The sequence below is a fragment of the Astatotilapia calliptera genome, chromosome 3, assembly GCF_964374335.1.
Source record: "Astatotilapia calliptera chromosome 3, fAstCal68.1, whole genome shotgun sequence".
Lineage (NCBI taxonomy): Eukaryota > Metazoa > Chordata > Actinopteri > Cichliformes > Cichlidae > Astatotilapia > Astatotilapia calliptera.
This window is the reverse complement of record NC_137424.1, coordinates 7,605,886-7,670,800: the sequence shown is the minus strand read 5'-3', so window position 1 is coordinate 7,670,800 and position 64,915 is coordinate 7,605,886. Positions and strand designations below refer to the sequence as shown.

The 64,915-nt window shown below is 42.3% G+C and overlaps 2 protein-coding genes across 18 annotated transcripts in view; one reads left to right on the top strand and one right to left on the bottom strand.

Moving 5' to 3' along the window:
• The first annotated feature begins 4,788 nt into the window (after nt 1–4,788).
• Nucleotides 4,789–39,596, top strand: LOC113017361 (phospholipase D1-like). Of its 17 annotated transcripts, none has more exons than XR_013905127.1 (8): nt 4,789–8,150; nt 21,596–23,077; nt 25,226–25,331; nt 30,975–32,327; nt 32,652–37,335; nt 37,626–38,208; nt 38,298–38,391; nt 38,730–39,596. XR_013905127.1 is itself a non-coding variant. In XM_080297192.1 (5 exons), exons 1-4 carry the CDS (start codon nt 25,314–25,316, stop codon nt 38,349–38,351), a joined length of 438 nt encoding a protein of 145 aa, XP_080153318.1. In that variant the 5' UTR covers nt 24,400–25,313; the 3' UTR covers nt 38,352–38,391; nt 38,730–39,596. The 17 variants fall into 17 exon arrangements, 3 of the variants coding, with proteins under 3 accessions (XP_080153318.1, XP_080153312.1, XP_080153315.1); XR_013905126.1 differs by lacking the exons at nt 4,789–8,150; nt 21,596–23,077 and adding exons at nt 24,422–24,787; nt 24,879–25,073; XR_013905124.1 differs by lacking the exon at nt 21,596–23,077 and having other exon boundaries at nt 4,790–8,150.
• A 23,955-nt stretch (nt 39,597–63,551) lies between these two features.
• LOC145419257 (protein NLRC3-like) overlaps nt 63,552–64,915 on the bottom strand; it is a 7,135-nt gene continuing 5,771 nt past the window's right edge. Inside the window, exon 2 of the mRNA XM_080297599.1 lies at nt 63,552–64,635. Coding sequence (XP_080153725.1) covers nt 64,326–64,635 — 310 coding nt within the window. The 3' untranslated portion in view covers nt 63,552–64,325. The remainder of the gene's footprint in view (nt 64,636–64,915) is intronic.

Genomic DNA, 64,915 nt, shown 5'->3' with positions numbered 1-64,915 from the left:
CTCCAGATTTTAGCTGCTGACCATTTTGTGAAACGTTGATTACATCAGCTTATTGTTGATTTTTCAACCTTAATATCAGCTGCTTTAAAGGAGCCTCGTTCTCTGGCAGTAACACTTTTCTTCACTAGATGCAGTGCAGGCACAGTCTGTGTTTCTAAACTACACACTAATGTTCATTGTTGTGCAGCTAAATCCTCCCTCTGGATGGGAAGAATCCCTGTCAGGCTTCAAACACCTGGCTTGGTGTTCTGGAGCTAATGTGTCACCTGTGAGGACTCTGAGATGAACACACAGCAGACACTTCAGTTCTCCGTCTGTGTGTCCTCAGTTTCCCAGCATGCCTTGGCTGTGGTGGTGGAGGTGAATGAGGGGGAACATGCTGCTCTGTCAGCACTCAGGTTTCATACCTGGTGATCTCAGAGGACAAAGCGGCGTTACAGCAGCGCACGTTGATGAGACCTGATGCTCTGAACAGTTCAGACTTCAGCCTCACTCTGAGAAAACAAACGACTGACTGTCAGCAGCAACTACACCTGCTCCATCAGTGACGGAGAGAAGAACTGAGACTGAGAGACATACAGCTGCAGGTCAAAGGTCAGAAACGCCCGCTCTTTGTACGGGTCAGGAGTTAGTACTGCAGAGGTCAGAGGTCAGCTTGCTGACAAACCATTTGAAACAGTTTGGAGCTAAAAGCACAACAGCAGAGGAAAGAAGAGACACTGCAGAGATGATGCAAAATATTGTGTTTTGTTCTCAGCTGTCAAAAAGTGTAACACACGTGTTCCAGCACAGCCTTTGTGTACTTTCACTTCTCCATACTGTCCATTGGAAATCCTGTTTGTTACTTTTTGATTTCAGTCCATGTGTCCAAAGCAAACTTCTGTCCCACACTTTCTCTGCTGACTCTTCACCGATGCTCAGATGATCTCAGATGATTTCACCAGAACTCATCAAAATTCGGGCTCCACAGAAACCCAGACGTCACTAAACAAGCGTAACAAGCAAAGTGAAAACTGGTCGTTCAGCTTTATTGACCAAAGATAAGCTCACATGTCACCTCATGACACAGACACTTATTTCCACAGCATGCACGAGGACTGACAATAAGTGTCTATAAAGCCACTTCTATCTGCCACACCTGTGCTTCTGTCATGGTTGCTCTCCTCTCACTCTGTCATTTATCCACAGTCTGCCTCCCTCTGCTCCGTCAGCTGACGTCCTCTCTACACCACCTGCTGTGTTTTATCCTGCAAAAACACATTTAAGAAGCGTTGCACCGAGTAACGGGAGGAACTGCTATAAAATCCATTTAAAGGAGGTGGTGCTGAGTGCTGTGACTGGGGTCCCACCACTGACATCACGGGTGGAGGACATGTTGGAAAACTGCTACAAAGTGCTGTGCAGCCAGCAGAGCTTACAGTCTGTCCTGTGTGTCATACAGGCTCTCACACTTAGTGTTTCTGTGACACATTGAAGAGAAGTTTGTGTTGTTCACAGTTGTGCTTGTACTGAGTGACAGCTGACATGACCTAACAGGAATAATGTGTCTGTGCTGAATGAGAAGTAACACACAATGAAGTCTTGATGCATCTCAATCATCCAGGAAAGTGAGTCTGTTGCTTCTGTTCATCTGGACGCAGCGTTTTGTGGGAGAAACGTGTCGTCATCATCAGGTGACGTCTTCAGTCTCAGCTGCAGGTTTCAGTCTTACAAACAGGACATTTGCATAAAGACTGAAAGCAGCTGCAGGAACGATGGGCTGGGAGCTCCGTTCCTTCATCTTAATTATGCAGATTCTCAGGACCATTGATCAACAACCACTGATCCATGTCCATGAGTCCCATTCACAGAGATGTGGGAATGGCTGCAGTCACAGCATGTAAGATGGAAATAAATGAGAAGTATTTAGCTGAAGTGGATTTGATTTATGTTACTTCTTTTTTAACTTGTAGTTCTACATTGGAAGATTATTGTGATATTGAAATATAAAAATACATTTATATTCTATTATTTTCTCAAAATAAGCGTCACACTCGTGGAAGCCGGTGTAGCCGCCGAAACGCCTGCATTTATGGAGACTTTCAGCCCCAGGTAGGCCAGTTATGGATCTTGGGATCCACATTATGTCAGCAGCTGTTCTCCACCGTGAACTGTGTTCAAACAAACACGCTCACGCCTCACAGACGACAGCTTACAGTCTGTAGAGATAAAGTGACTTCGTACAGCCCCGTCTTCAGTCTTGTGGAGATGATCTCGACGCTTTGGTGGATGTTACTAGCTCCTGTGCAGTATTTTGTAAAGACATGATTATACCCCGTAAGCGCGTTAAAATGTACTCTAACAATAAGCCATGGGTCACTAAAAGTGTCAAATCCTGTTTAAGGAAAAAGAGACAGGCCTTTAAAGAGGGGCTGTTACCGATTTTCAGACAGCTACCAAGGAAATGAAAATCGAGATGTTGAAAGCAAAACAGACAAAAACCTTCTTGAAAGCAAATTTGCTGCAAAAACTTTTGGGTCTGCCTGGACTTGTATGAAAACCATAGCAGGGTTTCAAAATCCCCAGAGCAGCAGTCAGGTCATTTTAGATGTTTTAATTCAGACAGAGATTTTCAAATGCTTTAAACATGTTTTATGCTCGTTTTAGTTCTTCTGATTTCAGCGAGGATATTTGGGAACTGAAACAGAAACTGAGAGATACTCAGCACTTTATCATTGAACTCAGCGATGTTAAAAAGGCCTTTCATACAGTCAATGTGAACAAGAGCCAGGTCCTGATAATATTAGTGGCCGCCTAATTAAATCTTGTGCTGATGAACTCAGGCCTATATTTCAGGTTATTTTTAACAAATCCTTGCAAACACAACATGTGCCCTCTCTTTGCAAAGAAGCAGTCGTGGTTCCTGTCCCTAAATCTAAACGACTTCAGGCCTGTTGCCTCACTTCAGTTGTCATGAAAGTCTTTGAAAAAATCATCAGAAATGTGATTATGAAGAGACTGAAGGTCAGCTGGATCCAATGCAGTTTGCATACAGGCCCAACAGAGGAGTGGAGGACGCACTTTTGACTTTACTAAATCTGATTCTTAAACATGTAGAGAGTAAAGGGACTTTTGCAAGACTTCTTTTCATTGATTTTTCTTCGGCTTTTAATACAACACAGCCCCATATTTTAATTAAGAGACTTTTAGAACAGTTTGAAATCAGGAAAAACCTGGTGGGCTGGATTTTAGATTTTCTAACTGACAGGTCACAAAGAGTGAGAATAAATGGGGTTCTGTCTGACCCAGTGTTCTCCTCCACAGGTTCTCCTCAAGGCTGCGTCCTATCGCCCTTATTATTCACTCTCTATACAAACATGTGTCAGGGCAGACATGAAAACAGGGTCATTATTAAATATGCAGATGACTCTGTTATTGTCAGCTTACTGAAAGAGGGTGAAACTAACCACGGCCCAGTCATTGATGACTTTGTTCAGTGGTGGGAGGAGTCTTATCTCCAGCTGAACATATCTAAAACAAAAGACATGGTTGTTGATTTTAGGAAACAACAAAATGGGCACGGAGTCACTTTAATTAAAGGTCAGAAAATAGAGCAAGTACAATCATATAAATATCTTGGGACCATAATCAATGAAAAACTGAACTCTGATCAAAATTGCAAATCAGTTTGTAAAAAGGGTCACCAGCACCTTTATTGCCTTAGGAAACTTGTTCATTTCCACATTGACCAAAAAATGTTAACTTTGTTTTATCGTTCTTTTATTGAGTCTGTTTTATCCTTTTGTTTGGTGGCATGGTTCGGTCAGACCTCTGTCACAGAGAAAAACTCTCTGAATCAGATAGTGAGATGGTCCAGTCGTTTGATAGGTGAGCCACAGTCTTGTTTAGCCTCCCTGTACTCTGAGCAGGTACAGAGGACGGCTTTATCGATCCTTAAAAATGGTTCCCATCCTCTAAGGGGTGAATTTCAGCTTCTTCCCTCAGGACGGAGGTTTCTATTTCCGAGATGCAGGACAAAGCGTTATAAAAATCGCTTTGTCCCCGTTGCTGTCACTGAATTAAATAAGAACTGTTTTTGATTCGAAATATTAAAGTATGTGTCACAGTGAGTTTTATATATTTACTAGGTATGTGTGTTTTTAAAGGGATGTCAAATGCTGTCATTTGTCTGTAAAGCAAATTTACCTTGCCTTTGGGTATAAATAAAGTTACCTTACCTGCAGACGCTGTGCGCAGAGGTTCAGGAGCAGAAGTCCCGTTGTAAACATATCACGGCAGACCCGACGATGTTTGCATGAACCCTGCACTAGGCCCAACTGACACATATATTTGATTCCAAATACAAAAAATAATGTGTAACCTGCTGGAAGAATGTAGGAGGTTGAGACAGGATCTCAACACTTGGTGTCTGCAACAAAAGACAACAATATGTGGGCCGATCGTGGCTCAAGAGTTGGCAGCTCGTCTTGTAATCGGAAGGTTGCCGGTTCGAGCCCTGGCTTGGACAGTCTCGGTCGTTGTGTCCTTGGGCAAAAAAGCACTTTGGGGTCCTTAGGGACGAGTAAAGCGCTCTACAAATACAGGCCATGTAATGGCAGAAACGTTCTCTAGTGTAAATCCTGACTAGTTCATTAACTACAGATCAGTTTCAGTGAACATTATTCACAGAGGGATCTGAGTTCCTTATACCAGACTCTACAGAAACTGTAACACTGTACAGCTCTGCGACTCAACAATGTAACACACACTAGAATCATCAAATAAAGCCCCACTAACCACTAGAACTAGAACTAACTAACTAGCACTGGACACTTGCATATTAGAGATTTCTACCACCATAGGAGGCGAGATATCATCCTTGAACCAGAGCATCCAGCCCTCAATTTCGGACATAAAAAGCGACGTGGCCAGGCATGATAACACTTTGACTGAACTGCAGGACTGTGCCTCGAACCACTCTGACACCATCGCCACTCTCCAGGCCACTGTGGAGCGTTTGTCTGCGGAGGTAAAGAAGTTAGATGAGAGATGTGGAGCTCTTGAGGCACTCCAGGAGGAATCATTTAAGAACTGCAGGAATACCAGAAGGCACAGAGGGACCCAAGATGACTGAGTTGGTTCACACCTGTTGGCGGAGGCGCTATCTCTCGAGGAGAAGCCACTCATCGATCGAGCACATAGAGTGAATCGCCAGCGTCCCAAACAAAGTCATCTTCCTCGGCCCATCATCTTGAGATTGCACTACTACCACATTGGTGAGGAGATTCTGCTGAAAGCTGCAGAGAACAAGAACCTGATGTATAAGGGTTTTTAAAATAAACATCCTCCCAGATTTCCCTCCCTCTGTTGGAAACGCAGAGCCGCATGTGCAAATATGAGAGGAAGACTACGTGGGATGACCGGCGTCAGGTACAGACTGCTATACCCTGCAAAGCTGTTAGTGACCCATGGTGATGTGAGGAAAAGCTTTACCGATCCCAAAGAGACCGTAGACTACGCGGAGAAGCACCTCTCCCACCCACCTTCAAATGTATTAAAAGCAAGGATATATCTATATGTCTAACGCTGACACAGCACTGTGTTTCTTCTTTTCCCTTTATATTCCATGTAAAGGTGAATATGGAGCGTTTATGGAGCTCGTTTATTGACCAGCTGTCAGTTAGAAGGTAAGAGTTACTAGGTTAACAGAGGTTAGCAGTAACAGTACGGGGAAGTATATTGTGTTGTTCTTTTGTTGGTTTTTATTTTATCCTACTTTACTTTGTTATTTTGATTTTACCTGTTGTGAGTGCTTCCCGTAATTCTCCTTTTTCTTGCGCCGCTGCGGCCAGAGTTCACAACATTACATATTTTTGTATCTATAAACAGGAAGCTGACACTCTCCAGACTTTATCAAAGGTGTGAGCGTCACAGCAGAGGCCTTTGTGTCAACGTAGCTGAAGACAAAACACAGAAACACATGAAGGAGATTTTCCTGGCCTGGATTTTATACAAATATTCTGCAGTACATCAAAAATGAAAGAAAACCATTAGTCAACATATGAACATCACCTCTGAAGTTACAGAGCTTTGATTGGAGACACAGCTGAGCGTTTTGCATTTTGCATAATTAATTACATAATTAATTATGTAACCATAATTAAATGGTTACATCATCTTTAAAGTCCCCAGAGATCAGGAAAAGGGCCTGAGGGTGCTGTGTTTGGAGTCTGCTGGTTACAGTGTGCAGGACCTCACAGGCTGCTGCAGCGTTAGCAGAGGGCGGGACATACACAGCTATCATAATCACGTGTGTAAACTCTCGTGGTAGATAGTACGGTCTCATGCTAACCGCTAGCAGCTCAATGTCCTTACAGCATAGCGTCTCTTTGATAGAGAAATGCCCAGAGTTACACCATCTATCGTTCACAAACACAGCCAGACCCCCTCCTCCCTTCTTACCACTCTCCGCTGTTCTGTCATAAGAGGCTCAGCAGCTAAAGCAGCACACCTGGGTCTCCCAGCCTATTAAAAGCAGCCCTTTGCTTCACCTGCTTCACTAAACATTATTATTTTAAGCAGAGTGGTGTGATTTATGTAGGCATTGCTGTGTGACAGGATGACTTTTCTTGCACACCCACCAAATGAGGGCGCACATGCTTCCACGCCCACTGGTGACTGCACACATCCTTTCAAGGAAGCATTTCATTCATCCCTAACAAATGGAAGAAAACACTGTGCAGCGTGTTCAGGTTTGAACGTGGCCCTGGCCTCTCTCTGCATCCACCTGGCACATGCAACACACATCCACTCCCTGCTGAACTGCTTGTATTTGATGTGTTGAAGTTTTGGTAAAGTTTGAATAAATTCCACTTTATTTATAGGAACATTTCATCTGTGGACTCCTGCTTCCCCTCTCCTTGAGCCAGTTTGTGACGGGAACATGACATAAGAAAAGTAATTTATCCCTTTTTGATTCTGTGTATCTGGCGCTCATCCAGTGAGTTCACACTTGGCAGAAACAGACTGAATTTGTCTGGAGAACTTTGGCTTCAGCCAAGTTAGATAAACACACTGTGTCTCTGTCAAAACAGCAGTGTAGTTGTGGCACCCCTGTGAGGGAATGACCACATGAATATTATTTTGTGTAAAACACTCATGTAACGGGACATTTTTCATTGCTATATGTATTTATTTTCAGTTTCTTTAAGAGGATAGAAAATCCATGTAACAGGGATTCATTTTATGTTAGAAAGCAGTGAGGGCGGAACTGTGGTGCTTGCTCCGGGGTTTCGGGGAGCAGTAAGTGGAGCCCACCTTCCGCTGCTTCCTCAGACACGTTCTGGAGGAAAGCAGAGACGCATCGTGTCTTCCTTACTCTGCTCTTCACCTGCTTTTACAGGTCGGTACACGGTGCTCGCACCGAAAATGTTGTTTATTGTCACCATGGTTACCCACGTTAATGTGAATGGGAGAGTTAAGGCGGTCCGCCAAAGTTATTTATATGTAAACACGGGAGAAAACCAGAGGAGTGTCCCGCGCGACCGCACCGCGAGCCCGCTCGTTAGGTGGAGCGCTCGTGAAGCAGAGTCAGTGCGCTCCTATGCTCTGTGCAAACGTGTTGTAATGCTCCAATCAAATCAGTTCTGTGAGATGTGAATGTTAATAGTTCTGTTAAAGTGACTGAGTAGATTAGCTAGTGTAACACAAGCACTCTGAGCAACTCTGTGTAGCTAACAGAGGCATTCATGGGTTGATTCAACAAGCTGTGTTTCATGATGCACTAAATAGTGATTTTGCCAGTAAATTACTGGAGGGAACAAATGTAATGTATTTACCAATGCTGTTATTGAATAGAACTGTTTAGCCAGTAAGACACTGCAGAAGACAATGTGATGTGTTTATTGATATGATAAAAGGATGTAGCTGTTATGGAAAGAAGTGTGAACTTGAGAAACTGAACCAGTTAAAAAGAGTATATTTCACTGATGTTGTGAAATAAGTAAATGTAATTGATGTGAATGAGGAACCAGCTGAACAGTATATTGAAAGCTCATGTTTAGTGTTTTATAGCATTTATTTGTGTGAAATAAATCAGACTCAGACACGTTCTGGAGGAAAGCAGAGACGCATCGTGTCTTCCTTACTCTGCTCTTCACCTGCTTTTACAGGTAACATATTTGTCATCGAGGTCTTCATCCTTGGGACCCGTAACATAGTAACTTCTTCATTGTTATACTTCTATAGTTTTCCCATTTTGTGAGCTGTGGATGTGGAAAGTGTCTCAGTGACACATCCACATGAAAACGGCGTTACCTTCGTTCATTTGCACGTCAAATGAACGAGCTGTTTGGACTTTAACGTCACAGCTGATGCTTCGATACTCGAACTCAAGAGTTCAGCTTCCACTCAGAGGTACAAGTACACACAGCAAAGATAAACGTGTACACAAGGTGGAACCCACAAGTGCACAGCTCCAACCAGAGATGGGCAGTAATCTGATTACTTTTTTCAAGAAATGAGTAAAGTGAGGGATTACTATTGCAAAAAAGGTAATTAGATTACTGTTACTTTCCCGTAAGCACGCTGCGTTACTGCGTTACTAAAACCGCAGCTGTGTGCAGATGAACAATGGATAATCTATCGAGTGTGGAGAGAGTGTGAGCGTGCAGCGTTTAAAGCGTGGAAGCACTGACCTTACTTTGAGTTTGACTCTGTAAAAAGTGACAAAAACATTAGCATCCGCTGTTCACTGCGTGGGAAGACAACATGCTCACTCACTATGTGTTAATGGGCATGCTTATTTATAACTTTGATAAAATGTCATAAAAATAATTCCATGCCAGCTCACCATTGGTGATCAGGTAGTTTCTGTTCCAGTTCCAGTCCCATAAATCATGAAGCTTGCTGCCAGAAAAGCTTCAAATCTCCTTTGAAAGCTGTTTGTGGTCTTGATTGTGGGAGCTTCAGTTGTCTGACTCCAGCTGCCACACAGTGCTCACTGATATCATTTGCAAAAACCCCAGTGTGACAATATTTATCAGTGAAGCAGAAATCAGGAAGTGACGACTTTTCTTTGAACATTTGCTAAGGCTAAGCTGTGCTTTCTACCACAGTTGGGAATTTCCTGGTTTACAACAAATTATTGTGTCAACACCGCATAAGATTTCAAACTACAGGAAAATCACTGGAGTTATAAGAGGCAGACAACGACACACACACCACATGCATGCTGTTGCTATTTATTGTGGATTAACCTGTCAAGGGCAAGAACAAAAGAATTCTGCCTCAAATACAGGAAATCATAGCTTTCCTGTATTTCCTCCATTGTTGGCATGCTGGTTAGTGCTGTTGCTCCACAGTAAGAAGGTCCTGGGCTAAATTATCCATGAATGTAAACGGCTGTGTGTTTCTATCTGATAGACTGGTGAGCTGTCCAGGGTGTACCCTGCCTGGTAACCTATCACTTCAGGGTTATTTCCCAGCCCTGCTGCAACCAGGATAGAGATAGGAGGATGGTAGTTGTTGTAGACCCATTCAATTTCAATTGAAGGATTAAAATGTTCCAGGAGCTCAACTTACTCCATCTGAACATGTTTCAATCGTGTTTTATGAACACAACATGCAGCTTTACTGAATATGAAAAGGTTGTGTTGATTTAACTCAGTTGTTTAAGTCAAAGGAGCTTGCAAAGAAAAGCGTCTGGACTTCTTTAAGTTGCTTGAAGACGTTTCACCTCTCATCCGAGAAGCTTCTTCAGTTCTAAGGTCAAATGGTGGAGAGTCCCAGATATAAACCTAGTGGGAGTGACCCCCCACAGAGGGACAAAAGGACCCCCTGATGATCCTCTAATCGCCTGAGCCAAGGTGGGAAACTGGGCGTGGGTCCCAATCAGCCAGTTGTTTAAGTTTCTGCCAAAGCAAAACCTTTGTGTGCAACCAGTGTCCACTATTGAATCAAGTAAATCCAACATGTTTTTGTCAGTGCAAAAGGAGTTACGGTGCCTGTATTCCTGCACAATATTGTCCCGGGAGGGAGAAAAACTTTCTGGTGAAGTTTTGGTTGATTTTTGGGTTTTGCTTGACACTAGGTTGATTTTATCAGTGAGGTTTGGATTGTTTTCTTTCTCTAAGAGAGAGAAAGATGGTTTTATGCTTGGACATGTTTGCAATGGGCCCCAGTATTTGTTACTTTATTAGTATTTTATTGGTTGCGTTTGTTTGTGCTTTTGTTACAGTGCACTGAGATAAGAACATCTGAGAGGTGTGATCCACCGGTGGTGATATTTTGGTATTTTGTGAGTTCCCGATTTAACAAATCAGCTCTTTAATCCAGACCTGAGAGGTTGAACTTTAAAGCTCTATAAAATATTCTTACTGGAAACAGTGGCAAAGTGTTTTTCTCCATGATTATAATGGGCTTGGGAGAAATTCACTGATATGTGACATTGATCACATGAGAAGTCCTGAGCCTAAAAGGATTGCAGCGAGTCAATCCAGTCCAAAAACAAGGAGCTGTTTTCCTTTAAAATGATGACGTCATCTTGCTGGTGATGGAGGCTCGAATAGGCTGCGCGTGAGACTCCATTATCAGCAATATCTGGTATGAATGTGTGTGGATGTATGCATGTGACTGGACTGTGACGGACTGACGACTAAAAATTTAACTGACTTGACACTGAGACAAAAACGGTGCCGACTTTAGGATTAGTGAATGTCCACAACAATTCACCCAGCCTGTAGAAGAAGGGTGGAGGTTTTGTCTTGCTTTGTTTTGTTGTTGCAGGAGCAGAAGGATGACAGAGACTAAAGGGGGAGGCTGTAGCTTCACATGAGTGTGAGCTGCAGACTGAACCCTTTGGTTGCTAATGTTGAGTCACTGATGTTTGCATTAAGAAAATTGTGTTTTAGTAGCTGTGTTTTAATTAAGGTATCACATTATATTGTTGGGAATGTTAAATGCTAAAGTGAAGAAAAGCTTTGATTTCACTCATGACTGAACATGTTATTATTAACCATAGCAGGCCACTGTAAAGAGTCAATTAACTGTTATAGAGGAAAAAAGGCCAAAAACTCTGTTAATACCTATGAATAACAGGGAATGATAGACTTGTCACATTCAAAATAGAGATATGTAATAACAAACACGGGTCCGTGTCATTTAGGTTCTCCATTGAAATAGTCAATCATTTAGAAAAGTAGAATATATATATATACAGTGGGGCAAAAAAGTATTTAGTCAGCCACCGATTGTGCAAGTTCCCCCACCTAAAATGATGACAGAGGTCAGTAATTTGCACCAGAGGTACACTTCAACTGTGAGAGACAGAATGTGAAAAAAAAATCCATGAATTCACATGGTAGGATTTGTAAAGAATTTATTCGTAAATCAGGGTGGAAAATAAGTATTTGGTCAATAACAAAAATACAACTCAATACTTTGTAACATAACCTTTGTTGGCAATAACAGAGGTCAAACATTTACTATAGGTCTTTACCAGGTTTGCACACACAGTAGCTGGTATTTTGGCCCATTCCTCCATGCAGATCTTCTCGAGAGCAGTGATGTTTTGGGGCTGTCGCCGAGCAACACGGACTATCAACTCCCGCCACAGATTTTCTATGGGGTTGAGGTCTGGAGACTGGCTAGGCCACTCCAGGGCTTTCAAATGCTTCTTACGGAGCCACTCCTTTGTTGCCCGGGCGGTGTGTTTTGGATCATTGTCATGTTGGAAGACCCAGCCTCGTTTCATCTTCAAAGTTCTCACTGATGGAAGGAGGTTTTGGCTCAAAATCTCACGATACATGGCCCCATTCATTCTGTCCTTAACACGGATCAGTCGTCCTGTCCCCTTGGCAGAAAAACAGCCCCATAGCATGATGTTTCCACCCCCATGCTTCACAGTAGGTACGGTGTTCTTGGGATGCAACTCAGTATTCTTCGTCCTCCAAACACGACGAGTTGAGTTTATACCAAAAAGTTCTACTTTGGTTTCATCTGACCACATGACATTCTCCCAATCCTCTGCTGTATCATCCATGTGCTCTCTGGCAAACTTCAGACGGGCCTGGAGATGCACTGGCTTCAGCAGCGGAACACGTCTGGCACTGCGGGATTTGATTCCCTGCCGTTGTAGTGTGTTACTGATGGTGACCTTTGTTACTTTGGTCCCAGCTCTCTGCAGGTCATTCACCAGGTCCCCCCGTGTGGTTCTGGGATCTTTGCTCACTGTTCTCATGATCATTTTGACCCCACGGGATGAGATCTTGCGTGGAGCCCCAGATCGAGGGAGATTATCAGTGGTCTTGTATGTCTTCCATTTTCTGATGATTGCTCCCACAGTTGATTTTTTCACACCAAGCTGCTTGCCTATTGTAGATTCACTCTTCCCAGTCTGGTGCAGGTCTACAATACTTTTCCTGGTGTCCTTCGAAAGCTCTTTGGTCTTGGCCATGGCGGAGTTTGGAGTCTGACTGTTTGAGGCTGTGGACAGTTGTCTTTTATACAGATGATGAGTTCAAACAGGTGCCATTCATACAGGTAACGAGTGGGGGACAGAAAAGCTTCTTACAGAAGACGTTACAGGTCTGTGAGAGCCAGAGATTTTCCTTGTTTGAGGTGACCAAATACTTATTTTCCACCCTGATTTACGAATAAATTCTTTACAAATCCTACCATGTGGATTCATGGATTTTTTTTTCACATTCTGTCTCTCACAGTTGAAGTGTACCTCTGGTGCAAATTACTGACCTCTGTCATCATTCTAGGTGGGGGAACTTGCACAATCGGTGGCTGACTAAATACTTTTTTGCCCCACTGTGTATATATATATATATATATATATATATATATATATATATATATATATATATATATTAGGGGTGCAACGATATTCGTATCGATATTGAACCGTTCGATACAGTGCTTTCGGTTCGGTACGCATATGTATCGAACAATACAAAATTTGTAATTTATTTTATCAACTTTCCTTCTGACGATGCTGTCTGTGTTGAGCGCTCAGTGAATCTGCGTTCGACTACTCCGCCTCGGCTCGAGAGTACAGCCTAGGCGGAGTAGTCGAACGCAGATTCACTGAGCGCTCAACACAGACAGCATGGTCAGAAGGAAGAGCGCAGGGCAAGCTAGCGAGACAGAAGTGGACCTCCCCCACCCTCATTCAGATCTGGCGTTTGGAATTATTTTGGTTTTCATGTGACGTATGACCCTGAAGGTAAGCGAGTCATGGACTCAGGTAAAACAGTATGTTGGATGTGCCATGCAATGTTCAATTACATTGGTGTGAACTAGTGTGTTAGCGCAGTTAGCTGGTTAACGTGTTGGCCGTCTAGCCCCATGCACGGGACGATCGGCGGTAGCTCGTTAACGGAGATTTGCCGTGTTGTGGCGTTAAGGTTATTTCAACGAGATTAATCTGAAAGCACTAGTGGGAACACAACGAATATGACTGCACATTTACGCCGACATCATCCTAGTGCAAAGACAAAAACAACAAGCATGCATGCTACAAACTTTAGCCGAGTCATTTAGACAGCTGTTAGCACGTGATTCTCCTTATGCTGCTGAGAATATAGCCCAGAAGAAGCGGATAGTATAGCTTTTATTTTGGAAAGAGACATTTTTCTGTAATAAACTCTCTTTTCCAAGATGAGTGATTCCTCAATCAGATACAGGGCTCGCAATATCGCTAGCCCGACGTCCCGGGGCTAGCGATTTTTTTCAGTCGGGGTACCAAAATCTATCTCTGCCCTGCCCGTCGGGCTATTGTAGGAAAAATATATGTCAATGCTTTTGCATTCTTTCAGAAATGTAGCTGGGTAATTATGTCATTGGCATCGGTGAGCCACTGTCAATATGTGACATATTGAAATCGCGTTTGAATTTGCGCTTGTTTTTTTGCTTTCACTTTGCAATCGTGCGAACTGTGTATAGAGAGCGACAGAACTGATCTGTGAGTGATGATAATTTGTGCACCAATTCCTCTGACATCGTCTTATTAATCGTTAGCTTACTATGCAAACATGACAAGTGAAATCTCCCGCAGCTTAAACATGTGAGAGGTTGATCGCGCAGAGAATCGCTGAGTGCGTGTGTAAAAGCAGCAGGATATATGATATATATTTTATATTATTTTAGTTCTGCTGAGCCAAATAAGACAGGTCAGGGTGAAGAAGTGACAGCCAAAGAAAAGCTTACCACAAAACGGAGAAGTTATGACAAATCAGACTATAAGGCAAAAAGAAAGTGCAGCTTTATGGTTTCATGGACAAAAGAATTTCTGTGGCTGCAATATGACGAGCTATATAACCAGGGCTGCACATAAGTGGTCCGCAGGTGCGTATTCGTTGTCAAAATAAAAAACACGCACAAGGGTTAGGGTTAAATTTAAAAACTGTACTTTTGAGTTAAAATATATATTTATAATTTTAATAAATGACAAATTAAAAATGCATGAACATTTTTTTGTATCGAAAAAATATCGAACCGTGACACCAAAGTATCGAACCGAACCGTGAATTTTGTGTATCGTTGCACCCCTAATGTATATATGTCTCAACGCTGTTTCTCAATAATATTAAAAACCTAAAAACTATTGTTGTGGAAGATAGAAGTCACTGTGACAGCCCTCTGACTGTGGAGGACGTTTGTAATCCTATTTCTGCACTTAAGGCCAACAAATCTCCCGGCACAGATGGTTTAACTGCAGAGTTTTATGAATCATTTTCTAATCTCCTGGCGCCGTTCTTACTGCAGCTTTTCATAGGAAGTGTAGAGAATAACATCCTCCCTCCTACTCTTACTCAGGGTCTCATAACACTTATTCCAAAGCCAAACAAAGACTTACTTCTTATTGATAATTGGAGACCCATCTGTCTGCTCAATGATGACTATGAGATTATGGCTTTAGTACTTGCTAACAGAATGAAAGAGTTCTTGGACACAATTATCGATGAGACACAATCAGGCTTTATGAGAAACAGACACCTTTCTAAGAACATGAGACTGGTTTTAGATCTACTTGATTACTCTGATTTGGTATCTGACTATAGCTTCATTCTCTTCCTGGATTTTTAAAAGGCTTTTGATACAATTGAACATCAATTTATTTTCCACTCTTTGGAAAAATTTGGCATTTTTCTGTAAAGCTATCAAAACCTTGTACACGAATGGCAATAGCTCAATTAAAACGATTAAGACTCCACCCCGAGATTTGACCTGTTATACAAGGAATCAGCACAGCTGATAAGGAGCTCATCATCAGCCAGCTAGCTGATGACACCACACTCTTCTTGAAGAATGCAAATCAAATCCGTCCAGCCCTTAGTGTTATTAGTGATTTCTCTGAGGCATCTGCTTTATGTCGAAATCTAAAAAAATTTGAATTACTAGCAATTAAAAGCTGCACTGCAAATGCTCTCTGTAACATTTCTGTTAAACAAGAAGTCACATGCCCAGGACTGTTAATATCCAAAGACCAAAAGTCAAGATGCTCGTCAAACTTGTCAAACAGTGTTGGGGAATTCTCAGTGGTGCTTGGTGCCATACCCTCAGGGACTTTAATGTTATATAAAAACACTGACAGCTCAATATCTGCCTCAGTCACTCTCCCTGATCCAGCTGAGTCAGCAGTGGGAAAAATCTGCTTTTCACAGGAACTTGGTAACAGCAATAAGAGAATACGTAGTTTATTCCAAGAAGATATCATGTCTCTCCCATATATAGAATATCTTACTGGAACCGACATGTTCCAGATATCACCTGGAAGACAGTCTGGATGATCCCATAAATATCTAATTGTGAACAAGGTGAAGGAAATCTCATATAAAATTCTTCATAAATGTTACCCAGCCAGTCACTATATGGTAACATTTAAAAGAGACATAAATACTAATTGAACTTTCTGTGGGGATCATCCAGAAACTGTGGCACATCTCTTTTGGTTCCTCTACACAGAGATTCTGGAAGAATTTAGCAGTTTTGTTATTGTCTATAGTTTAAGGGAGTTTTCTTTACGATGGGAAAATGTTTTATTCTTTTTCTTTAAGTTCCCCAGGAAGAATGATAAATGTTTTTTTATAAAAAAAATTGTTAATACTTTTAGCTATTTTATATCCATAAATGTAAGTTTATTAATAAAACACCATATTTCTGCCGTTTTATAAGGATATGAATTGTACATACAATCAATTTCAGACTCAACCAACAAAAAGCCTCTCAGAACAATATTTATATTGTAACAGTTGCTATTGTAATGCAGTGTATCACCACATGGCGGCGCCTCCTGTCTCACAACTGGTGTCACCCCCTTTTTGTTCTTCTTCGCACTCCTCCTGTAATGGATGCTCCCGTGTGTACGCGGACTAGTGTCCTCTTTAGTAATGTGTGGTAGAGGTAGCACTTTTATTTTTGATATTGTAAATAAATGAGTACTTTTTGGAAAGTCAGAAGCTGTTGCTCATTCGCTATCCATCTGCACACCTCCGCGGCTGGCTTCATCTCCACTGCACGTTACAACTGGCGCCCGAACTTTTTCCCCTTGGACTTCAGACGATTTTTGCATCCCGCCGAGGATTCTTCTCTTCTAGCACGTGAACTGTCTCGGAAATCCCCCCAGTTTTGCGGACACTCGGACGTTTTCTCCAGCCATGGCCGCAGCCTCAGCTCAGGTGGGACCCGACTAATTTCTGGATACCGTGGTGTGCTGCTGCTCCGCTTGGGAGAAAGAAAAAGAGAGAAGCTGACTCCGCGACGCGAATGGACTCCGTGGATTTGTTATTTGTTGTTGGTTTTGTCTTCTAAGGATTAATTCTTCTGTGGAGAGCCTGGACATGAACATTTCTGCTGGCTTTTCATTCCCCTTTACCTCTGCTGAGACTGACTGTAGCACATGTAAGTGATAGCTTGGCTGACTACAACCGTTGGTGCTGGTCTTCGGCTCAGTATAACAAAACGACTTAAAACTAATCTTGCATTGAGCTCTAGTGTTGCAGACATGCTATTGTAATAACATGGTTCTGATCACTCCAGTCTAATTTCAGTTGTTGGGCAAAATTTTATATGTGGTTTTTCTAAATTTAATCTTGAACGCATTTTTGCAGTTTTGTCTTTCTAGTCTGACCTAACTGACTCTTTTACTGCTATATCAATAACTGTACTGTGCCCTGGAGCGGCTTAATTTTTTTGAAATCGCAATGGCACATTGCCCAGACGACTCTGACTCAGACATGGAACTTACCTCGTTACCTATGTGCCAGATAGTTGAAAATGTGACTCCTAGCCTTAGCCAACAAGTGGTGGAGTTAAGAACTGAGGTGAATAAGCTTAGTGATTGTTTACGTGACTCACTGAACATACAGCAGAGTTTACTAAGGCAGTGGGACCAACTCACAACAGGGAACTCTCCCCCTCCTGCAGTCCCACAGTCTCCTGTTTTCCCAATGGCCACATCGACACCTCATGTTCATGTGATGGACAAAACTGAACCCACCAACAGTACCAATCCGTTCCTGCCCAGCAACCCATTTCAACCTACAAATCCTTTCCTCCCATCTCACTCACTTGAACTCAGCAGCACTTCCAGAGTGATTGCGGCAGCTTTACATCACGCAAAGCTGGAGCCTCCTGTGTATGCTGGGGACGGAAAAGTGCAACCTGAGGACTGGTTAAATGCAGTTGGCACATACAAAGCCTCATTGAACCTAACTGATGGGCAATTGCTAAACGAACTGCCACACTTTCTTGCAAAAGAGCCCGGGAAATGGTTCAAGGCACTGAGCTCCCACATCACATCATGGGCTCAATTCTGTCAACTGTTTAAGACAGTTTTTCTGCCCTCCGACAACCAAGAACGCATCCTGAGAGGAATTTTGGATCGTGTTCAGGCTCAGGACGAGCCGCTCCCAACCTTTGTCGCCCACATGTTGAGTGAGTTTGACAAACTGAAGAGCCCCCCACCTGAAAAAGACAGAATTGACCTAATTAGTAAACATGCTCTCGAAAAATACAGAGTTGCCCTGTATGGCGCTAATGTCACTTCTGTAATGGACCTGCTGCTACGCGCTCATGAGCTTCACTCAGTGCTTGGACCACAAAGACCACAGCCTGCTTTATGTAGCAAAGACAACTATAAGCCTGAACCTTACTGCTTCAAATGCTCTCAGCCAGGGTTCACTACACGCACCTGCCCAAACTGTAACACCCAACCTCATTTGCCACAACGAGCCTCGAACACCGCTAGGCATGGCCCAGTCCAGCCATTGCCAGCACTCTGGCCCCTCTGATCCTGGCCATGAAAAGGTCAGCACCACATCCCAGCCACAATACAGGCAGTCGGGAAACTACAGGGGGGGGAGGACATTTCACAGAGGCCAACCTTCCCCCAGTTACTAACGGAGCCTCACACGCCCGATTCACTACAGGGTGGACACAGTCTTGGACACTTGGAAGACAATTTTTCACAAGTCCACTGGAATACCCCACTAAGAACGAAAGTGAACTTCAATGCTTCATCTGTGGATGCTACCCTCGACACGGGTGCTTCCCTCTCGGCTGTACGAACAGATCTCATTCAAGTAAATGACTCTTACCCTAGAAACACAAGTGAGTGGAATGGTCCTGCAGTTAACCTCGCCAATAATGCTCCCTGTATCCCTGTTGGTGTTATTTGTCTCAATATTGGATTCATGAACAAGAACTTTTACCAGCGTTTTGCCATAATACCAGATTTGTCCTCTCCTTTCATTCTGGGAATGGATTTTATGGCAAGAGCTTCTGTTTCTATTCACATTCCCACTAGAACAGTCTACATTGAGGACATCCCCTGCCCACTTGCAGACAATGAAGAGGACCTTCAAAATGATTACTCACATTCACCTGGAACACTGATGTCTTTGGACTTGGTTCGCTCAGACTTAACAGCCAAACTGTCTGAAGCAAGTCTCTCAGAGAACAACAAGGATGCTTTACTAAATCTGCTCAGCAAGTTTAGCTCCTTGTTTGATGGTCAACTTGGTCGAATGGCTCTCACTGAGCACGCCATAGAGACTGGCAATGCAACACCTGTCAAACTCCCACCCTATCGCACGTCACCTGCTAAGAAACGTGTGATTGAAGAACAGGTGCAACAAATGTTGAAGGACAACATCATTGAACCTTCCACAAGCCCTTGGGCAGCTCCTGTAGTCATTGTAAATAGAGCGGCCACGGAACCAAGGTTTTGTGTGGACTTTCGAGGGCTCAACCAAGTTACCCGAAAAGACTCTTATCCCCTGCCTCGTGTAGATGAGTCTTTGGACTTTCTGTTAAGAGGAAAGTTTGTCTCGACATTGGACTTAGCGCGAGGCTATTGGCAGGTTGCTGTAGCAGAGGACTCGAAGCCTAAAACTGCCTTCATCTCTCACTGCGGTCTCTTCCAGTTTCGGGTGCTGCCCTTTGGGCTCTGCAACGCACCTGCAACTTTTCAGAGACTCATGAACTCTGTGCTTGCTGGCCTCATTTACAAAACGCGCGCAGTCTACCTGGATGACATTGTTATCACCTCACCTACCTTTGAAGAGCACTTAGTGGATCTTGAGGAGGTGCTGGGAAGACTCCAGGCTGCTGGCTTGTCATTGAAGCTCAAAAAGTGCCAATTCTGCCTCGATGAATTCACCTTTCTCGGATACCGCATCACATCATCAGGTGTTAAGCCCGATCCGGACAAAGTAAAGGCGGTTAAGGAGTTTGATACCCCAACCTCAGTGAAACACGTCCGTCAGTTCCTTGGCTTGACTGGCTATTATCGACGCTTCATTCAGAACTATCCCCGCCATGCCGAACCTCTTCACGCCATCACCAGAAAGGACAATGCTTTCCACTGGGACGACAGCTGTCGAAGGGCCATGGACACTTTGAAGGATCATGTCACATCAGCCCCGATCCTGTCATTTCCAGACTTCAACCGTCCCTTTTCCATTCACGCCGATGCATGTGACATTGGTCTTGGGGCAGTGTTGATGCAAAAGGATGACAAGGGTCGTGAGTACGTTGTGGCTTTTGCTAGTCGCTCCCTTCACAAAGCTGAACTCCCCTACTGCACTTCAGAGAAGGAGTACCTCGCTGTGATATGGGCTCTGGAACACTTCCGCCCATATGTTGAAGGTGTTCATGTTACTATCTTCACTGACCACAACAGTCTCAGGTGGCTCATGTCTCGTCAAAACCCAACGGGCCGACTCGCCCGCTGGTCACTTCGTTTGCAGGACTTTGATTTCACAATAGTGCACAAACCTGGTGCACAGAACAAAGTTCCCGACGCACTGTCACGCAACCCTTTGCCTCTGACCTGTGACAGGCCGACTGATCTTTTACCAGATCATGCTGTTATGGGCAGCCTGGACATTCGTACTCTGCCCCCCGTCATTCTGGCTGACCGTTCACAATTGAGACAGCTACAGTTAGACGATCATGTCACAGGTCCACTCCTCAGAGACATTGAAGCAGACTCTCTGAACAGCTCGGACAATGCCACCTTGTTACAGTATGTTGTGTATGACTCTTTTGTATCACAGAGAACCCAAGTTCACATGTGCTTTGCACCCTTTGAAAGAGCTGAAACTGTTTGCCCCTACTTCCATGAGAGGCACCTTGCTGGACTATTACCATGACCACCCCACAGCAGGTCACTTGGGTGTTTCTAAGACATTGGCTAGACTGCGTTTTAGGTTTTTCTGGCCCAAAATGGCAGCTGATGTGAAACGCTATGTGATTTCATGCTCAGTGTGCCAACTCACCAAGCCAAGTCAGAAAAAAGCAGCCGGTCTTATGGTTCCCATTGTCCCCCAGAGTATGTGGGAGTGGATTTTGTTGGGCCACTTCCCCGCACCCCCACTGGTAATGCTTATTTGATCGTGTTTGTTGACTATTTGACTAAATGGGTTGAAGCCAGTGCTGTCAAAGAAGCTACATCTCAGGTAGCAGCTGGTAAATTCGTCACTGACATTTTTGCTAGGCGTGGTACACCCACTTACCTCATTTCTGACAGAGGGTCTCCTTTTGTGAGTGAGCTTTTTGAACATGTTGTTTCTGCCTTAGGCTCGGTGCACAGACTCACTACGGCATATCACCCTCAGACAAATGCTACTGAACGCGTCAACCGGATTCTGAAAACTGCAATCCGCGCTTATGTAGGTGATAAGCACACATCATGGGACAAGTTTCTCCCTCAGATTTGCTTTGCTCTGCGCACCGCCCCCCATGACAGTACAGGTATGACTCCTGCCATGATGCTTTATAGTCGTGAGTTAGACACCCCGCTTGACCTTATCACTCAGCCTTCTACAGCAGGTGTTGATGAACCGGGTGTGCCTTACCCTGAGACTTTGAGAGCCTCCCTGCAGGAAGCTCACAACCACGCCAAAGCAGCTTTGGACTATAGCCATGACAGACAAAAACATTACTATGACTTGAGACATCAACATGCCACGTTTCGTGTTGGTGACCTTGTGAGAGTTAAGACGCACCCCAGGTCAGACGCTCAGTCTAACTTTACTGCTAAACTTGCACCACTGTTTCAGGGACCATTGTGTGTATCTCAGAGACTCAGTGATGTTAATTACAGGCTCACTTGGGTGGACGCCGGTGTGGATGCAGGTGTTTATCATGTTGTGAACATGCAACCGTTCCATACCTGGGACTCTCTCACTTCCAAAGAACATTCTGTTTCATTGCCTGCTGAGAGAGAGACCGCAGAGGGTCGGAACTCTGACTCTCAGGCCCACCCTGGCCCCCCTGCAGACACTGACATTGACTCTAAGCCATTCCCCTTTGATTTACCGGACATTGACTCTTCTTCTGGTGTGGGCGCTGTTCCAGAGAGTGTTTCACCCAGATCTGTCCAGCACCCAGCTGCTGGTGGACATTACAATCTCAGGCCCAGACGTTGCCCCAGAGTTACGTCTGGCTGGAGCAACAAAAGATGGACTAATGATTTTCACACAACCAGGCTTGATCTGAAGTGAAATGTTTTGGTTAAACCTGTTTGATGCTGTCTTGTTGCATTGCTACTTTGAGTCATGATATGTAGATGTTTCTGTTTGCTCTACTTAATCCAGTTTTATAGATCTTTCGTGCGTTAAGGTTCATTCTTGGCATTTACTTAGAAAAAAAAGAACAAAAGAAAAAAGTGAAAAAAACTAAGAAAACTGATTTTCCACTGTACATATTCGTCTTATTTTCACCAATTTCATTTTTAAATGGTCTTTTGCCCTGTGTGTGTGCACCAATCTTAGCTGTAACCTCTATGTATAGGGTACTGTTAGGTGTGGTGTGTGCTTTTTCAGCTGTGTACGGCTGAGGACAGCCTTTTTCTCACCAGGGGGGGACTATGTAACAGTTGCTATTGTAATGCAGTGTATCACCACATGGCGGCGCCTCCTGTCTCACGACTGGTGTCACCCCCTTTTTGTTCTTCTTCGCACTCCTCCTGTAATGGATGCTCCCGTGTGTACGCAGACTAGTGTGCTCTTTAGTAATGTGTGGTAGAGGTAGCACTTTTATTTTTGATATTGTAAATAAATGAGTACTTTTTGGAAAGTCAGAAGCTGTTGCTCATTCGCTATCCACCTGCACACCTCCGCGGCTGGCTTCATCTCCACTGCACGTTACAATATGTTGATTTTTTTCGCCTACTCATATCATCATTTTTTTACTCCTGGTTCTGTATGTTCATGTTCTGTTCTTTTGTAAACTTCATCTGTTTGTATGTTGTATACTCATTGTGTTTCAATAAAGTTCGATTTAAAAAAAGGTACGTTCTAAACGAAGCTTCATACGTCACTGATCACGTGACTCTGGCCAAACGAATCAAGCCTCGACACGGTGCTTCTGAAGCAGCGCGTTGATCTTTCTGACACACGCACCGGAGCGTCAGCTTCAAGCGTACCATCACTACGTCTCACATGTAAAGGTGTCAAGGTAACTTTGAACTGAGTTCAGTCAATCTGGAGTTTTTCCAAGTTTTCTGTTGCTCTCTGTGAGAGAAGAGCGTTAAAGGCGGGGCTCTCCAGAGTCCAGCAAAACAGGAAACCACAGCTGGGTGTGTGTAAGTGTGCAAACCAATAGAATGCATCGTGGTGGGGGGGGCATCACGGGCAAGAAAAAAATAAAAGAATCGGTCGTACCCATGCTTCCCCGACGTCATGCCAGCGCATACTGGGAAATTCGTAGGCACCGATCGGTTTTCTATCAGCCATTTGCTGGGAGTAAGGGCGCCCTCCGTTTGCGAGGTGCGCCTGCTGCTGGCGGCACAGGGAGGAGAGGGCGGGGCGGCGGGGAGTCTCTGGCTGGCTGGAGCGGCATCTAATAACCAACTCGCAAAACAAAATAAAAACAACACAACAAACAGATATTATGATACAGACTTATAATCTGCACCGATGTTTTTTCTAAATTCTATAAAGTGAGCGCGAGAGCCCTCGGTGCGCCTGCGCACTGCTGAAGTCAAAGTAAACTTTATTGTCATCTCCGCTACAGACAGTCCAGCATATAGAGAGACGAGACGACGAGGCTGCAGTTACAGCGGTGCAAGTAAACAAACAATAAATATAAGAAGAGTAAGAAAATAAATCTACACTTTAGGACTCGGGGTAAAGGATCAATAACAATTTAATTTATAATTTACAGTTTGATGATTTAAAGTCTCACACAACCCGTCAAAAGGGGCGGGGCCGGCTGCTTCCAAGTAGAGCACATTTCATTTATAATGATGTAAATCCAAGCCCATCATGGATTCACGATCTGAATCCTGGGTTGTGTGAAATCCCAGAAATCAACCTTAGACAAAGTGAATCTGTGAACTAAGGTGTAGGTCTGTTAGGTTAATTGTGCTGATCCTCGGGTTGGGGGATTTGTGTTTGTACTGGAGCGCAAAATTCAAACCAATGGAAGATGGACAACAAAAGTTCAAAGCCATCAGGTGCTCAGGTTAGAAAAAAGAGAAAAGATGCAGGTAAGCAGACGTGTGATTGGATAATGGCAGCTCATCCTGAACCAATCAGACTAAACCCCAAACAATACATTATGTTACAGATTTTAATATTAATTAGTCATTGTTACTTGTTGATTTGTCCTTTTCTCATTGTGTGACGAATTATGACGACTGTTTGGTAGCTGTTATTGTCTCTCTCTCTCTCTTCATGTGTGTTTCTCTGGTGAAACAATAGTTTTGTGTTAATGTTAGGGCTGCACGATTTTGCATAAAATGAGAATCACGATTTTTTGGCTTAGAATTGAGATCATGATTCTCTCATAGCAATAAATAAACATAAAACAACAAATGTCTCACGTTTTGTTGTTGCAGCAAAATGTTGTCCTTCTTGAAATTCCGTCTCCACCGTTGCTCGACGCTGCGTGTACAGAGCAGGTAGTGCAACAATAGAAAAATAGTTGCGGGACGGCACTGTGTAGCGTTTGTCTAGGGTGTTGATCGTTTTCCTAAATCCCTCGTTTTGCACAGTGTTAATGGAGCCATATCTTTGGTCAGGTGATAAGTGATAGCCTCCGTAATGTCTTTGTGCCTGCGGGAGTTCGACGTGTATAGGGAAGCGCTGTATAAGGTTCCCGTTATTGATGTTTGGGTGGTTGACCGGGACGGATTTTCTCCTGTCACTTTCTCGTCATCCCTGACGTGCTCTCCGTTGTTGTTTCCCTGCTAATTTTAGCATCACACGGCACAGCTTCTGTATCACGTGGTATAAGGCTCCGCCCTTGTCATTTGTTGAGCAGGAAGAGTGAGCGCTTGTTTTCATGCAGAGTACGTCCCGGATCAAAATGTGAAGTTTTACAAATCACCACTTCTTTAGTGAATATCATTTCAGTCTCAGACAATCTCGTTTCTCTTACAGAGGTTGAATGCACCTTCTGCGGATGGCGGTACCACACAGTGTGCGTGGACTTCCCCTGCACAGAAGGCAACTACAAATGCTGTGAATGCTAAATAAACGGAAACAAATGATCCCTGTTGTCTTTGCTTGATGATTGGTTTGAGTCTTGACAATCCACATTGCTGGCGTTGCATCTTTCAATGGCAGCAATGGCAGGTATCAGTGCTCAAACCTTTTGTGTTTGTTTCCAACAAGTTGCCCACCTCGGGAAACAAAAATGTGTTCTTTTACTTGTCAGATGAACATATGAGACACTTTGACTCTTCAGTGCAGTGTGGAGCCTAACAAAGATCTGTTTTGTGTCCCAGCTGATCAGCAGGAGGAGGAGAGTCTGACGGAGCAGCAGAGGAACATTTTCAGCTACTTGGACTCAGCTCAGCCACTACAGAGGAAACAATGAGCTCAACACAGAAGGTGACAGACAGAGCAGGACCATATGACCAAAGATATTTATCACCATATACATTTGAACATTTGCCATAACGATGTAGCTGACGATAGAATTGACAGCAGACAAAATACTTTACAGCTGCACAACTTTATTAAAAACCCATCAATGTATTTTCACTGAAACAAGCAGCTGTTGTTTATGTGCATTAAAGTTATATAAAAATGTAACAGTGCAAATGCAAATTCCTCGCTGACAGTTTAACCAAAAGGCGTTTCCAGTGGAAACTGGCCGACACATCCTGAGCATAACCATGTATAATATCCACTAAACTTCAGAAGAGGTTATACAGTCGTGGCCAAAAGGTTTGAGAATTGCATAAATATTGGAACCTGGAGAAGTTGCTGCTTAAGTTTTTATAATAGCATTTTGCCTGCACTCCAGAATGTTATGAGGAGTGATCAGATGAACTGCATCGTCCTTCTTTGCCATGAAAACGAACTTAATCCCCAAAAAGCCTTACCACTGCATTTCATTGCTGTCATCAAAGGACCTGCTGAGACCATTTCAGTGATCGTCTTCTTAACTCAGGTGAGAATGTTGGCGAGCACGAGGCTGGAGATCATCATGGCTGTATCCCGATTCAGGTTCTGCAGCTTTAAAGTCCTCAAGGGCCGCGTACTCAAAGACCGCTAAGGCCGAAGTGCGAGGCTCGTAGGCTCGTGAAATGGGACGTCTAGCCTCCGTCGCGCTGCCCAGGTTGCCTAGCAACCATGATACTAACAGCTGGAAACGTTTCATACAGCTGTGTTTGACAGAAATGAAGGAGAACATATTTAGTTCATTTGTTTCTACATGAGCTCTGTGTGATTTGATGAGTATCTGAGGCTGAGACCACAGGACTGTGAAACATGATTGTTGGGCTTCATTTCTGTGCTGAACAGTCGTTTAAGATTAGCTGTAAATAACAATTAGCTGATGTTGTTCATGAGACTAAAGTCATCTCACTGTGGTAATGTAAATATAATATGTTCAATATTATAGTTATTATATTGTTGGCATTACTAAATTTGGCTCAGTGCTTACATACATGTGTAAAAAGCAAATGTACGAGCTGTGATGTTACACCCCGGCCTAGGCAACCGGAGTGCAACACGAAAAAAGTAAAAATAAAGAAAAAAAAAAACACACAAAAAACCCCACTAAAGCTCACCACCAAAATCCCGAAACGAAAGTATCGACAAATCTATTTACAACAAACTATTTATTTACAACAAAACACCAAACTATTTACAACACGGGGGAGATCGCGACCATGACACACTGAAACACAAGGCTTAAATACATAGGAGCAATCAGGGGATGGACCACAGGAGGGAAACACAGCTGGGGCAAATTAGACCTGACGAGACAAGGAAAAGTAAACTGAACACACTAAGATAACACAGACATTCAAAGTAAAGCAGGAAACACATAACAGTCACGCCAAAAACAACACACTGACAACACCGAAACGTAACAGTTCCCCCCACCCAAAAATCAAACATTTAACACCAAGTGAAAAGTTTGATCCAGACAGACGAAGCCGATGAAGGCTGGAGCGGTCCCACTGACCCTCCAGCAGACGACGAAGGCTGGAGCGGTCCCTCGGACCCTCCAGCGAAGGCGGATGAAGGCTGGAGCGGTCCCTCGGACCCTCCAGCGGAGACGGACAGCTGAAGCGAAGGCAGACGAAGATGATGAAGGCTGGAGCGGTCCCACTGACCCTCCAGCAAAGGCGGATGAAGGCTGGAGCGGTCCCACGGACCCTCCAGCGACGACAAAGGCTGGGGCGGTCCCCGGACCCCCCAGCGAAGGCAATCCCGGACGAGCCCCCATATGTTACACCCCGGCCTAGGCAACCGGAGTGCAACACGAAAAAAGTAAAAATAAAGAAAAAGAAAAAAACACACACAAAAAAACCCCACTAAAGCTCACCACCAAAATCCCGAAACGAAAGTATCGACAAATCTATTTACAACAAACTATTTATTTACAACAAAACACCAAACTATTTACAACACGGGGGAGATCGCGACCATGACACACTGAAACACAAGGCTTAAATACATAGAAGGAGCAATCAGGGGATGGACCACAGGAGGGAAACACAGCTGGGGCAAATTAGACCTGACAAGACAAGGAAAAGTAAACTGAACACCCTAAGATAACACAGACTTTCAAAGTAAAGCAGGAAACACATAACAGTCACGCCAAAAACAACACACTGACAACACCGAAACGTAACATGTGATAACTGTGTCTGATAGAATGAAGAGTAGACTGATATATGAAATATTCCTTTATTGGGTGAGAAAATCAGACCATGTCATACCTGGTTTAAGTCACACAGAATAGATATCAGAGCCTTAAACAGGCTGACTTCTGCTAAATGGGTCAAACTGGGCAGAAAGTCTACAAACACATAACATCCTTATAGAATATGATGTAACACTATAGATCAACTTAGCTCAGAATATATAAAGCATATAAACAGTTACAGCAATATGATGCAACAAACACAGCAGCTACTGATCCAAAATACTCAAAGCTTCATAGAACTGAAACCAACATTTATTTTTAGCTCCATCCTGCTGCTGATACAGACTTTAGGTTTCTGAACATTAAACTTGTTGCTGCCTTTCATAGTGTGTAACTTGAAGGCCCTGAGTACTTTCTCCCACACTGAAAACACTGGGATGATCACATTATTTGAACATTACCTAATAAGACTGATTCAGCACAGACAGTTATGTTAAACTTTCCTAGCAGTCCTTCACAAACAGGGAACAGTCTGTCTATTCTCTCCATCTGTCAGCTGCTGCTGGCTCTTCCTCCTCCTCTTCCTCACACACTGCTGAGTTTGTCCTGGTGGATCATCAGGGCTGCAAAGCCTCACAGATGATGTGCAGCAGTGGCTCCCTCAGTCTGTCCTCACTCTGGACACTTGCAGTCGTCACACATGGAAATCAAATGCGTGATAAGCTGCAGGATTCAAACACAAGTGTAACTTATAAACACATGTTCATACTTTTATTCCACAATCAGAGAGAAAGAAACAGAGAGAGAGTGCAGGACAGACAGACAGGTGACAGTCTCAGGTGTACACACTGCTACACAACAGCACCAGAGAAGCAGGATTTAGTGTTTGTGTTATTACGAGTGTAAACAAGAAGAGTTCCAGATGGTGCAGTGGACACATGTGTGACTGCTGTGATTAAAGCATCTTTCTTTCAGCTTAACGAGTGAACCGTCAGCTCGTTCAAACACACGTTAAAGTGCGCCGAACAGAGGCAGCAATATAACACAGCTAACATTAACAGTGCAGTGGATCCTGCTTGTGCCGTGATGTTCAGGACTGCAAACCGAGCAGCATCACTGACTTTCAGCTTGTTGTGTTTGTGGATATATGACTGACTTTAATTATCCACAAAATCATCACATTCTCTGTCAGATGAAGGTCGACTATTGAACGGCGTATATTTTAAAGGCTTTAAAACCAAGTTAACGCTGAAAGTACAAACATCACTAATGTCACATAACTCTGCCGACAAGGCATAGCTATGGCTATGAAATGCTCTTTGTGTATCACTTCTTCATTATGAAAGATGTCATTAATGCACTAGTAATGTCTCATCTGGAGTATTGTTCAATCATTTGGTCAGCAGCTAATAAGACAGATCTTAACAGACTTCAGTTAGTCCAGAATAAGGCGTCCAGATTAGTGTGAAGATGTTCATACTATACTAATATTGATCAAATGCATAATAACCTTTCTTGGCTTCCTGTACAGGCTAAAATATTCTATGGCTTACTTGTAGTTCTAAAGAAAGCAATTCTGTTAAACACACCACATTTATTCTGCTCAGCTGCAGTATCCAGATGAAATACATCATCATATTACACAGTTTTCAACAAACTGCAACTTAGTAAATGCTCGAGTTAAAAGTAACGTTTTGTAAAACTGTTACATTTAGAGCAACTTTTAAGTGGAATAAGTTGCCTTAAAAAATTAGAGAATTATTCAAAACTTCAATGAACACTTAAAAGCCGATTTACAGAGCTTTTAGTTGTTGTAAATATTGTAAGACATGATTTGTTTTTGAAATTTGTGTAATGTGCCTCAATGTTATTGATATTATTATTATTATTATTATTATTGATTGCTTATATTTGAACAATTGTGAAACCTCACTGTGGATGTAAGAGTGAAATTATGTGGATATCTTGAATCCACTTTATTGTGTAATATTTTATGTGAGTATTTGACGGACAGTGTTGGGAAGGTTACTTTTAAAATGTATTCCATTACAGAATACAGATTACATGCCCCAAAATGTATTCCGTTACGTTACTCAATGACAGTAACGTATTCTGAATACTTTGGATTACTTAATATATTATCATGCTTTTTACAACAACGTGAATGTACTATTGCTGTGTGATTTATTACTATTACTGAAGGTCCGCGACTCCGAACTGTAGTAAAGGGACCTCTGACTAATACGGCGGGGTCCCTGTCGGCTCGTAGCCGAAAAATAGCTTTACTTTGTTGTGTGGGTCAACTTTTCTTGCGAGAGACAGAGAGAGGCGTTGAAAGACTGCTCCAACGGAACTTATTGTTTCGGAGGAAAACACGAACACTGTTTACAGTCGAGTCTTAATAGCTTACTTACAGCTGGGCTCGTCAGGCACTCTTCTTGGCTGCAGTGGTTATTATTATATTTACATGCCTCCAGCTCCCGTTTTTCCTCAATGACAACTCGTACCTTTCCACTCCCCTTTTTCTCCCTCCTCGCTCACAGACCCATAACGTGTATGGCAGTCCATTCTCCCTGCAACACGGACTACACTGCCCATGATGCTACATTCTTTAGAGCTATGCTTGTAGCATTCTGCCTTTTAGCTTAGCACAACAACAACAACAACGAAAAGGTGCTCTCTCACCCAGGAAACACACAGTCGCAGAGAGAGAGAGCGTTGCCCTGTAACCATGGCAACCGTAACGCTGCCGCCTGGAACAACAGCTGTCAAACAAAACCCAAACAGTCCTGACCCGCGACAAAATGAAACAGGAAAGTACCGCAGTGTAATCAATTTATTTCAACCATGTAACTGTATTCTGAATACCACCTTTTTAATCGGTAACTGTAATGGAATACAGTTACTCATATTTTGTATTTTAAATACGTAACGGCGGTACATGTATTCCGTTACTCCCCAACACTGTTGACGGAAGACGAGCAACATCTGTTGTGGAAGCTAACGGGGTTCCTTTAGAATAAACAAACATAGGATTTATTATCACTGAATAATTCTGTATAAATCTATACAAATTATAGAAATATGTAATAGGAAACAACAAAATAATCTAAATTATAAAATTGTGTGTGTGTGTGTGTGTGTGTGTGTGCATGATTTTAGTGTTTGAACAGTCATGAATTATCTTTAACAGCAGGTTGGATGTAATGTGTTAGAACTACCAGCAGGTGGGGATAAGAGACCTTTAAGGTGTTTGGTGCCACGCTCCACCTTCAGGTTTAAAACTAGTGTTAATGGAGTTTGAAGGTTGAGTTTGTTCCACGACTGCATTTCACTCACTGCCTCTGTTTGTATCTCTGTCACTGCAGGACCAACATGGAGCCAGAAGTCAGCGCTCTCAGGAGGCCGACAAACCTCACAGAAGAAAGGGAGAGAAAAAACACACCTGTGACGAGTGTGGGAAGGGTTTTACTGTGAGGGCTTCACTAAAACAGCATCAGGTCATCCACACTGGAGAGAGACCGTTCAGCTGTGACTTGTGTGGAAAGTCTTTTTCCATGAAGGGTTCCCTAAAAACACACCAACTCATCCACAGTGGAGTTAAAGCGTACAGCTGTGATCAGTGTGGCAGAGCTTTTACTCAAAGTAGCCACTTACAGAGTCATCTAGTTACCCACTCTGGAATTAAGGCATACAGCTGTGACGAGTGTGGGATGGAGTTTACTGTGAAGGCTTCACTAAAACAGCATCAGGTCATCCACACTGGAGAGAGCCCGTTCAGCTGTGACTTGTGTGGAAAGTCTTTTTCCATGAAGGATTCCCTAAAAAAACACCAACTCATCCACAGTGGAGTTAAAGCGTACAGCTGTGATCAGTGTGGCAGAGCTTTTACTCACAGTAGCAACTTACAGAGGCATCTAGTTACCCACTCTGGAATTAAGCCATACAGCTGTGATCAGTGTGGCAGAGTTTTTACTCAAAGTAGCAGCTTACAGAGGCATCTAGTTACCCACTCTGGAATTAAGCCATACAGCTGTGATCAGTGTGGCAGAGTTTTTACTCAAAGTAGCAGCTTACAGAGTCATCTAGTTACCCACTCTGGAATTAAGGCATACAGCTGTGACGAGTGTGGGATGGAGTTTACTCTGAAGGCTTCACTAAAACAGCATCAGGTCATCCACACTGGAGAGAGACCGTTCAGCTGTGACTTGTGTGGAAAGTCTTTTTCCTTCAAGGTTTCCCTAAAAAAACACCAACTCATCCACAGTGGAGTTAAAGCGTACAGCTGTGATCAGTGTGGCAGAGCTTTTACTCAAAGTAGCCACTTACAGAGTCATCTAGTTACCCACTCTGGAATTAAGGCATACAGCTGTGATCAGTGTGGCAGAGCTTTTCCTCACAGTAGCAGCTTACAGAGGCATCTAGTTACCCACTCTGGAATTAAGCCATACAGCTGTGACATCTGTGGAAAAAGTTTCAGCCAGAGAAGGAGCCGAAATACACACCTACGCATTCACACCAGACATGATGTGTACTGCTGTGAACAGTGTGGCAAATACTTTACAACAGACGCAGACTTACAACGACACATGTTTACCCACACTGAGGAGAGACTTTATCAATGTGACCTGTGTGAGAAGACTTTTAAATCTCCACATCACCTGAGACGACACCAACAGATCCACACCAGAAAGAGACTCTACAAGTGCAGCTACTGTGAGGTATGTATTTATATTGTTATCTTGTCATTTTAGCCTGACTGTTTGGAACAACTCTGCTCATTAAACTGTGTTAGCATGTTAGCAATTCTACTGCATGGAAAAGCAGCTCTGAGTGATTATTCAGATTTTCCTTTCAGTTATGATTTTAGTATTACTGTAGTATTATGGTGGTAGTATTGTAGTTATTGCAGCCAGTAAACTGAGTGTGTTAACTGAAACAGTCAAATGTAGTTGGACGTCTGCAGAGATGCTCTTTATTTCAGGCGACGTTCAGGATACAAATGTTGAAGGACTGACTTACACTGTCTTTGTGTCTTTGTTTAGAAGCAGAGCGACACAGATGGATCCAGTTCTCAACCCTGTCATCACTGTGGTGGTGGGAAAGACTTTCATTGTGACCTCTGTGGAAAAACTTTCAGTCGGCAAAAGACCCTAAAACTACATCAACGTAGACACACTGGAGACCAACGGAAATACTGCAAAGAATGTGGGAGAAGCTTCACCACATCAAGTGAGTTAAAACGACATGAACTGATTCACAGTGGGGTTAAAAAGCACCTCTGTGATCAGTGTGGGTCATCCTTCACCACTGAAGGTCAGCTTAAAACACACAAACGAGTCCACACAGGAGAGAAACCACACAAGTGCAGACACTGTGAGAGAAGCTTCTCACATTCAAGTACTTGTAACAGGCATGAACGTGCACACATGGAAGGAAACTACAGCTGTGACCAGTGTGACAAGAGCTTCAGGAATCTCAGTTCATACTCTGCACACAAACGATCCCACGTTACTAATAAACTGTTTCACTGTTACCAATGTGCCCAAACATTCACCTCATTGTCTGCTCTGTGCAAACATCAGCGCGATCACTCAGGGCTGAAATCACTCCCATCACTGGATCACAGTGAATCTGAAGACACAGAAAGATCCTCTGGTTTCTGTGTCAGACTCAAAAAGCTTGAGATCAGGCTCCACAGAGTTCAGATAGAATCATTTAAACTTGTGTTGAACTGAACTGGTTGCTGGGCTGAACTTCTACATAATACAGATCTACATGGGATCTTCTTTTCTGTTGTTTTACTGAGTCAGTTTTGTCCTTTTTTCTCTGTCCTGGTTTTGCTCGTCTGTAAATGATTGAAACTCAGTCAAATAGTTCATTGTTCTCCAGCAAAACGTTTTGGAAACTCATGTTTAACCTTTGAAACTCTGACATGTTTTAGCACACAAGGCTTCATCGGGGAGTTCACTCATGATTGGACCATGAGAACAAAGGTTTTTAGTTCTTTCAAAGAGAGTCTTGGAGATGTTTGATGTTTCTGTTTTTCTGAAACCACCTGAAAGAAAAACTATTTTTCTTGCTTTATGTATGTTGTGAATTTTAGCACTACGGTTAGCATTTACAGGATATTGTTTTTGATGATATTATACAAAGGACCCTGTTTCTGCAATGCCCTTTGTTTTAAACTTCATTCCCTCTTCTTGTGACCCCACGGCAACTTCCTTTGGCCTGCTAGTCTGGAAAATCCAACAGTTCATCTATATGTAAAGAAGGCACTTAAACTGGAACAGGCATAGCTGCATTGATCCTGCCGTGGGACAGTGCATTCCTCAGTGCAGCCTGCTAAAAGATCACACACCATTGATTACGTGCCTTTAGGTATATATGGTTAAACATTTCCTAATGCAAATAACTACATGTAGTATTCTACCATGTGCAAACTTATATCACTAAAGGATTCTAACTGTCTAGTGTTTAATGGACCTGTCAAAAGTATGTTGAGATTATAGAAGGCCCCTTTCAGAGCTAGGGGGAACTTCCTTATATGGTTGTAACTTGTAACTTGAAACTTGCTGACACACGAACCCTTCTGCCTATAAAACTGTTGCACAGAGAATAAACTTTGAGTCAGTTTGGAATGACAACCTAGAACAGTCTCCGCGTCTTCTTGTTCTTCCAAACTGCTCCCGGTACTCCGGCCGGTACCGTGATTAACCGTTGATCATGCATGAGAATATTTTAATTTTGTTATATGTTAAAGGATGAACTCTGCTTATTGGTGCCCACTTTCCTTCAATGTAGTGTGGAAGTTTTTAATGTTTCTTCATCTGTGATGTTCTTGAATGTGTTCACGTGAAGATGGTACAAATAAACTGTCCTTTCAGCTTTAGCTCCTAATTTATTCATTATTTATGGATGTAGCACAGCAGCCGTCTCTTGATTAACACATGGAGGGCTCGGGATCTGATGGTGTCGTCTCCCTAATTTGCCCACTCAGTAAATCTCACTCATGGCCAAGAAATTGAAATAAACCTTGTTTCCCTGCTGGATAGTGATCCACTGTAACTCTGCTCCTCCTTCCTGTTTAGGATTTCTGTGGCTGAAGTAAAATTCCCTCCATCCATCACTTATCCCAGCTAACCCAAAGTGAAATAAAGTTTTGCTGGTCTTAAAAAAGCATTACAATAATGGGCATTACCAATGCAAACTGAATGATACAGAAGATGAAAGAAGAGACTTTGATCAGTTAATAAAGCTCATGATCTGGATTCATTGTGGCTGCTACACAGATACTTCTGGGTCACTTCTCTCAGTTAGGAACCTTCCTCACCAAACTGACTGTTGGACCACACCCCTGGTTTCATGAGAAATTGTTTCAGCCATGATTTCTCTTCCTGTATTTCAGAGTAAAGACTGAAGTGACAAATGGAAGCATGTTTAAAAAACACAATGTGAGAGAGACGTTGAGGTCCTTAGAAGTTACCCTGGGTTTTTCTGTCACCCTGCTAGATGTTACACACCTTGTTATTGGACTGATTTCTACTGCTGGACTACTCCTGCGGAGAGTAACAATACTCTTACTAATTAGCTCCCTTTCACACCTTTGGGGATATTTATTTTTGTGTTTGCAGCGCTGTGAGCCAGAACAGCGAGAGAAAAATCTGCAACAGCGACGAGCCGAATGCTTACGTGAATCGCAGCAGCTGCACATGTGCTACGCTGAATTAGAGGATATCTTTGCTCTGGATTTCTATTTCTACTTTTTCATTTCTATATGATTCTTCTTGCATCTAAACAAAGATGATTCAATTTGCTAAATGTTGATGGCTCTTCGTGCTCAGGTGTAAATGAGACGTAATATTTGCTCTTGGTTTGGTTCTCCTGTACAGAACCTTGCAGTACAACAGAAACCTAAAAACATTATTTGTAGTTGTTATTCTTAGTTGTTCTGCTGCCTAAATACCACAGGGTCTGATTATGAAGTTATTGAGCTGCACATACGTTACGACCTGCTTAAGTTCGAGGTCACAGCGTCTGTAGAGCAGCTGGAACATAATGAAGTCTACAAGGTTAAAGTTTTCTCTTCAGTTATTGTTCTTTCTGCTGCTTGGTTTGATGGATCTGAGAGCTTTTGTTTTTATTATTGTTATTATAATTATCATTAATATTTTACTCTCTAGAAGCTTTAAAATAGTGTTTGTGTTTGAAAAAATTGATTTAAGAATTGAACAGAAACATCTGTCCTTCTGAAAATCGCCCAAAGGCACAGAGACAAAGTCAAAGGATGCAACCTGTAACTTTCTCTTCCTTCATGTCAGGACCATCATCCATGATTTATATAAAATGCATATAGCAACAGTAGCACTTTAGTTTGGACTTTATGATTTCTGTAACTGGAAAATATTATTTTGTTTAAAGACAGAAGTGACCGCATAGTTGCAACATCAAAGGGAAATATTAATTAATTAGCATCAAGTATATTTGTTGCTTAAGCGTTTGCACTATAACTTAAGTAGGATTATAACTTTTAAGGAAGGAAAGATTTCAGATATTTAGTTCACTGCTTCAGTTATTTTATATGAAATTAAAACATTTACGTTGGTCAAATATGATGCTCTAAATCAAATAAAAGTTTGAAAATAAATGATGTATTTTTAAATGCTGCAACAAATGTTCACAAAAAGTAACTATAATTAAAACCAGTTAAACAAAATCAAATGTTTGAATCATGCTTAACCAAATGCCAGGCTGGAGAGCTGAACCTAAAGTATACGTAGAAAGATTTCAACATCTGAGCAGTTTTTAATGTTTTTATCACATATAAATGTCACAGCAGTGGGTCCTGGCCCAATGCTTTGTGTTTTTGCTTTTCTTTGACTCTTGTTTTTCTTGCTTTTTGTTCTTCTTATTTATCAGGCTCTCAGTAATCTTAGTTCTCCCTCCCTCAGTGTTCATTTCAGCCTGTGTTTAGTTTCTGTTCCCGTGTCCCACGTTTCATCGTTTCATGTCGAGTCAGCCCTGTCTCTCTGTTTCCTGTGTCTCCCCAGTCAGCCCCGCCTCCCTCGGGCACTCATGTGTGATACAGAGTAATAAACCTGACTACATTTGCTACACTCTTTATTACCTGTTACTTTAAAATTCATACACTAATTATGTCTGCCCATCTCTCTAATGTGAAGGTCAAAGGTCAACATCCCAGTGACATAAGAATAATCCCAAAGGGGCAAAGGCAGCGGTTAATTTAGCACATTTAGCATCAAGGGTACAGCAAGGATATACTTTTACTTATTGTGGCAGGGGTGTGGTCTCTGGCCTGCTGCAGTGGAGGCTGGTGGCGGGACGTTGGACGGCACAGGTGAGGGTGATGGAGCTCATGACTCTCCCCTTTATAGTGACGGAGGAGACTGGCGTGGGGGAAGCGTGTAGTGGAGGAAGCCGAGGAGAGAGCTGGTTTCTGGCTACAAAGACGGCGTCAAACCAGAAAAGATTGCTCGTGGTCAAATAATGTGTCAATCAGCTGTGAATCAAACTGTGTGTGGCTCAGTTCATGTCACAGTGTTGTTTAGTATATCTTCACTTGTCTCACTCTCCTTCTGTTCTGTCCATCAGGACGATCCTCAGCGCTTACACAGATCCTCCATCGATGTTTTGGATCCAATCAGTGATCAGTTCTACGAGGAGGCCTGGATGTTCACCAGCGCTCGCTACACCTCCATCTACCAGAAGGTGAGTGTACTCCTTTGTACTCAGATTAACATTTTACTTCTTAAAATACATTTTCATATATGAGCTTTCTATTATTTCATGGGCCATTTAATCAATATTAAAATTACAAGCATATCAACAAAGGTGAAGCTGGTTTTTTCCACTTGCTGTCACACAGTCATGGAGGAATACAAGAAATACATAATCAGTCATAGATCCTGAACAATGACATTAAAAGAAAGTCTGTGGCTCTAAAAACTAAACAGTATAAAGACATGCTCCAAGCTGCTGTTTCTCTCCTACTCCTCTAGGTTTTCCACTGTCGGCCATCCAGCGATGCTGGAGGGCTACCTGGCCAATGCTGGCCTACACAAAGAGGTCCCGGCTCGGAGGAGCTGAAGAAGATCCTTGCCTTCCTCGTCAGTTTCCTCTTCAGTTCCTATCCCAACAAAACCTTCTTGCACCTATTAGCTCCAAAGAGGCTATGGTGCCCGTGGAGGTCTGGACCTGAGGCCTGTGCTCATCACGTGGATAGAAAACACTCTGACACCATTCTGGAGGTCTGATGGGACTCTGACCAAAACACAGATGAAATAAAACTTGTGGCTGGAGCTTTTAAAATGACTTTTTCACCTCATAGATTAATGCTCATGATTGCATGTTAGCCAGACAGCATCTCCCCAAGGTGAAACTCTCAGGAGACATTTACTCTTAAACTGTAATCTGGTTGAGACTACTTGAGGAGATCTTAGTAGCGAGTATGTGGATTTAGTCTCTTCACCAACAGCAGACAGACCCATGCCAAGAAAGCAGACCTGTTCTCAAAGAAAGCCGAGAGCAGAGATTGGAAAAAGCTAAAAAGAAAAAGCTGCAGCTTCAGACGACTATCTGCCTGTAAGGCTGAAAAAGTCCAGTTACGCTCTATTTTGGAAAAGCTCCCAGTTTTGGTAACCTGGACTTTTATTTCCCCTCTTCTGCTACAGATGTTGACTGTGACCTCAGAGGCCAACTGGACCACACAGCTGCAGCAGGAGTGAGGGAGAGGAGTCTTCATCCAGCTTCAAAGAAAACATCCAGGTAAAGTGACGTGGATCAGCGGATAAAGCCGTCTCCACTTTCAAAGGAGATCCTCTGAGAGAGAGACTCTCTGAGCCATTTTAGCCTCAAATTATAGGACTTTATAGTACAGCAACACTTTTAAAGGACAAAAATAACATAAACTGTGACTGTAATACAAACAAAGTATTGCATGTGTTTTTAAAAGTGTTCCTCCGATGGGCAGGATATCACTATTAGACTGTCCCACCAGCCAACTTCAACAAGAGACCACAGCAGCATTCAGTGATCAGCACAGATGTTCCTCTAACACTCAGCATCTGATCCCTGTTGGTCTGTGTGCTTCTGCTTTTGCTCAGTTAGAAACCCTGCAGCAACCCGACCCAAAACTGTGTCTTCTTGTTGGCCTCAACGTTGAAGTGTCAAACGTCCAACATCTGGAAAGGAAACCACGCCAGTGTACTGTGATGTTTCACCAACATGTGGCAGACGCTGGTCCTGCCTTTCATGCTGACATCAGCAGAGAGCCCCGCCTACCTCAAAGCCTCCCCTGTCATGTATTGATCAGGATGATTATGAAGATGAGCGAGTGCAAATAAGACTGTAAAAGTCCACGAGCAGAATGTTTGGATGCTTTCTAATGATTCATGAATATCATGAGAGTGTTTGTGTGTTTTGTCTTTTCTTTGCTGACGTTTGTTACTAACAAAGACAATTTACGCTCTGTATGTGTTTTCATCCTTACCAGCCGCACTCTAACTGCAATGAAGGAAACAAACTGTAGAAATGGTCGACTCAGTGACTTCATAAAATATTGAAGTGGTTCAGGTAGAGCCAGTTTTTAAATGACCATGAACACTGAGCGTATTGTATCTGTACAGCATGTTTTTCTATTAGACAGATTTGTAACAGAGGCCTTGCTCTCAGTAAGTTTGAAGTCATTTTCTGATTTATTTTGTAATCTCTGATCTTTGTGTATCCTGCTCAGTTTGCATGCTGCCTGTAGGAGTTTCTGTCTTTGTATTTGAAGAGAATTCATTGAATATACTCAGCTGCTTCCCTTTGGTGCCTCACACATCACTGAAGTTTTTCAGTGTCCAGTTACTTGTTTTTAATAGCTGTTTGAATTCTCTGTATGTTTGACCCTGTAGACTGTTTAATGGACTGCTCGTCTTCCTGTTTGTAACCACTGCCTGTTTAGGACTAAAGATTTGGATTTTTGACTTGAACACAGCCTCTGCGTGTCGTCCCTTTGTGTCCTCGTCCTCTGTGTCACAGATGTTTCCATGATAATAACACAGCTTTCCCACAGTGGCTTGCAGCAGCATTTATTCACAGCACATTTGAGAAAGGTTCAGATTAACTCGATGAGTTTATATTCAGAATGATTCTGACAGTGGGCCACTGTGAATTGTGATCTTTCATCAGCTCAATGTTTAAGTTCAGTATTTCAAAGCAGGAGCTATGAACAGTCATCATGTTGGCATTAGAATTATTATTATTAATCATTATTAATAATGTCGTTACTCATGTATAACTTTGATTAGTATACATGAATTTTATCAATAGTAAAAATAATGAATAATTCATGTATAACTTTGATTGTGTTTTGTATATTAATTATATTTAAATAGAGATGTTGACCCTGTCTCTACAGTAGCATCAGTGTAACATACATTATTGGTCCAAGCTGTCATAAATGGGGAGCCTGATCCTTTATTATGAAAACATGACGAGTATTTTTCTTGTCAGTTGGGAAGAAGTTGGTCTTTTTTTCCTTCTTTTTGCTCAGTTTGTCTTTTCTTTGATAATTGAAACTCTGATCAAACCTACTCATGTTCACAGCATGTAAAAGCAGCTGACAGTCCGTGGCATTGTTGTTTGTAGAGGTGCAGTGTAGTGGGAGCATAAATCAAAAGAAAACAGTAACATTTATGTAATAAAACATTTGAATGAAAATGAACAGGCCCTTTATGAACTTCAAAGGGATCTGAAAACAACACTTTTTAAAAGAGTATCTTGGGGTGTAGGTGGTCAAAATAGAAAACTGAGCTGAGACTCTAAGTTCAATCCATCCATTGGTTTTTACTTAGGAGGAAGAAATGTCAGGCTGGTGCAGGCTGGTTAGGTGCATGTGGTTATCTTTACCTAAATGAGTTCACTTTGTGGCTGCCAGGTTGGGCAGAAGTACCTGTCCCCTGTTAGGCTTAGCAAGGTTCTCCAGGAGTTTCTCCATGGGTAGAGCTTCTAGCTCCTGCAGCACATCTGTGGCCGTGCAGGCTGCCACTTTCTTGGTTGCTCTTTTTACCCCACTGGTGGATGAGCTGCAATGGTCTCCATTTGTCCCATATGTGTTTACTTCTTCTTCTTCTTTTGCATATTAAACACATTATTCTGTTTCTATGTATTTGCTATGATTTGCTATTTGTTAAGTAACATTGCTTCACTCACTATGCCGGGTTTGTGTGACGAAGCATTCAGTTGCTGGCAAATCAAACATTCTGCAAATGAAGCTGAATACTCAGTTACATGTTTCTTTACATTTTATTATGTTACAGATTAAGTCATTTGTTCTTACTTTGTTTGTCTTTTCAGGCTTCATGAGGGTCAGGTGTGGGGAAACGCCCGCCTGGCATTTCCTCATTTTAAAGTCCTGCGTGACATCAGCAGGTCAAACCAAGTGGAGGGGTTTGTTTGTCCATAGAGATGCTTCCTTTTGTTTGTTTTAAGGTTTAAATGGATTTGTTGAATGTGTTTCTTTTCATCAATACTGCCATTTAGTTGTGTAAATGTGCATGTTAGAAGTGTGAAGAGGTTTTGTGTTTAGAAATGTATAGAAACCAATCATTTCCTGACAGCATGTCTGATGGAAATAAGTGCAGATTATGTATGAAGTCTAACTGCACACAGTAACTGTGTTACAATAAGGACTTAACAGCGCCCTCTGCTGGAGTGTTTCAGTACTGCGTTAACTAGAATACACCACCTCCTCCTCACACCACCTGCTACAGCTCTACTCTTCTATGACTACAGTCATCCACAGCACTGATGTGAGGTCACATGGTTCATATGTAAGGAGCACAGCTGACCTCAGGTCAGTTTAATGACTGTGAGCAGCAGCTGTGTTATTGTCACTGTGACAGGGAGACACTCTCAGACACAGCGCTCATGTCAGCTTGTTCTCATGCAGGAGGATCAGGAGCTCCATGTTTGTCTTTCTGTTTGAATCATGATGTGTTTGTGCCATCAGAGTCTGTCATGAGTACTCAGGGTTTCACAGCAGCTCTTCTGGATGCTGACGAGGACTCCAACCTCATGTTTCACCTCTCTGAGCTTCTGATGTCTGTGAACACTCGTGTTTCTTCTCTGGGCTCATCTGGACAAAAACACCTTTCTGTGTTTGGCTGCAGCCTCATTCTGACTGACAGGAAGTGTGTTATCCATGAGCTGCACTTCTGTGAGGAAGTTTCCTGCTGTGTTTCCTGTCTGTGGACAAACACGAGTGTTCCAGCTGAGGACTTGGTTCCTTCCACCTGTCCATACAGGACATCACGCTGTCTGCAGCTCTGTAAATGCAGCTCCAGGTCCTTCCACGTGCTGCTCTGTATTTGTGCAGTTTGTAGTGTGTCCTGGGAAACGTAGCACACATGGTGTTCTTCTGCTGTTTCCTCCTTTCACTGAGTGTGAAACACTGACGCTGTGCTGTTGTTCACAGAGGGGAGCTGATTCTAGCTGCAGCTGGACTCTGTCATCTAACTGAATGTGTTGGTGCTGATCACGGGGCTCTGAGGGGGGAGCAGCAGGAGGACTCTGGATGCTGACGTCAGTGTATCTGTGGAAGCTCCCACAGCGTGTCTGTCATTCAATATTGTGCTGTATATTGTATCTATGCAAAGATGAACAGACTGTGTGTTCACTGGTCTCTGTGCTGCAGCTCTGATGTCATCATCACTCCCTCCTCCACCCTCAGCAGTCCCAGCATGCTGCTGTGGTGCACCCCACCCTCACTCTACACCTGAGCCACAGACCACACCCTCCACCTCAATATACACCACAGTTTTCTCTGCTGTGGAAATGAGATCAGGAGGAAATCATCATTATTATTATTTAATAAACGCTCACATTAATGTGGGCTTATTTGTTTCATATTAGAAACATTAGTTGAGTGTTTTTAGTATAAAATGGTCAAAGTCCCTCTTTTTGCTCCTCCCCTCACCTGTGGATGGGCGGTGCTGTTACCGTGGTGACAGCTTGGATGTGTTTCAGTCCTGCCTGGTTATCACTGCAGGAATCTTTCACATTTATTACAGGTAATAACTCTGATTTTTCTGTGTATTATGAACCAAATGTATCCTGATACACACAGAGATGGATGAGCAGAGGTCACATGATGAAAGAACAAACATGGAGTCTTTGATTTATTTAGATATTTATTGATGAATGCAAACAAACCTGACACTGAACCATCGTCCAGCAGAACAAACCTGATCACATGACCTGCTGACCCAAACAGTGCAAAGCTCCATGGCAACAACAACAAACAGCCTCACATATGTTAACAGAGGCTGTTAGAAGCACAGAGTCTTTACAGTCTTTCTCCTTTTTGGACACAGATCTCTGCACATCTTCATCACAGTTACTCACAGACGTGCAGAGTGTGTGGATATCAAAGCTAAGTTTCCACCATGTTTGTAGTCTGTACTGGGACTCATGGAGCATCTCTCTATGAGCACTCAGTGCTTTAAACAGTGAGTCCCAGTTTAACCAGCAGCCTTCACACCACACATCACACAGACATGGAAACTTCAAACCTCAGACTGAAGACACCATCAGAAATAAACAGATTGTGATGAAGATGAAGAACTGGACCAGTTTGCTGTGGTTTCTTCTGTTCCTGTCAGAAATAAGAGTCTGGCAGCACTTTGCTCTCCTTCCACATGTTTAAGGAGGAAGTGAAGAAGAGCGAGTGAGTCGTCTTCCTCTGTGGGCCCAACATCAGGCAGCAGCCACGTATTTTTAAAAACCCAGCACACTGCTTCAGAAACACTGAGTCCAGGTGACCAGAGTCATGTGATCAGTGAGGTCTTCACTCAGGACGTCACTGCTTGAGGACCTGATTCAGAGGTTTATGAGGACGTGGATCATCGGTGCTGATGTTGTGTGAGAGCTGGTGAACCATGGGGAACATAAATAACAACCAGGCCATCAGCAGTTCTACCCCCAGCTCTAAAACCTACATAATACACTATACATATAGTTATTGTTAAGGTTCAAATATTGAGGAAGGAGAGTACAAACAACCAGGTCCAGAAGAGCTTGGTCAAACAATTGATTTTAATGAACACAGGCGTGGGGGGACCAGCGCCGTACGCAGACAGCGCTGATCTCCGACTAATCAAAGCATAAACAGATATTTTATACCATCGGGGTTTGAATTTAATGACGCCCCTTCAACGTCACACAGATACATACATACATACGTCAAATCAAAACCACAATGACTTTTAACACAGTTTGAAAAGAACATTATCTCTATCTTCATGGCAGATGTTTCCTGTCAACCTTTTGACTGCCGCTTCTCCAAAACCACAGACCATGCTCTGCAGTAAGATACCACTTCTGCACGCCCGCAGTTGCAAGCAAACATGATTAACCTCTCACCTATAACTGAATGTATCTACTATGTGTGTGTGTGTGTCACGACCTCACTTGGCACTCTGTGTCACGCTCGCAGTCAAACAGAGGCCACTCTCACATGTGTTAGCAGTTTACTAAAACTATATATGTAGTATATTGAATAAATGTTTTAATCAAGAACCTCTACTAGAAGCTTAATAAAAGAATATAAAAGTATAAAAGATAATAATGAACAACCTGGTTATTCAAATAGCATCATCCAAACAGCTCCTCAGAATCAGCTGCACTTACACTCTGCTTTTAGTTTCACTTTTGCAAAAGCACGCTCTGCAAACCTGCAGTTTCCTGTCAAGACTTTGCACAGAGTGGACTCAGAATCAACAGAATCAGCCCATACACACTTAAGATTATAACAAGCATTCAAAAGCATTTAAGATCATAGATTCAACTCAACAGTTTAAAGTGGTTATAACTGCACCTGTAGTAAAGGCTAACTGGGTACCAAAATGTTTAAACATCTGAATGCAATATCAATGCTGTAGATTATATTATTAATGCAATGGTAATGATGATGATTACTAACAGTAGCAACAAAATAATTTCCCTGATCTCCACATTATATAGGTTATAGTATGTTATATATAAACGTAGCTGAAGCAGTTTCATTTGTAGCTTCACGCTGCACTTCACATGTTTGTCCACCAGATGGCAGCACAGAGGCCTGTGTTGGAAAGCTTTGAGTAATGAAGCGTTTTCAATCCAAGCTTCAGAAAGCTTCATGTGGTCATCAAGGAAGCAACCAGGAAATATCTGCTGTGTGTAAAAACAGCAACACAAGAATCCAGGATGAAGACAAGAAACTCAAAGCTCACAAAACAGGTGGAGCTAATTTTGTGACGTGTTTCTGTAAAAACACCACAGAAGTGAATCATCAAAGTTTCCATGTGAGCTGATGATGCTGCTGCAGAGTTTCTGTGAACCTCCTGTGACCCCGCCTCCTCATACAGAGACATCTGATTGCTCTTCAAACTGCATCACGTGGACACATGTGATTGTGTGTTGTAGTATTGATCCCAATGCTGGTATCAGTCCTGGATCAATAACACTGGATGGATGCGTTCAGCATGGAGCCCTGAGCTGTGTTACAGACAAACATGGAAACTGACAGGTCTGTGTCATTCACAGTCTGTAACACTTCTAAACAACAGAGGCTGACCCAAGTGCCTCAGAGCCAGGCACGCTCACATCACAGCTCTCTAAATAAGCCAGTTTCAAAATAAGAGCTGAAAGCTGTGTTTGCTTGTGTTAGCTTATTATTGTGGAGACTAACATTCAGTGATCATGTGTTCAGACTCATAATGATTACTCTCAGAAATCCTGATCTTTGTATATACTGTGTGTTGGATCAATAACTGAGATTCATGGTATCACACAGCTGTGCTGCTGCTGATGTCAGCACATCTGGAACAATACGAGGTATCTGCTACCAGACTGAGCAGGACGTGAGACCTGTGGACTGTTTAAAGCTGTCCCTCCACAGCTCACTCAGACCTGATCCACACCTCAGTGATATTCTCTGACTTCCTCAGTAGAGACAGAAACCATTCAGATCTGGGACCATCAGCTGACTGATGATGTCACACAGACTGTGTTTTTCAGGAACAGTGATTCTGATGTGAGCCTGCTAGCTGACAGCAGACCTGATGAAAGCACATGTTCACATCTGTGAGGACAGACTGGACTCTTTGACTGCACCTTGGTTCTCCTCAGAGGTCTGTACAGGAGCATGTCCACCCCCACTGAAGATCTCAGTCACTGTGAAACATAGAAAGCTGCTTGTGTGGCCTCTGCCTCACATGTAGATACAGCTACAGGTTTCTCTGTCAGTCAGACTGAAACAGTGTCCTGATGCTGCATCATTCAGCTCTGTGCCCCAGTCAGCATCACTGGGAGCTACCAGTGTTTCTGCCCTTTTCCTGTAACACTACACTCAGCACAGGCTCAGCTGGTATCCAGTGTTGGACTTTGGCTTCAGCTGCTGTGATAGATCCTCTAACATAGATCAGCTCTGCTACATGTTGTTAGATAAGTGCAGCTGCTGTCATGTCCTGATGTTTCTCTGGCTCAGCAGCTTCTCCATCAGAGGTTCACATGGAGCTGATCCAGTATCTCCAGTAACTGTGTTCTGTGCCTCACTGGTTCATCCTTCTGTCTGTGTGACGTCAGTCAGATGTTGAAGTTCAACTCTGTAATCTTCACTGTGTCACAGAGTTCAGTGAGTCCCGTTATTCACAGTATCAATCAGATCATCAGAGAACAGCTGATCAGCAATCAGTGGTGCCAACAGCGCCTCCTGTGGTGAGAGGATGCAATAATGCAATGTAGCATTTTTCCACTCAACACTTGCAGTCATGGAAACTGTCTGTTGGATCTGTGTGACGTTGCTTTCTTGGTTAGAGTTCCTCACAAATGTCCAGATGATTCTTCTAATGAGGCGTCGACCATGTTTGCAGCTCTTTGGAAGAAAACGTCGCCCTTTGCCATCCTTACTTTTCTTTGACTTCTTCAAATGCAGCTGAACTCCAGCTGGTATTTTCTTGGACTTTGCAGCTGTTTCTGGTCATCAGTTCATTCCTGCAAACCTCTGAAGCTGAACAACAATGATGCTGCATTGCTGGCTGATCCCAAAAGGTTGATTCTGTTCATCTGGACGTTTTCAGAAACGTTTGCTCACTGATCAGGTGACTTCTTCAGTCTCAGCTGACTGCAGCTTTACAAGCTTACAAACAGCACATTTGCACAATGACTGAAAGCAGCAGCACCTGATATATATGATACTAATATAATACATATACATATATAATCCATACTAATGATGAAGGAACTGAGCTCACAGTCCATTGTTCATTCAGTGAACTACTCAGTTTATTTTGGGCCTCAGAAATGCTCACTCTGTTTGTACATCACTGTCAGCAATAGACTCATTCTGCTGTGTGGACAGGAACACATGTGACATCACTTCCTGTTTGTTTGTGACTGAAGAGGAAGAAGTTTACAAGGAATCATTTAGAAGAGTTTCAAACATCAACTGATTGAATCCATGAATCTGAAAACGTGTTTGTGAGTGAAAGAGACAGACATGTACAGACTGAACTATCTGTTCAACAGTCAGAGTGTTTCTGTAACAGGAGACACTCTTTACACTCCACTCAGCACAGGGACACTGAGCCACCAGGAAACAAGAACATAAACCCAGGATAAAGAGTTTGAGTGAATGTGGTGTTGAAGGTGTGGAGGTGGATCAGAGTGTCAGAGGAGACTCTGTAGAAGGACAGAGTGCCAGCAGGACAGTCCACATACACTGCTGCTCTGTTAGAGACAGAGGAGGAGGAGGAGGAGGAGGAGATGGATGTTTTTATTCTATTGTGCCAGACAGACTGAGGACCATCATCAGAGCAGATCAGACTCCAGGACTGATCATTGAATCCAAACAAACAGTCATCACTGTCTCCTTTCCTTCTGATGCTTCTGTAACTCACTGATATATAAACATCTCCTGTCCACTCGACCTCCCAGTAACAGCGACCAGTCAGACCATTTCTACACAGCAGCTGATAAACATCAAATCTGTCTGGATGATCAGGATATGACTGAACCTCCTCCACACGTGTCACCTTCCTGTTGTTGTCAGACAGTTGGAGCTCTGTGTTCACTGTGTTTGTGTCGATTGTGAGTTGACAGGAATCTGATGGAGAGAACAAACACAATCCAGCTGCAGTTATTGATCCATCATCTGTTCATTGATTGACACTTTGATGATGACTCCTGACATGATGAAGATGGTTGAATGTGTGCTGCTTTGTTTTCATGAATCCCATTAAAAACACACTTACACTTCCTCAGACCTGGTCTCAACCATCGGACTCCAGCAGGCTCCACCCTGAAAGGAGGAGGGGGGTCAGAGCAGCACAGTCAGCATGCACACATGGACATTACATGGCTCTCACACACACACTGTTACACACTGAGCTCAAAGCTCGGCTCCACTGTTTTATTCAAAGAAATCTACATTTATTTATCAGCACATTTAAAAACAGCTTGAGCCAAAGTGCTGCACAGAGTAGAGAGAAAATAGGAAACATACACAGTAATGACTATAAAGACTGGTCAGGATTGAAAGCTACAGAGTACAAATGTGTTTCCAACCGGCTTTTAAAAATGTCCAGTGTTGGTGACGACCTGATGTGAAGGGCGACTGTTCCAGAGTTTGGCTGCAGCCATCGATAAAGCTCACCTCTGTTTTTACGTCTAGTTCTGGTCAGAAGCTGCTTATCTGCAGACCTGAGGGCTCCACTTGGATTCTTTTGTTAAAGAGAGATAAGATGGAGCCAATCCATTCACAGATTTAAAGACAACCAGATCTGGAAGTGGATTCTACCACGTACTGGTAACCAGTGGAAAAAGCTGGTGATGGGTCGTCTAGCACAGACCCACCGCTGGAACCAGACAATTGATGAGGGAGAGAACTGTGACAGCGCCGTTCCTTCACTTGACCTCAGTCGCTCTCGTCTGCTCCCTCGTAACACTGCTCTTTATTGAGCTTACATGAATATGCACAAGTTCATTATGACGTCTTACACAGGTATGAACAAAGAGTACCAGTCTGTGCATAGTGTGTGTGTGTGTGTGTGTGTGTGTGTGTGTGTGTGTGTGTGTGTGTTCCAGATGTGACCCTGTGACCCCAAAGCTGGTGCTAAGAGTCCAGCGGTCCCCCTAACAAAGGGCTCTTATACTTAACCAGACACAGAGCAGGTGTCCTCCTACACCAGGGGTCTCAAACTCGCGGCCCGCGGGCCAATTGCGGCCCGCAGGACGATAGTTTTTGGCCCCACCTTAATATGAAAATGTAATGTTAGTTTGATAATGTATGACACTTTACAGTGTTGTGGGCGGAGCTGAATTAACCCACCAATCAGGGTGGGATATGGATCTCAGGGGACACCAGCCGGGCTTGATGCAAGCAGGGAAACATTTCTCAATGAGTCAAAGTTCCAGCAGCGTTGCCCTGGAGTGTTTCTTTCTTTCCTGTGCCTGGCTGGCTTCCTCCTTTCTATTGGGCAAACGCCGACATTCACCCCAGCGCGCTGCGTTCACAACACTTCAAAAAAAGTTGTTTTTTAAGTTGCTGCCCAGCGGGACATTATACGTATATAGATTTATACACACGTCAGTGGGATTTAAAGTTATTTTTCCACAGAGAGAGATCTCATATTAACTCTCACAGTGATGCGTAGGCGGCGGGATAAAAGAAAAGTCATGAACTCAATGCAGCCCAATTTAGTCTGCAGTCACATAGCGACACCTGTTCATCGGCAACAACAGTCCCCGGTAACCCGGACTAATTATAGGGTCGCACCGTAATTTGTGGCTCCATGTTTTTATTTCCATCACTGCGTTTGCATTGCAGCAAACATGAACATTACATATATTTCAATATAATGTAAAAGCAGTCAAAACAACTAACATCAGAAACAGCTGATGTTATTTGTTATATGTCACGGTGTCATTTCCGCTTCTTTCTCCTGTAACAACAGCCCGGCGCCGTGAGCAGTCGCCTTTTTTGCGCTCGCTATCCCTGCACTTTCTACCATCTGCAAACGCCACGGTGTTCGTGTCGTCATGAAAGACATGAACATCGAGCGTAAAAACAAAGGAGACTGCTACCGGCTTTTTATCTGCCGATCGCCGTGCTACGGTTGCAAGAAAAAGAAGCAGAAATGACGTTCTCTACGCGTTGAGACGTTCCCCGTCCGTCGGCTAAACGCTTGATTGAACCTTCAATGCGACAGTGACACCAAGTAGAATTATAAATGTCACATAGCCCCAAACATGTCTTTTTCAAAGCCTGCGGTGAAGAGAAAGGTTGGTGATGAGCACCGACAATTTCAGGAAAAGTGGGAAATGCAATATTTCTTTGTTGAGCACAGGGGCACCCCGACCTGTCTTATTTGCACAGAGAAAGTTGCGCTGCACAAGGAATACAATTTGAAACGTCATTACACAACTAGACATGCTGAGCTGGATGCAAAATACCAGGGAGACGAGAGAGCGAACCGGGTTGCCAGTCTTAAAACAGATCTACTGAGGCAGCAAGATTTCTCCAAGAAAGCAACCAAAGAGAATAATGCAGCAGTCGGAGCCACGTGGTTAGTGAGATGATTGCTAAAGCAGGGAAGCCATTCACAGAAGGTGCATTTGTCTAAAAGTGCATATTGCAGGCTGCAAATATAGTCTGTCCGGGAAAGAAAGGTCAGTTTAGCAACATCAGCCTTTCTGCCAACACCGCAGCAGATCGCATTTCTGACCTGTCAAGTGACATTTATGACCAACTGTGTGAGAAAGCCAAATGTTTCAGTGTATACTCAGTCGCTCTTGATGAGACCACAGACATCACCGACACTGCCCAGCTCCCAATGTATGTCCGTGGTGTTGATGACAGTTTTGAAGTGATGGAGGAGCTGCTCACAGTAATTCCAATGCATGGCCAGACCACCGCTCAGCAGATATTTACAAGCTGTGTGATGCCATTGAGAATGTTGGTTTGCCATGGAAGAGGTTTGTTGGAATAACAACAGATGGAGCGCCATCAATGACAGGGAGGAAACATGGACTGGTGGCACAAAACAAACTGGAAGAGGAAGGCGTGGAGGAGGCCATTGCTCTGCACTGCATCATCCATCAGCAGGTCCTTTGCAGCAAATGCCTGAAGTTTGACAATGTGATGTCTATTGTTGTGAAATGCATCAACCAAATCAGATCCAGGGGCTTAAAGCACCGAAGGTTCTGTGCTTTTTTAGAGGAAATGGAGTCAGAATATGGGGATGTGCTCGACTTCACTGAGGTACGTTGGCTCAGCAGGGGAAATGTATTAAAGAGACTTTTTGAGTTGAGAGCAGAAGTGAAGCCTTCATGGAGAAGGATGGAGTTAGTGTTCCTGTGCTAACTGATCCCAAATGGCTCATGGACTCAGCTTTTCTTGTTGATATGACACATGAGCTTAATGTACTGAACAAGACGTTACAAGGCCAGGGGCAACTTGTCAGTGCTGCCTATGACAACGTGAGAGCATTCTCCACAAAACTGGCGCTCTGGAAAGCTCAGCTCTCTCAGACAAACCTTTGCCATTTCCCAGCATGCAAGGCACTCGTGGATGCAGGCACACCATTCAGTGCTGACGAGTATGTTGATGTCATTTTGAGGCTACAGGAGGAATTTGATCACAGATTTGCTGACTTCAAGACACACAGAGCCACCTTTCACATTTTTGCGGACCCCGTCTCCTTTGATGTGCAAGATGCCCCTTCTGTGCTTCAAATGGAGCTCATTGAGCTGCAGTGCAACTCTGAACTCAAAGCAAAGTTCAGGGAGGTGAGTGGAAAAGCAGACAAGCTTGGACAATTTTTGAGAGACTTGAGCCCTAGTTTCCCTCGGCTTTCCCGAATGTTCAAGCGGACCATGTGCCTTTTTGGTAGCACATACTTGTGCCAAAAGCTCTTCTCCACTTTGAACTTCAATAAGTCCAAGTACAGGTCCAGACTTACGGATGATCATCTTCAAGACATACTGAGGGTCGCAACTGCTTCCTCCCTCAGGCCAAATCTGGCTCGGCTATGCGAGAGGAAACGCTGCCAGGTCTCTAGCAGCAAGGAGTAGGCAAGAGAAGCCATGTTCAGAAGAACAGTTCATTTTCTCCAGTGTTCCATTCATGTTCAGAAGAAGGTTATAGAACTGTTAATACAGACATTTCAATCTAAATACAGCAGATATAGAAGACTGAAAAAAACACAAGTTCACTGACTAAAAATATCTTATTATTATTTTATTTATGTATTACAGATTGATTTTTTTTTCTTATTAATTCTTAATTTGTTTATTTATTTTTCATATTTTGTGTTAAAAAATAAAAATAAAGAGATTTGAGAAGATTGGAATTTTTTAACCATGCCTTTCTTGTGGAAAACCTAATGCGGCCCAGCCTCACCCAGACTCTGCCTGCAGCGGCCCCCAGCTAAATTGAGTTTGAGACCTCTGTCCTACACCATAAATCAGTAAGAGAGGGTACGACCTCTCTCATGGCCCCAAGTGGTGTGTGCATGCCAGAGCACTGTGGAAGGCACACAGAGTCTTTACAGACTACTCAGGATCAAACCTCTATCATTATGCAATCGATTATACAACTCTAAGCATGTATGAGTAAATATTTCTAAGCATAAATGACAATCAACAATATAAACCTTACAGCTGGTTTTAATAACAGAATTTGTTTCTCAAATGAGAAAGAGCTATCGAGAAACACTCCTAAATCTTTAGTTCTGAACTTTTCCAGTGGGCCAAGGTCAACATTATCTGCCAATGCTAAATAGGCTGCCGTTATTAACTAATGCTAATTTGATGTGAATTAGCATTATGCACTAATGCTAACACTTTTTAACAATGTGAGTAGCTAATGCTAACACTATTTCCCTTAACTTTATAACAATGTGAACGGCTAATGCTAACACTCTTTTTCCTAGCATTACAACGTCTGAGCTGCTAATGCTAAGTAGGCCGCCATTAGCACCTACGTCTAATTTAAGGCAAATACGCATTAGAACCTAATGCTCATATCGTTTTCCTTTGCTTTATAACAATGTGAGCAGCTACTGCTAAATAGCATTAGCTAATAACAGCAGTCTAATTTAATGCAAGTTAGCCTCATTTGCATTATAACGATGTGAGGAGTTAATGCTAAGTATGCTGCCATTAGCAGCTAATTCTAATTAGGGGTGAATAATTATTACCAGCTAATGCTAATATCGTTTTCTCTTTTTCCTTATAACAACTTGAGCAGCTAATGCTAATTTGATGCAAATTAGCATTATATTAGTGACCAGTTAATGCTAAGTAGGCTGCCATTATTAACTAATACTACGTTGACGTGAATTAGCATTATGCGCTACTGCTAATACTGTTTTCCCTTACTTTTTAACAATGTGAGTGGCTAATTCTAAGTACGCTGCTGTAAATAGCTAATGCTAATTTAATGTGAGTTAGCATTATCCGTTGTTCATTATTCAATCCTTTTCAGCTCAATGGAATAATCCATTTAAATTTAAACATTATTCAATAATGCTAACACTCTTTTCTCTTACTTATTAAAAATGATAGTAGCTAATACTAATACTCTTTTCCGTTGGGTAACAACAAAGTGAGGAGTTAATGGTAATTCGGCTGCTTTTAGCGGCTTATTCTAATTAGGGGTGAATAATTATTAGCAGCTAATGCTAATATTGTTTTCTCTTCCCTTTTAACAATGTGAGCAGCTAGTGCTAGGTAGGCTAGCTGCTCCTTTCTGCCTCTTTGTCACACACACAGACTGAAATGATTCACAGCCTTGTTTCATCCTTCTGTCAGCGTCACTGACTGTCACTGTGACTGTGGACATACAGCATGGGAAACATACACATGGCTGACACTTTATTAGGTACACAATGGCCACTATCTCAGGTACACCTGTGACCTAATAAAGTGTACCTAAAGATACAAAATGTTGTCTCTGTCCAAATATTTATGGACCTAACTGTAGGTCTACTTTTAATGAAACTCTCAACATGACTTATCAGTTATCATTAATGTTCCTGCAAACAGACTCCTTGAAGACCCCCTACATAAATATCCATGTACTATCCAGCTAGACTAGTGTGTCTGTCCCTGAAAAGATTCCTGCATGTGTGATTGTTCATGTCTCATCTGCAGGAAACAAACAGGAAGTGAGTGAAGGACACAGAAAATGTTTCCAGCTCTTCCTCCTCTATCAGACATTCTCTCCATACCTGAGAGTGTCCAGTCTCCAGCCTGGATCCTTCAGTCCAGCCGACAGAAGCTTCATTCCTGAGTCACCTGGATGATTGTAGCTCAGGTCCAGCTCTCTCAGATGGGAGGGGTTGGAGCTCAGAGCGGAGGCCAGAGAAGTACAGCCTTCCTCTGTGATCAGACAGCCTGACAGACTGCAGACACACAAAACAACAATCCATCTGTTATCCATCTCTATAGCAGCATAACTAAGTGATGGTTCAGGGTCACCTGATCCAGCTCTAACTATAAGTTTTATCAAAAAGGAAAGTTTGAAGCTGATCGTCAAAGTAGAGAGGGTGTCTGTCTCCTGAACTCAAACTGGGAGCTGCTTCCACACCCAGTCCAACATAGCCAGGCTTTCTTTGCTGCTTTGACAAAACCTCAAATCCCAATCAGAGATGATGAGCATCATCACAGCGATGATCATTTCTCTGTTAACCCAGGCTTTCTACTTCAGGATCTGTGCACGCTCACAGAAGAAGGAGACCTTTAAACATCATTTCACTAAATGGATGGACTGAGCTCAGCCTACAGATGAACTGGATAAATAAAGATTTGACCTCAGTGTGCTCAGTGTTCCTGTCTATTCCTAACATATTCCTAACATGATAGCTGCACTTTAGAGCTCTAAAACTGGAACTGACACATATTTAAACTCTACATGTCACTCAGTACATTCAGTTCTGACACTCGCCCACAGTCCAACAAAGGAAACATGGAGATCACATCAGTTTGTCACCAAAGTCTAATTATTCCAGAGGGCAGTGTTGATACAACTAAAGTTATTTTTAAGCAAAGTTGAGTTTTTTATTGTCGCAGTACTTCATGTCTGAAGTATCACTTAAATGCATTACACGCTGTTGATGGCAGCAAACAAACCACCCAAACAAACAGAGGTGGGAGGCTTGGGCAGACTACGTAGGATCAGCTTGTGGGAGGAGTCAGGATAAAACCAAAGAAAGACAAGCTAACAAACACCACAGTGAAGTGAGTAGCTACAAACTGCAGGCTGATTAGTGTTGTTGAAGAAGTCGGTCTGAGGAACGTTCTTAGGATCAACAAATGACGGCATGTATGAGCCTCCCTCAAGACGCACCATCACAAGAAGAACACATGAGCTGTAGAAAAAGGAGAGACTACGACAGCCACAGCGTTACAACGTGCACCAGCTGTTGGTCTCTCTGGAGACCTGGGAGTTATAGTACATGATATTAATGAAGACTGGGAGCTGCATTCTATAGCAAACAATTTGTTATGAGGTAATCAGCTGATCTTAGTTTAACCGGAAGCCCTTCACAATAATTGCAATGCCTTTATTTTGTACAACTACCATCAGTTCGTCTGTACTGATGGTAACTTAAAGTCACACTAATGCAGTTTAGTTTGTATAGTGTAAGTAGTAGAAGTATACTACAGTACTCTGATCACTAGGATAGATTTATGTAGATATACACCTTTGTGTTTAACATTACTGCATTATAGTACTGTGATCTTTGTCCTTATATATGGCTATATTAGCTATACTGATGTACGTACATATAACTGGATATGTAACTTATCTATTCATCTTATTTGTCATGTATTTGTATTGTGTACTTCCTTTTTGTAAGAAACCACACACGTGATCACAGCCGCAAGAATCAATCAGTGAAAGAATAAAGTGCCTCAAACCAAACCTTAAGCTCCTTATTCCACACGCTGGGCCTTCAGTGGTGTTCTGGCTGACACACCAGAGTGACTGGAGTGCTAAAGAGTGAATCGGACACACCAGTGTAATCCCTGATATCTCCACTACATTTAATCGTCCTTCAGCCTGTGGCTGCAGTTAGCTGGTCTGCTAGTTAGCTGGTGTGCTATTTAGCCGGTTCGCTAGTCAGCTGGTGTGCTAGTTAGCTGGTATGCTAGTTAGCCGGTTCGCTAGTCGGCTGGTGTACTAGTTAGCCAGTGTGCTAGTTAGCCGGTTCGCTAGTTAGCTGGTCTGCTACTTAGCTGGTTTGCTAGATAGCCGGTGTGCTAGTTAGCTGGTGTGCTAATTAGCAGAAATGTGACTTTACAGCTCGGCCTCACTCACTGACATTAGTCAGATATGACTGAATCTATATCACACTTAAAGCTTTCTGTAAATGAAAGGCTCAGTGAAAACGAGGCACTTCAGTCAATTTTAAAACACACACTCTGAATATAACCTGATCCAGACCAGGTTATAGGTTCAGCATCAGTAACCACGGTGATGTAGCCAGGTAAACACTTATGCATTTATGCTCACAATCACTCCAGTTAACCCAGCATGCATGTTTTTGGACTGTGGGAGGAAGCAGAGAACCTGAAGACAACCTACACAGGCCACACTATCACCCTTATTTACAGAATTATAATTTAATTGGGTGATAAAGTAAAGAAAATAAATATTTTAATAAAAAAATATTCATAAATGAACTATTATTCAAGTAAGTAAGTAGAATATATTTATATAGCACATAATCTCGTTTGTATAGAAATGTCTTCATCTGCTTTTTCAAAGAGTCAGTGGAGTCTAGACAGCATAAAGATAACAGCAGGGAGTTCCACAGCCTCGGTGCCTGAAAAGCTCGATCCCCACGTGTGTTGAACCGAGTCTGTGGGACCAATAGTGACCTCTGACCTAAAGACCTAAGTGCTCGGTATGAAGCATGAGGTTTCAACAGGTCAGAGATGCACTGAGGAGCTTCACCATGTACAGCTCTAAAAGTTATGAGTATAATGTTAAAATGAACCCTAAAATTTAGTGGCAACCAATGAAGAGAAGCCAAAACTGGAGTAATGTGTGACCTCTTGTTTGTGCCAGTTAAAAGTCTCGCCGCAGCATTCTGTACAGTGTGAAGCTCCAGAGCTGATTTGTTGAGACAAGTAAAAAGACCATTACAATACTCCAAGTGAGTAGAGATAAAAGCATGAAGAATCATCTCAAGTTCTGCCTTTGACACCAGTCTGAGTTTAGAAATGTTTCTTGGATGATAAAAACAGTTTTGAAACAGTTGTTTAGAGAGTTTCTCAAGCAACATTGAACTGTCGAAAATAACACCTAAGTTTCTGAGACTCGATTTAATGGAAGGACCTAAAAACTGATCTGCTGCCTAATTTCTGAAGACATGTGATCAGGAGCAATGATCAAAGTTTCTGTTTTATCCGTATTAAACTGGAGAAAGTTGAAGTTTCACAATTATTTGATTCCTGAAAGACAATTATTTAAACAAGAAAATGTATCAAACTGAGAATCTTTGAAAGAACAGTATAACTTAATGTCTGAATGTCATCAGCGTAGAGATGATAAGAAATATTATTGTAATATCTGATAATTTGGCCTAGAGCAGGGGTGGGGAACTCCAGGCCTCGAGGGCCGGTGTCCTGCAGGTTTTAGGTCTAACCCTGGGTCAGCACACCTGAATCAAATTCATTACCAGGCCTCTGGAGAACCTCAGGACGTGTTGAGGAGGAATTTAACCATTTAAATCAGATGTGATGGATCAAGGAAACATCTAAAAACTGCAGGACACCAGCCCTCGAGGCCTGGCGTTTGTCACCTGTGGCCTAGAGGACGTATATAAACCAAAAAGAGAATCGGGCCTAAAACAGATCCTTGAGGTACCCCAGAAGGCAGAACGGATGTTTCAGACAACACATGATTCATACAGACAGTCAAAGATCTCTCAGATACAGTAGATACGACAAACCATTTTAAAGCAACACCAGTAATCCTGAACAAGTCCTTCAGCCTATTTATCATGATGCTGTGATCAACAGTATCAAAAGCAGAGGAGACATCCAACTCTGTGAACTCTCCAGAGTCTGCTGCCATCAGAATGTCACCACACACTTTAAGTTAAGCCATCTCAGTGGAGGACAGTTTACAGAAACCAGACTGGAAAATGTCCAGAACACTGTTTTTCTCCAGAAAGTCGTTAAGTTGTTCTGCAACTGTTTTTTCCACGTTCGTTCAATGATTCATTACAATCAGATTTAGTATAGACTGGTACACGAGGAATATCAGGAGAGACAATTTTCATAATTGTATCAAACAATACTTTGGTTCTTTTCTGAAGCCATTAGATTTGAAAACTATTCAGTTCCAGCTTTTTTATCATGTTGTTAAGTGAGGATATTGATTCCTTGAGATGTACTCGATGAACCTCAAGCTTGGAAGCCTTCCATAAACGTTCTAACTTGACAGAATATCTCTTGAAATTTTGAGTATTTTCATTTATCCAGGGATAGAAATTTGAAGAATGGACAACACTTTGCTTCAGAGGTGCCGCTGTGTCTAAATAAAATGGACAAAGTGTTGTCTCCAGGAGTTTAGCTGATTTAGAGTGGCCAGGTACGGTGGGTGTGCTCCGGTTAAAGAACACGGAGGCAGACTTCCAAATTCAGGTGATTTATTCGGTCTGTAGTGAGGATACAGTCACCTGACCTAAACCCAGTGGAGATGGTTTGGGATCAGTGTTGGGCAAGTGACTTTGAACAAGTAATTATAGTTAGTAGTTACCAAGAAGTAACTAGTAACTATTAGAGATGGACCGATCCGATATTACGTATCGGTATCGGTCCGATACTGACCTAAATTACTGGATCGGATATCGGAGAAAAATAAAAAATGTAATCCGATCCATTAAATATCACGAAAGCACCTCACAAAACTTGCAACACGCCGTAACTCACCTCAGAACGTTAGCACGTCGGAGCAGTATGCATCACGTGATAGAGCGGCTGTGGCATGCGGGACCTGTCGGTGGTCTGGATAGCATTTGGAGCTTCGCTAGCAACCCGGCATTTCATCTCCGACAAAGTTATCCCGAGAGAAGTAAAGCAAGTGTGTAAGTCCATCTCTGAATGTTTGTAAAGCATTCCTGCGTTAAGCTTAACAAACGACTGCCTCTTCTTGCTGCTACTTCAATCATGAAACTGCTTAATGATCAGCTGATCGGCTTTTCTGTCTCGAGTCCGTCTCTCTTGTTTGTTTTTGGCCCACTTTGCACCAGAAAGAGGAAACCAGCGGCTGAACAACAGCAGCACGTTTAAGCTTGATAAGCTGTTGTTACAATTTATTTAATATTACTTTCTACACCAGGATCTTTTTCTACGTAGCTGACGCTGGTAACTGTGCAGGGGCGGATCTAGCAAAGTTTAGTCAGGGGGGCCGATAGGGCATGAACAGGGAAAAGGGGGCACAAAGACATACTTTTCTTTCTTATTCTCATTTAAAATGTCTAGCTTTTAATAAATAATTATCTGACACCCAAAGTTTTAATTTGATGTAAAAGGAATAGCAGTCAATTACTGTATATAGTGACTATTAACTCTAATATATATACCCTAGTAAGCTATAGTACTTTTTCCTTTGGGAAGGTACCATCTGTGCAGTCTGCAATTTTGTTGAAGAAAGATGTTGAATCTATTTAATATTTCTTGAAAAATAATTGATTTCTGTGCATTTTTTTTCACACTGCATCAAATTAAGGTTGATTACGTCGATTAAGCATCATGAGGTGGAGCGTGAGGGGTGGTTCCCTATTTTTTATTTATTTATTTTTGTTGTTGCTGGGAGTTGGAACCCTATTAGTTAGGTTGCTTAATATTTACGCTAAGTACTCTTTAAAATACCAGAATAGGGAGGATGGTGTAGGTCTAAGTTTATTAGATTGATCAGTATTGCTGAACTATGAAATATTTTTTTTTTGCATACAGGTATAACAGAATAGCTTTAGTGTAGTTGTTGTTTTAAACTTGAGTATGAACTTATACAAAATGCAGCAAGATATTTAAAAAACAGTTTTGTTGATTAAAAAACACTATCGGATTCATATCGGTATCGGCAGATATCCAAATTTATGATATCGGTATCGGTATCGGACATAAAAAAGTGGTATCGTGCCATCTCTAGTAACTATACTACTAACTATAGTTAACTCTACGTAGTTACTTAGAGTTAAAATATTGTAAGTCAGTTACTAAAAGTAATTAATTACTTGAAAAGTAACTATTGCGTTACTTTAAAAAAAATGTTCAACCCTCTGGGGTCCAGGGTATAATTGGCCATTTTTAACTACTTTTGATTTGACCTCTATATTCCACCTTTAAAAACTATTTACTTTGCCTGTTTGGTATCATTCTTTTCAGCACAACCTCACGTGTCTGAATTTACAGTTATGTTTTCATTTTGACATACTGTATTAACACAATTGACCTAAAATCAGACAAAAAACAATATGAGTAGAAAAAGTTATATTTTTTACTGTTACAACCACAAACATGTTTAATAAATCATTAACTTGAAATCTAATAATTTTAATATTTTAATAATAATAATAATAATAATAATAATGGATTGCATTTATATAGCGCTTTTCGGGCCTTAAAGTGCTTTACAATGCCACTATTCATTCACTCTCACATTCACACACTGGTGGAGGCAACTACAGTTGTAGCCACAGCTGCCCTGGGGCAGACTGACAGAAGCGAGGCTGCCATATCGCACCATCGGCCCCTCTGGCCATCACCAGTAGGCGCTAGGTGAAGTGTCTTGCCCAAAGACACAATGACCGAGACTGTCCGAGCCGGGGCTCGAACCGGCAACCTTCCGGTTACAAGACGAACACCCTTAAAATCCTATACACAAGGTTTGCAAACAACCATTTTGTTATTTGTAACAATTTACCTTTTACCTTGATTTTTTAAAAATAACTATTTCAAACTATTTACAGAACAATCAGCTGTTCTGCATTAAATAAGATGCCACAAATTATTTGTGCCACTCCAAAAAAATAATTTCTGTCCACCATAAAGGAGAACATCACAGCCTGATACCTGCAGGTCTGACAGCAGCAGGTGTATCACTGCTGTTTCTACCTGGAGACACCGTTTACACTGTAATCTGCATTTGCTGGTTTTGTGGCAGCACCTGTAACAATTCCATTCAATTCAACTCTATTTATATAGTGCCAAATCACAACAGTCGCCTCAGGGCACTTAACATTCAGCAATTGCCTCATTGTTCTGACAGACAACATAAAACTATCCACTACACTACACACTAACTTTTTTTGTTCTTTTTTCCCCTACACACTAACTACACAACACAACATACTATGCACACACTCCAAATACGCTAAACGTCACAAATCTCTCACATCTCACACCGTCACTCCTAAAACTTCCCCCTCTTCCTAAACAACCAAATGTCATGTTGCTATATCATTTTTTTGATTGGTCGACATGGTTCATTTTTCCACCAACAGGAAAGGGATGATTTGGGGTTTTTTTGCTCATAAGCAGAGAGTGCTTGCTGTGCTGTCCTTAGACAGTAAAAGTGACGAAACTATTGAGGAAAAAAACGCTGCGTATATATTGTTTATCATGACTCTGGTTTTATGTGACCTATCAACACAATTTAAAAACTGGTATATGTCACCTTGTTGCTTTGTAATCTTGAAGTGGTCATGTGATTGGCTTACCATGAATACTTTATTCTTCCTCAGCCAAACAGCAGCACTCATGCGATTGTTTTGCCCCCTTAGCTCCAGGTGTTGTGCCAAAAAGTGATCGTCTGCCAGAAAGTGATCGCTGTCCGCGGGAGTGCATGCAGCTGCTTAACCCTTTAAAGCCGGTCAGAGTGGGCACACTCTGTTTTGCGTAACATAATATTCCAGAAACACGCTTTGCCGATCCGATCAGCTGTTTGTAACACTTCCTACTTTGGAATTGACATCAGCGTGAACTATCGCATATCCGCCATGACCTGCCCAAAACCGGAAGTGATGTCATTTTTGCAGAAATGTATTTTTTACCATCATGGCCTCATAACCCTATACTAGTGTTTTTTAAAGTTATGTTTGACTTTCTGACTTTCTGTGTTGTTTCTGGGATGCTTAGGACTCATATTGCACTGCTGGAAATAGTTGATTTTGATGCATATGCTGCTTTTTTGCAAATTTGCACTATAATATTTATTTTCGTTTTTCCTGCAGTGTATAGAAATTAGTGTATTTCAAAAATAAAACTATGAAGACACTCAAAATAAATTTCAGGTGGTGGGAAACTATTTTGTGCAACTTTTTTGTATTTACAGTTTTGAGGGATAAGCCTCTTAAATTTCTCTAACTAGAAATATATGTTAAAAAAACAAAAACAATTTTCAATTTTTTTTTAGTTTATTGCACTTTTTGCAATTTATGTAATTTCTATGCACTTAATGCATGCATATTATTAAAATTTAGGCTGTAATGGTTGTATTGATGTAGAGCAACTTGAAATGCTCCCAAAAATGGCTCCACAGCATGTAAAAATATAATATAAGCTGTGGCGGACTTGGTTCTATGGTAAGTCTTAAAGGGTTAAAGCTGTAGCGCCCAGATTACTTATAGCTACTTCCATGCAGCTGATATAAGATTGGTTGTTGAAAAATAGTAACGCAACCGCACCGAATCCAATTCAGGATTTTGATTTCCATCACACTTCCACTGGATGCCCAGCTGCTCTCCTATTATGTGATTATCATCAACACAGAAATGGAGGATAAGACCGCGGTTCTGGGGGTTGGGAAGCTCATCTTGTAACCAGAAAGGTTGCCAGTAGGATCTCTCTGTCTTGGTCGTTGTGTTCTTGGAACACAAGACACTTCACCTACTGCCTACTGGTGTTGGCCAGTGGGGCCGATGGTGCTCAGTCTGTCCCAAGGCAACTGTGGCTACAACTGTAGCTTACCTCCACCAGTGTGTGAATGTGAGACTGAATGAATAGTGGGATTATAAAGGGTCTTTGAGGGTCTCAAAAAGCACTATATAAATGCAATCCATTATTATTATTAAGAGCATCTTTAGGCCTGACTGTGCTCATTCTTCCTCCAACCTCTCCTTACCAAAGATAACAACTACATCAGTATTAGCTCAATAACAATTTCTGCAATTCAATTGTGGACATTCATTTTTAAACCTTGTGTAAAACGATGAAACCTAAAAGTCTGAGTATTATTCTTTGTGCAAACAGCTCTTGCAGGTTACCCCGGACTTAGTAATTAAATAATAATAATGAAAATAACCTTTCCTTTGAGCAGCTGTTCAGGCTACTAAACTCATCCCAGAAATAACAAGTGACACCATTAATAGTGGAGCTACCGTTAACAGGTGAAACTGATTTGACCTATAAGGCTACTGCAGTTACTTCTTATCAGGTTTAGTAGGGAAGACATCTGGATGAGGTAGTTAGTAGTATGTAGTTAGTACCGGGCGACTCCCCTCCCCCACATCGGCACCAGAACCCTGTATTATCTACAGGGTAAGAATGCCTGTTTTATCAAACTATGGCTATTACTACTGTGATCATTTGCAGCCCAGTGTGCTGCTCTCTCTGCTGGGATGAACCACTGGAGCTCACCCAGTCATCCCTTTCTTTCTCTCAAGAAGAAGTGAAATAAATGTATTTATTATGTTACGAGTCTAATATTCTTTAAATCAAACTGTAATGAATAAATCAAGCAAGAAGATTTGGTGGCTCCACGTGTTGTAGAAGAAAAGATAAACATCTCATTTTGAGAAATCAGCCTTTAAAATTAAGTAAGTACTGTGAATAAAAAACTAACAGCAAACCAATCGGTAATCGCCAATTACTTTTGAAAGTAATTCAGAGTCCAATTATCCACTCAAATGTAAATAAAAGTTCACTTGACAGCTGTATAAAGGTTACCTGTTTATACAATAATATAAGTCACATTTCAAATGATCATCTGTGGAAAAGTTTGAATCCTGACCTGAGAGTTTCCACTGCACACTGTGAACTCTTTAGTCCAGCAGACAGAAGCTTCACTCCTGAATCCTGCAGGTCAGAGTTACTCAGGTCCAGCTCTCTCAGACTGGAGGACTGGGAGCTGAGGACTGAGGACAGAGCTTCACAGCTTCTCTCTGACAGGTTACAGCCACTCAGTCTGAAAAATAAAAGACAGTCATACAACAAATACTCATGTTGAGTTTGTTAATACATTTCACAACATTAAATCTTGACTTTCTATTTTTAGAGGAAACATAAACATACTAAGAAACAACATCATATGTATGAACTTAAATAATTGAATAATTCTAACAACAAACTGTTTTCTGATCTGACCTCAGAGTATTCAGTTTACAGTTTAAACGTTGTAGTCCAGCAGACAGAAGCTTCACTCCTGAATCCTGTAGCATTCTGATACTCAGGTCCAGCTCTGTCAGACTAGAGGACTGTGAGCTGAGAACTGAGGACAGAGCTTCACAGTTTTCCTCTGAGAGTTCACAGATGTTAAGTCTGAAGATAAAAACATGAATAAAGATTGTTGTTAAAGTGTAATCAGGGTGCAATAGCTTATTGTCTTGTGCTGAGCAGGTTAGTATAAGTTCACTTTAACTTATAAATGAATAAAAATGCTATGGAACAAGGATAACTGGATAAAGTTTACCTTTACTGGTTAAATTATTGATTATTTCTGTTAGTTGATATAAACAAAACCAAACATCAAACATATAAACAAACAGAACTAAACAGAATACAAATTGATCTGACCTCAGAACATTCAGTTTGGCGTGTGGACTCTCCACTGCAGCAGACAGAAGCTTTACTGCTGAAGCTTTCAGGATGTTGGTACTCAGGTCCAGCTCTCTCAGACTACAGGACTGGGAGCTGACCACTGACAACAAATTTTCACAGCCTTCCTCTGAGATGTTACAGCTGCTCAGTCTGGGAGAGAAAGGGAAAAAACAAAACAAAACAAAAAATATATGTGATCAAATGAAATTTGTTTATATGTTAAACCTTAAAAAAAAAACAAAAAAAAAACCAACCTATGACACTATGAGTGCTACCAGTCCAGTGCACACGATTGGTACCTTGATGGTACCTTGCTCAGGGGTACCATCAAGGTAGCTGTTCGGTGGATTCGACCCCTGACCTTATGATCATGGGGCGACCACTCTGCCTACTGAGCTAATAATTCTGTGTACACTGTCATACAATATTA

Excerpts from the sequence above, each read along its gene's own strand:
- LOC113017361 (XM_080297186.1), top strand. The coding sequence starts at position 37,114 with ATGTGTCAATCAGCTGTGAATCAAACTGTGTGTGGCTCAGTTCATGTC. Across the intron at positions 37,336-37,625 it reads ACACCTCCATCTACCAGAAG|GTTTTCCACTGTCGGCCATC; the intron begins GTGAGTGTACTC and ends CTACTCCTCTAG. Across the intron at positions 37,875-38,297 it reads ACTCTGACACCATTCTGGAG|ATGTTGACTGTGACCTCAGA; the intron begins GTCTGATGGGAC and ends CTTCTGCTACAG.